The 72,089-nt window shown below is 42.1% G+C and overlaps 1 protein-coding gene across 1 annotated transcript; it reads right to left on the bottom strand.

Annotated features, from left to right (window-relative positions):
- Positions 1-29,476: 29,476 nt before the first annotated feature.
- On the bottom strand, positions 29,477-45,040 carry CXCL14 (C-X-C motif chemokine ligand 14). The gene is made up of 4 exons (XM_063120762.1): positions 44,772-45,040; positions 43,599-43,704; positions 37,107-37,217; positions 29,477-30,316 (listed from the first exon to the last, which is right to left on the bottom strand). Exons 1-4 carry the CDS (start codon positions 44,833-44,835, stop codon positions 30,301-30,303), a joined length of 297 nt encoding a protein of 98 aa, XP_062976832.1. The 5' UTR covers positions 44,836-45,040; the 3' UTR covers positions 29,477-30,300.
- Positions 45,041-72,089: the final 27,049 nt, after the last annotated feature.

Below are 72,089 nucleotides of genomic sequence, written 5' to 3' on the forward strand. Positions count from 1 at the left end.
CGTTTTATCCCGGGACAACTGAGAGGTTGTCCCCGGTTGACCCTGTGATCCCTTGTGCATCATTTGGATGCACAGGGATGGCCTCAAGCTGACCCCCGGGATAAATGGCTGGTGTAGAAATGCATGTGATTTTGAATGGAAAACTTCCCTTCTTGGCAAGGCTCCTTTGTGTTTAATGAAACAGCACCATCTAGTGGCAGAATTATAATGCAATACTGATTTTACACACTGGGGAGATCCTGCAATATCCCAGCGATAAGTTTAAATACCATATTATTGCCAATCTTTTAAAAAGTGAGATTACTAGAGGATAGCACAGGAGATGTCCTGGATGTTGATGATGTCATGTAATAGGCCCATAAACTTACATGAGTGGCCAATCCCGAGCATGCAATAAATTGCTCATTTAGAAATGTTCTAAGTCTCCAGTCTCCAAATGTAATTTCTTTCAAATGTAAAAGAAATTACATTTGCTATTGCTGGAGTTGGACTTCTCATTGTTTTGTGAAGTGAGCAGCACATAACAGTAGGATATCCTGATCTGACATTTTCAAAATGCACTTCTCTGCAAAAAAAGGTTGTGGAGAAACATTGGGGATTTGTGCAATGTGTTGGCAGCCACAACTACTGCTAGTATATACTTCCAGCATATCCTCCAATTGTTATGACTCACAGCAATTGTATCTAAGATTGTAATTCATCAAGAAATTCATTTAAATCTGGTACCATGAATGTGAAACATTTCTGATTACTCTCTCTCTCTCTCTGTCTCTCTCATAGAGTAAACAGATTGGGAAACAGAAATTTCCTATAGTAAAGCAAATGGTAAACCTCAGGAAGTCCACCAGTGTATTAAGTGTTAGACACATTAATTATTATGAAACATGCGGCGGCTTCTTCTACCGAGCTCTCCGACCCGGGTGGGCCCGGGTGGCTCTTTCGCCGGCAACAGGAGGGTGGCGGACAGGTGGGCGGCGCCAAGGACGCAGCCGATTCCCCGGTGAAGCCGCCGGGCCCGGCAACTCTTCACCCCGGCCCCGCGAGGGGCAATGCGGGGCCTCCTCCTCCTCCTCCTCTTCTTGGAACACTTAAGGTACTGTCTACATCATCGATTTCGGGGCGCACTGCAGGCGCACTCCAGGCGCCCCGAAGACTCTGTGTAGACAGGCCCCCAGTGTGGTGCAGTGGCTAAAGTATTGGACTGGGAATAAGGAGATCCAGGTTCTAATCTCCACTCAGCCATGGAAACCTACTGGGTGACTTTAAACTAGTCACAGATTCTCAGCCCAACCTACCTCATAGAGTTGTTGCTGTGTGGATAAAATGGAGAAGATGATTATTATGTATTATTGGGTTCCTGGCGGAAAAAGGTGGGATATAAATGCAATAGATAGATAAATAAATAAATAAATAAATAAATAAATGCAATGGACTGCATTCAGTTCACCACACATATGCGTGATCTTTTTCCTTGCCATGTGCACATGGGCACTCAGTGTTACAGAACATCACAAAGAATGGGAGGGTTGTGCATGCCTCCCAAATCCCCATTGAGCTCATTCTTGTAGTCAGGGATCATGAACTCTGAGCTCAAGTTCCTTGACTGGGTGGAGAGTCAGGCTTGGTGAAAATGGTGGAAGCATGCACAGGCCTTCCATTCCCCATAATATCCAGGTATAGTGCCTGATTGTTCAGGCCAAGAGGAACAAAACAGTGCACTGTGATGCCCTTTGGCATCCATCAGCATGCAAGTGCCACACAGGTAGTGGACTAGACTGAGCCAAATATGTCTGATACAATGACTGAGCACACTTCACCATTGTCATCACTGTGTTTGCTCAGTTTGGTGTGTTATTTTCAGATGCTTTGAGCAACATACTAACATCTCTTGCAATCAGCATTGCCTTAAAGGAAGGGATAGCACTCCGAAACCTCTTTTATGTATGGCTTCTGGAGAGACCAATTTTAATTTCCCCCCCCAAAGAAACTGGATCCTTCTTTTGCATTGAACAGGATTTATTCCAGTGTTGTCAAATATGCTGACTGAGACATAAACTGTGCAAGGTTTCATTTCTGACAACACCCATACAAGGATTAAAAGCACAAGCCTGTGCATGTCTACTCAAAGGTAAGTCCTGTTTGGTTCAATGGGACTTATTCCCAGGAAAGTGCATATAGGATTGCAGCCTTAGTTACGCTGTCATTGTCATTTATTGTTAGTCATATTTCCTCATGTAACAATCTTTGCAGGGAAAAAGAGACAGCAATGGGTAGAAATCAAGGAATGGTATGTTTAGAGGATATATTGCAAGTTGCAATATTTCCTCTAACATATTCATAGATGAATGAATGCTCATTTTAGAAATGCATGGTGGAGGAAAAATATTTCATCATGTGACACATCTCCCAGAATCCAAAACAACACTGATTCAGATATTATTTGCAAGGCGCTGCTGCTGATAATAATTAATAATAATTTGCCTTACAGAATAACATGCTGTTAAAATATATGCATTGAGATTACAATTCACAATGCAGGTGTTCTGCAGACATTTCAGTGACTTTCCAAATGAAACCTATGGAAACATTTCAGGATTGCTTGGTAGATGTCAGCCAGAGGCTGAGTTTTCAAAACCAGCCGCTCCCAAAGCCTCACATCAGAAGAGCCCACTCTATAGCTATTGATTTAAAGATATCAGGATGCCCAGTTATCTGCATTTGGCGACTGTTTTCATACCCAAGTTTCTGGTGAAGTTTGGAAAATTCCCAATGCAGACAGCATGGATCTTTTGCTCTGTACTTAAAGGGGAGGAAAAAAATGTTCAGCTGAACCATATGGTTTGGAGAGCAATAACTAGCAATGCACAAACAATAGGGAAATTGAGAAGGAGAGGTCAGTGGTGCTGAGCGGGTGGGGCTGCAAGCCCCCCCTTCCAGTCTAATGAAGCCGTTGTCTGGGGGTAATGAGGCACACGCCTCAACCCCTCTGCTTGGTGCGAGAGTCTCTCTCCCTAGGACGTGATTTGTCATACAATCCGAAACTTTGCGAAGAAGGGAACCGCCCCCTTAAGATGGAGATGAGCCATATGTCCACTTGCTTTGCATCTGAAGGGGAGAGAGGGAGAGAGAGAGAGAGAGAGATGCTTTAAAGGACACCATTTCTGGCAAAGCTTCAGGCATTCTCTCCATTATCTACTCAGATTTCATGTATACCTTATTTGTATTAAATCTCAGTTCTTTCCTGTGATGGACAACACTTCTATCCTTTATAGCTCTCATTTCTCTGCATTTCCCCTCATACATATAGGTATGAGAATTTATATTGACTTGTATATGGACTATGTTATTTTCCTTTCTACACTTAATGATATCTACCTTGCGGTCAAAGCCCTAGCCTCACTCCAGTCTAATGTAATTTAGCTTCCTACCTACCTATGAATCAAATCTAAACATTGTAATACCTAGAGTAGACCCACTGAAATCATGACTAATCATGTAAGCCTAAGCGGCAGGGTCTTGCTATTTACTGTTTTACTGTTTTACTCTGTACAGCACCATGTACATTGATGGTGCTATATAAATAAATAATAATAATAATAATAATGACTATTTAAGTCCCATTGATTTCAAAAGGTCTGCTTTAAGTATGACTAAGGCTGAATACAACCCCATATATGTATGCATGTTGCATGAACATTTCATCTTTTATTTTAATTTTAAAATATTTCAATACTGCCTGTTATGTAAAACATAACTGGGAAGCCTACAACAATAAAACAACAATTTAAATATGCTGTTGTGTACATGTGTAATGATAGAGAGATGAATTGCTAGGTATGGATGAATGGACCCACATTGGAACATAGTAGTGACTGATGGCTCCGATGTCAGTGGATGGTGAATCTGCTCCGGGTTTCAATCAGAACTAGACAGAATTCTAATGGAGCTATCTAGCTCTATTAGAATTCTGACTGGTTCTGACTGAAACCCGGTGCGGATTAACTGCCCCGCTGACATTGGAGTCCCAGCCTCCATTGATAACAGCAGAGTTGTGGTGTCATTGAATTAAAAAAGTATCCTAGTAGTGAATTCCAGGTATTTAAATTGATTTGCATAAATCAGCCTTCATTCTCTGGATGCCCTCTAATTGTGTTGGACCACAATGCCCATAATCTCTAGCCAGTATGGCTGTGGATGATGAAAGTTGTAGTCTACACAGCAGTTGGGGAAGGCTGACATAAATTATCATGTCAGCTGCATATCTGATTTGTAGAGAGGAAGTGAGAGGATATAGAAAGCATGAATTAACCACATTCCTGTAACCCTGCATCGACCACAGATAGCAGCATCCATTGTGTAATTTATACAAAAATGTGAACCCCCAACAAGTGTTACAATGGATGCAGCAACTATCACCTCTACCTACCCTGATCTATATCCTTGCCTGCATTGAGTAGGACAAATGTGTCATAAACAACCCTTCCCTTGCCCCTAGGGCGTTCAAGAGGCGGGCTCCATTAGTCCTCCGTGAATAATAGCAAGCTGTTGTTTGTATGTCACCTAATCAAAGGAAGCATTCCGGATCCTTTGTGGGGAAGGAAGAGAGAGTGACGATCCGCTTTCACCTTTCTCATAAAGCCGTCCTGTTTCCTCAAGCACAGATGAGGCAAAGGGCACAGGGCTCCAGGCCTGCTGCTGACTGCAGCCCCTCGACTGCCGCTGATGGCTGGCTTACAGAGCTGCTCTGATTGCTTTCCCAAAAGAAAAGACGTGGCGTTTGTAGCACTGTAAAGATTAAGAGAGAGAGAGAGAGAGAGTAAAGGAGTAAGCTTCTGTAGACTGTTTGGCCAGATGCTCAAATGGCCTGGGAAAACAGCAAGCACATGAAAGAAGTTGTGTGTTTAGATGGTTTTAAAAGGGTGTTAGACAAATTCCTGGAGGAGAAGTCTATCAGTGGTTACTAGTCCTGATGGCTAAATGCTTCCTCCGGTATCAGAGGCAGTAAGCCTATGTACACCAGTTGCTGGGGAGTATGGACTGGAGGGTGCTGTTCCATACATGTCCTATTTGTGGGTTTCCCATTAACAGCTATTTGGCCACTGTGTGAATAGAATGCTGGACTAGTTAGACCCTTGGTCTGATCCAGCAGGGCTCTACGTACATTCTTATGTGTTCATTACTCTGTACAGCACCATGTACATTGATGGTGCCAGGATCTACATGTGAACTACTGCTTTATAACAGTTTATAATGGTTTTGATAACTGTTCAGGCTTAGGACACATTACAAACACTGTTTTCAAAACGTTTTCAAAGTGTTATATCCTGCTTGGTGTAGATCTGGCCTCAATTGGGGTTTTCATTTTAAAATGATACCCCTTGATTCTTTCTCAAAGCCAAAGTCCCTGCTGCAACTTTGATTCACACAATTTCATTTTTGTACCAAAAAAACAATGGTTGCTGCGCTCCTTAGGAGATACCCTTCTGGTCGTGCCTAAGAGTTCGGAGGTCCCATCCATGATAGCTCGGAATTGGGCCCTTTGTATCAGAATGCCCACTGTCTGGAACTCCCTACCAGTACAAATTAGACAAACACTGACCATTCTACTGAAAACTTAATTGTTCTAACAAGCCTTCCCACTTAGGTGATCCTGTCTTTTTCCTCGTTGTCACATGAGCATCTTTTCTAAACTTTATATAATATTTTATTATCATTTTATAATGTATTGTTTGCATAGTGCTTAGAAATGTCTTTTTGATATTATTGGTAAATAAACCTTTAATGATAAAAGAGGATTTGTGTCTATCTGTCTCTCTTAGCTTCTTCAGACAAGCATTTGATCATGACTGGCCACTCATGGTTCTTCATGGGACATTTTGATGATGCAGTAATCCTCCCGCCATCTCCCGCTTCTTCTGCTTTTCTCCTTCACGAAATAAGACCCAGAAAATCCAATTTTGGGGGCTATGATGCAACTTGCTGCCATTTCCTTCTGTGTGTAGGAGAAACTGTGCAATAAAAACACCCACTGAATAGGCCGCATGGTTGTTGCTTTCTTCCCTGTGTGAAGAAAGAGGAAGCTGCTCATCCCTATTGTGGGACAGAAGCAGGGGGCAAAGTGACGGTAGGGAAATTGTGATATCCCCCATCCGATGATTCTCTCTGGCAGCGCCATAGCGCCAAGACCATGAAACCTTGACACCTAAAATTTGGAGTGCGTACTAAGGGGACCCTAGGGGTGTGCACCTCCAGGTTATTTTTTTTTAAAAAAAACACATTGATTTAAATGTGTCCATGTGTATAAAGCCTGCAGTAACACCTTCAGTCATTAGGGGAAGGCTTCCTTAACAAGCACAGAGCTTTGCAGTCCATACAGTTTGAAGCCAGGAAGATTCGTAGGCCAAAGGACACTGTTATACATCTGCCCCATTCCCTTGCAGTAGGGCAGCCCCCTCAGGCCAGTGGAGTGGAAAGATCCCTTCCTCTGGAGGCTATGTAGTGTACCATGGCAGGGGCCATGCCAAAGGATGCCAGCAGGCATGGCTTCACTTAGATGGGGCGGGCACAACTCTGACAGCTGTGTAAGTTTGCTTGAATGCTTTGCTGTATCAAACTAAGAGCTATTCCAACCCATTTGAAGCCATTCCATTTGCTTATAAATAAATAAGGGAGTTGTTTTGACCATAATAAAAATGTGAACGTCCATACTAGTGTAATGTCTTTATTAGGTCAACATGAAGGTCACAAGATATGTGCAAGCTTTTGAGATCTCCAGATCCTTTCATCAGGCAAAATATAGCAGGGGACGAGGTGAGAATGGGATAGGCAAAGGGAAAAGGCTGACTTGATGTTAAAGTCATGATGTCTGCATGGTCTTAATTTATTTATTTATTTATTTATTTAGAGTATTTTTATCCCGCACCTCAGCCAAAAGGCTTACAATGTATCAATTAAGATGAAACGGGGGTGGAGGGTTTCCAGACTTTCAAAAGGGGCTGTACCAGGTGATGTGATGGTTTCATGTTTCACCTGGAACTGCCCCTAAAACTACTGGGAATAAGAAAGAAGCAAATAACGGTTGCTGAAAATATTTGTTTATATTCTGAAAACATAAAATCCAGCTGTTGCTCAGAACAGTTGCCATCCTGACTTGAGTTGGCCTAATAATGATATCACCCTTATCTGGATTTTGGAAAGTTTGAATCAGTTCTTGTTCTGCCCCCTCATGTTCCATCTGTCCATCCAGTCTGATTTGTTTGAGGACAGCCACTTTGAGGGCCAGGGTGGAATGGCCAGATTAAAGTGTAGCAGTCCTATAGTCTTCCCTATCACCAGTGTGGATAGTAGACACTAGTGAGGTCTGAAGCCACAAGTGTGTATGGACTAGAGCTATGCACAAGGGGCCTCTCAAAATTCTCCACCCTATTTGTGGGTAGAGAAATTGGGCAGACAATTTCACTGAATTTCTCCAGGGGGAGGAGAAATTCCCCAACAATTTCTTGCAGGTCGGCATCACCATTGGCAGGGGTTGCAGAACAGCTTCTTTCTCCCCCCCCCCCCCGGGTTGTTTTTTTGTTTCTTTGTTTTTTGCACTGCCACTGCAAGTGGCAACAGCATCAACTGTATTGAAAGGCTGCCCCCCATTTTTCATCCTTCACAATGCTCAATATAGCTGGCGTCACTCCATGGCACTGAGGGGAGGGAATGCAGCCACCACAAACAAATAATGGTGAAGAAAATTCTGAAAAGTGTCTTTTTATTTCTAGGAGGTAAGAAAAGAAAAATCTCAGGAATTTCCTGTAAGTTTTCTTTCCCCATGAAAGGGGCTTCCATTTTTCTGCCTCATTTTCAGGGCAGTTTATTATTTATTTTGAATGTGTGTTGGTGTTTTTGACCTTAACTAATTGTTGTGAGGTGGCTGAGGGAACTGACTATATTTTTCTTTCTATTACACATCTCACCATTGCTCTGCAGTGTCCCAGGGTTCCTGCACTTCCTGATCTGAAAAGGACCTAGGAGAGGAATAAATTTATGATGTCTTCCTCTGGACAGGAAGTGTGGGAACCATTTTGACCAGATACAAAAGAGGGCAGGCCCCCTGCTGCTTTCACTGTTGTGATGAAGAGGGAATTTGACCAGGTGCTGCATGCATACAAATGTTGTTAAAGATACAGGAGCCCTGTCCTCCTTTCCAGATGGTCACCCTACTATAAGCTGACAGAGAAATGATTGCACAATTTCTTTTCTATCAAATTGAATGAGAATGGTTGAAATTTTCATGGGAGAATTTTTCAGCACAGCTCTAGTATGGACTACCAGATCTAGTGCCTACTCTGACCATCTGACCTCACAAATAATGGTCATGCTCCTGTGCCCCCAGGGTATAATAATCCTTATTATTTGCCAGCTGAAAACAATAGTTCCAGTGTGGGTTTCTTTGATAAGGTGACCTATCCAAAATGGAAAAGTCAACCTCTGCTTACTTCAATATGTTAATTGATTCATGTTGCTCTTTTGTCATTGCATACACTCTTTTCATAATAATCAATATACAAGTCCAATGCAGAGTAACAGGAATAATCACATGCCACTGCTGAATGCAATCAAAGTGTGTGGCTTTTACCGTCCCTACACTGTCAGTGCTGCATAACTTCAGTAGATTTGCTTCATGCATACATCTGTGAGATCCAGTGTGCTGCTATTTTAAAGGTGCTGCATGATCCTTAATTTCAGTGAAGTGCTGGGAACTCAGCGCCTCCATTTCTCCTTTTTGCAGAAAATAGCGCCACCTGTTGGAGTGACAATGCTAGTATTTTACTACTTTGTTCCAAGAACAAATTAGAAGGGTATTTAAAAATCAAACAGGTGGTATATCACCCCTGTTAGACTGCACCATATTAGTGCTAATATATCCCCGCACTGTTGGCGTGGTTGCTCCGTTCCTGGCACTTATGTTCATCTTTGGTGGGAATGTCAACAGGTCAAAACTTTTTGGTCAAGGGTTTTCCAAACCATTACAAACATTATTCATGTTGAAGTAGAAACTGACCCAGCACTGGCTCTACTTTCTATTTTTAGGAATGCCAATAGAAACATTATTCCCAAAGCTCTGGTCACCCATTTGCTGGTTGCAGCCAGGTGGGAAATTGCCCAATTCTGGAAAAGCGACAGACCTTTTGACCATCAACGCTGGTTTGATAAGATCTGGAAACTAGCTTTAAATGATAAATTGACACAACATAGCAGGTTAGCAAGAGGAGAAATAACATCAGACACATTTGTGGAAAACTGGTTGGACTTTTTCACATTTATTAATATGAATCCTGGCGAACCTAGACCCCCAATGACTCAGGAATCCTTTTGGTCAGAGGTTCTAACTTAACCTGCATCTTTTTCTGTACCAAGTGCTTATTGAAGGAATGAACACCCATGTTTTTTTATAGTGGTGCTATGGGAACATCTATATTGTTGTTGAGTGTTTTCTTTTACTCTGTGTATTTATTGTATTTGTCCTTACTTGAAAATCAATAAAAAAAGTATTAAAAAAATAAATAAAAAAAATAAAATAAAAATAAATGTGAGTCTGACACTTGGGACATTAAGAAATCCTAAAAGATATTTTGCCTTTGGGCCTTTTATACCCAATTTTCTTCATGCACCGTGAAACACATGGCTATGGAAATGTCCCCTGCAGAAATGTAAAATTTACTGAATTTTTGAAGCTGAGAGTGGGAATCCTTTTTTTTAATGGAAATCTTGAAATGTCTGCAGTACTGTATTGCTGATCAAATCTGAATTTCACCTACCAAATTATGAATATGAATTATGCATTATGTAGCAGCATACAAAATATGCTTCCTTCATTTTCTGTCTATCTAGATTTATCCCTTTCCCATAAGAAAACATTGAACATATCATTATTCAATAGAATGCTTAGTGGCTATGCAACTTGCAGGCATTAATGGTATATTTTTGTGCTGTTTGTGCTGGATGAGAGTTGGGATAATAGAAAATATATCATGACTTGGATCCACTTTCTCTTGTTTATTTCTGAATTTGTTTGAAAACATAATAAAAATGTTAATAGAAAAGGGAGAGAGATGACCATTTTTGTTTCAGGTGGGAATCTACACTAATGTTATTCTAACGTTATGAATGGGTTACTGTGACGCATAGCGTCACATGACCCTGTGTATCTAGCGTTGTTAATGTGTTGTACTTACCAGTTTTATTTCGTTGTCCCCTTTCGTTGTTGCTCAGTAGTAGCGCTTGTATTGATTGCATGTGCCCCGTTCTATCGACATTAGCTCTTCTCTGCAAATTTTAAAGTGAGTTGGTCAGCCAATTGCTTCCCTGGGGGCGTTTCCACTTCCGTTACCTGCCTTTAGCAACTGTTCTACAGCGTTTTGCCTCGTGTATGACTGCACCAGTCCTACATCCTATCCTAGCAAACGGGTGGGGGGGGGGGGAAGCGAAGGAAAGAAAACAGGAAGTGGGCGGAGCAAACTGAGCAGCTCAGCTAATCACAGAGAAGAGGGAGAACAGCTACAACGAAATAACAAACAGTGTGCCCTGGAATAATGAATTAATAATGTAAAAGCTAAACGTAAGTAACGCTACATTCCCATAGTGTGCCCCGTGATGATCAAAACCGAAACAGATAGCAACGTTAGAAATGCACAGTAACAATGTTATAAGACTAGTGTAGATCCGCCTCAGGTTCCATTGGCATCACAAGGCTTATAAACTTCTAGTTTTGTTGCTGCTGCTGATACACCTCAATCAAGTGTAGTTATATCACTGGTAAAATTAGGTCCGTGGATGTTGTGCATATGCTTTGATGGGTTGGATGCATCATGAAGGAAAGAAGAATTAGCTGATCTCCAAATGTGAAATCTTGAAAGGTAGGGAATATCTATGCCTACTGCTGGTAAAACCAATCTGAAGATGGATTGGACTGTGGGCTCATCTACACCAAACAGGATATTCCAATATGAAAGTAGTATGAAAGCGGTGTATAAAAGGCAGGAGCCACACTATTGCTTTATAGTGGTATTGAAGTGCACTGACAACTGTTGGGGCCCATTGACACATACCACATACCACTTTAATACCACTTTCATAGTGTTAGATCCTTTGGTGCAGATGTGTCATGGGCCACAACAGTTGTCAGTGCACTTCAGTACCACTATAAAGCAGTAGCATAGGTCCTGCCTTTTATATACCGTTTTCATACCGCTTTCATAGTGGAATATCCTGCTTGGTGTAGATGAGCCCTGTATTTTTCTATTTCAAGAGAAGCTGGTAAGTCAGGCTTGTATATTCATGTTCTGAGATGTGGTTGTAGGTGCCCTGATTAGCACCTAAATGCCTGGTGAGGTTTGAAAAGATACATCTTAAAATGTCTTGTGGGATCTCAGTCCTACAAGTTTACGTGTCTTTGCTTGGAATAGTAACCCTAACCTCACTGCAACACTGACATTAGGAAAAGGTTTTCCGACATTTGTTTTAGCCGGCCTGTTAGTAGGACTTGGCAGGCCCCTTAGGATTGCCAAATGCACTGTGCATTCTGTGATCCCAAGTGCATTGCCTGCTAGCCCACTTCCGAATGCAATTCAAGGTGCTGGTCATTACCTTAAAGGCCCTCAATGGCTTGGGATCAAGCTACTTGAGGGGTCATCTCTTCCTCTATAAAGCTGCCCTGAATGAACACAGAATGACTCCCTCCTGCACGTGCCACTGCCTTCTGATGGCAACATGTGAGAGTGCCTTTGCAATGGCAGCAGCCTGTACCTGGAGCTCCTTGCCCCAAGCGCTTAGAGTATCTTCTCCATTACTTGTATTGCACCAGCGTTTGAAGACTTTGCTTTTTCAGCAAGCCTTTCACTCTGCTGCTGTTTTAAGCGTTTCGTGTTTAGTTTGGCCCCTGCTGTTTTTAGTCTGACAATGTGTTGTTGTTTTACTTCCTTATATTAACAGATAGGGATTTTAGTTTTTGACGTTGTTTGTTGCACACTCTTGGCTGTGTTGCGTGTCTCCATTGGAGATAAATAAATACTTTGCAATGCGGAGACTCTTGCAACAGGTGAACGGTCATGCCAGTGAAGATCATGATACCTTTTCTAATTATTTCATTCGTTCTATATATGGCCATAATGTTGACAACAATGATGCAATCTGGCGAAAGAATGGGAATTATAGATACTGGCCACTAGATGGCAATCCTGACTAGTCTAGTTCTGTGACACCCCCCCCCCCCCAAATCCTTGCCTCTGCAAACTGAGTTGTCAACTATTCGAATCACAGAATAATAGAGCTGGAAGGAGCCTATAAGGCCATCGAGTCCAAGCCCCTGCTCAGTGCAGGAATCCACCTTAAAGCATCCCCGACAGATGCTTGTCCAGCTGCCTCTCGAATGCCTCTAGTGTGGGAGAGCCCACGACCTCCCTAGGTAACTGGTTCCATTGTTGTACTGCTCTAGCAGTCAGGAAGTTTTTCCTGATGTCCAGCCGGAATCTGGCTTCTTGAAACTTGAGTCCATTATTCCATGTCCTGCACTCTGTGAGGATCAAGAAGAGATCCTGGCACTCCTCTGTGTGACAACCTTTCAAGTATTTGAAGTGCTATTGTGTCGCCCCTCAGCCTTCTCTTCTTCAGGCTAAACATGCCCAGTTGTTTCAGTCTTTCCTCATAGGGCTTTGTTTCCAGTTTGACGCAAAGGTTGAGATCCTATATACACTGAAGGAGTAATTCTCATTGGACCCAGTAAGGCTTACTTCTGATTAGACATGCATAGGATTGTGTTATAAAGCTCCTGTGTGCCTGGCCCGAATAGTAACTGACAAATGTTCTCCAGCTCTGTGTGATCTTAACACCACATACGGAAGGTCAGACCTTTGTTACTCTGGCATAGGATCCTCCCCAGCTTTGCTCATTGTAATTAGGCCTCTTCAACCTCAATGTCCACATCTCTTATTACAGCAAGTAGGGAGGTACAGATTTTGTGAAGTCCATTCAGTCTGCATTTTGCGGATCGTCAGGTGCGTTCCATTCAATTGTCTGCTTTCCTGAATTTGCACAAATGCACATTTTCACACATTGGAGGTAATGTGCATTTTCAGCTGGTGGTTTTTTAAATTATTATTTTAGATATTTTTCTTTGATTAAATTTGTGTAAAATTCTGGAAAGAAAAAAAGTGGTCCACAAGTCTGCAGAATATGTGTGACTTGGGGAAATATGGACCACTGTGGAGACTATGGCCCAGATTCCAGGAAATCTAAATTCACATGAGGAGGAGAACTGATTAAACATAATCCATTGAACAAGCGGCATGCTAGAATAGGGTTCTTCACTGGAAGGCCCAAGGGCCACTGGCGAGCCCAGTCACCCCAAATGCCTCTCTCATTCTCTCTCATTCTCTCTCTCTCTCTCTCTCTCTCTCTCTGTGTCATTTTCTCTCTCTCTCTGCAGTAGCTGCTTATTCTCAGCAGGGGCTCTCTAGCTTTGCCTTCTTGCTTGCTTTAGAAATGGGCTCTCTGCTTTAACTGGGCTACTGGAGGAGGCTTTGGGGGTGGGGAGTCAGGAGACCAGATGCTCATTAGCTGTAAGATGGCTGGAGGGGGAATGCAATTTAGAACCCAGGACACCCTTCGAGTTTACCCACAATGAATATATTGAAGCTGCCTTGCCTTGAATCAGAATCATACCATTGCTGCAGCTATCCCAGAACGACAGCTCTCCATGGGTAGGGTGACCATATCAAAAGGAGGACCACGCTCCTGTATCTTTAACAGTTGTATTGAAAAGGGAATTTCAGCAGGTGTCATTTGTATGCATGCAGCATCTGGTGAAATTCCCTCTTCATCACAACAGTTAAAGCTGCAGGAGCCCTGCCCCCTTTTGTACCTCCTGCAGCTTTAATTGTTCTGATGAAAAGGGAATTTCACCAGGTGCTGCATGCATACAAATGACCCCTGCTGAAATTACCTTTTCTATACAACTGTTAAAGATACAGGAGGCCTGTCCTCCTTTTCATATGGTCACCCCACCCCAGATTTTTTGGGGGGATGGGAGGGATTAAAAATGCAATTCTTTTTTTGGGTTGCTTGAGGCCCACAGGGGGCAAAAACGACTTCTGGACCTCCTGGAGTTGCCCCTGCTTTAGAACACAATCCTATGCATGTTCAATAGGACTTTTCCAATAGATGTGTATAGGATGGCACCATTAAAGTGTCCTAGGTTCTTGGAAATGCTCTCACAGAAAACCCTCATAATCTTACCACCTTAGATGTCAGAACATTTCCCTCTTCTTTTCTGATGGAATTGCAAAGAGATAAGTCTTCCTAAACGAAATCCATCCATCAATCTGAAATACAGTCAAATGAGTGTAGCAGAAGGGAATGGAAATAACGCAACTGTTCCCATAAGGAATGATCATTGCATAACCCAGGGTAACAAATATATTGACGCAGAAAGGGATCACACAATTCTTCCGGGGATTAAAAGCTCCTGATTGCCAGAACTTAGTGGGGCAAATAGAAGCTGTTGTTTAGTCCTCAGTTTCTTTTCTGGGGAGCGCTAAGTGTTCAGATGTAGCACACTTAGTGCCTAGTAACCTAACAAAGCTGCAATTGGTGGCTGCACAGAAATATTTCTTTTCCGTGTAGGTTTCTAACCATGAAAAGACACAAAGTTCAACTGCTTTGGAATCCTTAATTAAAGGCGACAAAGGAGGGCAATTAGAGCGGTGTTTTCCTTCTGCCATCCAACAATCCTTCCTCAAGTCTTGAGAAACTTTTTTCATTCCAAGGTTTACAAGCAGGCTAAATCATCAGAACGCTTGCAATTATCCATTTTAAACAGATGGCGCAAGTTCTTTTCAAGGTGACTGCTGGCATTCCACGTTTTGCTAGGGAAGGATGTCCACTCCCCATCCTCAACCCCCAAACAAAAATTTTCTAGAACTTGCCTTTCATAGGGCTGTTATTCATTCACAGAGCTCAACCATTAGAGCAGAACTGGGACTTTTTAATCACTAAGTGCTAAGTACATTAAATCATGATCATTATCATAATCAAGCATAACATGCATTCTTATACATCCTTCTCAGAAGTGAGCCCCATTGACTTCAATGGGATAATCCCAGATAAGGGTGTGTATAGGATTGCAGCCTAAATTCATCTGCTATGTAAAAATAGGAGGACCTTCTAATTTGCACATTATTTGCACATTGATAACATAGCAAGTAACCCAACTTGCTTAACTTTTGCTTGAGCGTGGCAAACTCCAGGGCATGGATTCTGTCTTGAAGACCATAGCTTCCACCAAAAGGGATGACAGAGGGTTTTGAAGCAGCCTTGAAATCTTGTCAAGGGCTCGAACTCTGTGAAGTAAAACAAATAGTAAGCTAGCAAAATGCTGACCATGGTTATGATGGGTGAAGTGGATCTGGAGGAAGGGCCTGTATATTGCAGACACTCTGGGATGAGTGGCTTGCACCGGGTCCGTGTTTGCTCTACACCACGGGTGGGCCTCCTGTGGCCCTCAGCCTCAGGGCTGGCTTCAAAGGGGAGGCATAATCGGGCCCTAGCTGAGGGTCCACACCCAGAAGGGCCCCCTTAACAAGACCCCCCTGGACTTGCTCCTGCTCTTCACCATTGCCACCTGCTTGGTCACCTGCCTCTTGCTGTGTCCTAAACCATGGTGGTGGTGGGGAGGAGGAGGAGGAAGAGCAGGCGATGCCACTGCCTGCGTGCCCCCTGGCTCTCTGCCAAGCAAGCAAGGGGTGGCACTGATGAGAAAGAGGAGGGCAGGCAACAGCAGCCAGTGTCAATGGCGGTGAGATGGTAGGCTCACTGACAGAGGGCACGGAGAGCATCTTGCCAAAATGCCCTCAGAAACCTGGAGCTGGCAGTGCTCAGCCTCATTTCAAAAGTCCTCTGCAAGCTATCCATTCAGAAGCACTGTCTGTCCCACTCCTGGCAGCCCTCTAGGCAGGGAGGGAGGGAGGGAGGGAGAGACAGACAGACAGACAGACAGAAGGAGGGTGTTAAAAAGAGGGGAGGAAGGGCTGTTAGAGAGAGAGGGGGTAAGGAATGTTAGAAGAAGAGAGGAGCTGTTAGAAAGAGGGAGAAGTGGGTGTTAGAAAGAGAGAAAGGGGTATAAGAAAGTGGTGTGTGTGTGTGTGTGTGTTTGAGAAAGAGAGAGAGAGAGAGAGAGAGAGAAGGGATGCCCCCTACTTTTAGCTCTAGGCCTGCCCACTGCCAGCATGTAGCCCCTGATGGTCTACCTCTGAGGGGATGCAGCTTTCAACAGAAAAAAGATGCTCTAGACAAAGGTGGCCAGGTGTCCTATTGATACAATATTATGGAGAGCTGTCAGAGGACAGTCCTCTCTTTGAAGGGCTATCCAGTCCATGTCCAGTTAAAAGACAAAACCCCATAAGAAAGGAGAGCAGGGGCCTTGAAGTTGCCCTTCAGTCTGGAAGCAGATTGAGCACCAGGCACACAGGTCCTCCCATCAGTCTGCTCCACTATGGCGAGATGTACTGCATTTCAATTTAAATTGCAGTCATCATTTGTACATTTGCACCAATACATATATATCCAAATGTTTGCAAATTGACATCCACTTTTTTGGTGAAACATTTCTTATTGGTTGGCAATGCAGAAATAGCCACCCTACTATGGCCACCCAGGGGCTATTGACCCCTTGGGCTCTCTCGTTAACCATGGTACCAAGAAGGCATGCATTGGCTCTACTGCTTCAAGGCTGCTCCAATGGCCATTCATTTATTTCTGAGAAAGTAAGGAGGTGAACTGGAATGATTGTTTAGCCTATCCTCTGCCCCTATTGGTGTGTGTGAGAGAGGGGCAAGTTTGCACCATCCTTTGTTTACTTTAAAAACAGTAGAAAACAGTGACCCATTCACACAACTGCAGCATGGTTAACAAGCCGTGGTGACTTGTTAATCCTGCCATGCGTGCCAGTTCCGTGCAGACTGGATTAGTCCCGCTGTCACAGCTTGCTGTGTCATCCAAACCTGGAAAGCATAGTTTGTTTGAGGGGGGCAGCAACCCTCAAATAACCAATGGTCTGTTGTTAGGTTATCACTGCAATCGTGCAAACCAGCCCAGTATGATTGAATGAGAGCCACTGAGAATTTAGCCGGCCTTCACTTCTTAAAGGAGTGCATAACCCCACTCCTTCAGCTGTGTATCTAAAAATAACACCCCCCTCAAAATTGCAAGAGAACCCTATGAAATTCTGCATTCTGAAACTACATGCAGCAAAACCTCAGAGTTGTCGGTTTTAGAAATATGAGAGATTTACAAAGCAATCCTAATTGTGTTTACTGAGAAGTAATGCTTTACAATACCACTAGATGTCCTTCTAGCTTCTGATCTTTTTGGGGAATTGTAGGTACTTGATGAGAGCTAGATTGGACAACAACAGATAAGTAAAATACAATGCCCATCTGTTACTGTGTCCCATGGGGAGCGGAGCTGAGCTCATATAAGTGTCTAGAATGATCAGTATCCACAACCTGGCAGTCTCCAGATGTGTGGCCTCCCAGATGATGGGAGTGGAAGTTCAACCCATATGGAGGCCACCAGATTGGGGAAGGCCCAATCTGGTGCATATATATATTTATTCATTGTTTATTTATTTCTAAAATGGATAAACTGCCCTTCCTCTTCAAGGGACCACAAGGCAGTATACACAGCATTAGATGCATGGTTGTATCTTCTCCCTTGCTTTTGATCACCCAGGAGAAGGTAAAACACAGATAGTCTGGTGTTCAAAGAGAAGATATGCTTTGTGCTAGGGTTTGATCCTTTCATTTTTAATTACTGGGTTGGGGACAAAGATATGAACTCTGCTCTCACAGTAAATACTTTCCGATGGAAAGTAAGAGATGATGGGTGACCCTCTTTTCTAATAAAAATCTAGCTACAAGAAGTGTTGATAAGAGTTGTATTCCTTAACTAACAGGATAACTCCTTGTGAGAGCTTGCAGACTTAAGCCATAGCTAGACCTAAGGTTTATCCCTGGATCATCCAGGGGTCAAACCTGTTCATTTAGGTGACACACAGGGGATCCAGTGCTCAGGCAGGGGCGAAACCTGGATGATCCCAGGATAAACCTTAGGTCTAGCTGTGGCCTCAGTCCAGCAGTACTGGGCAAGTCTTTACCTTCCTAGAGGGCTTCTAATTTTCTTTCCCAACAAGCACTGTTCACTGAGTTGTATGGCTCTTATTAAAGGTCAACATGAGCCGATGGAGTGTTGTAGTTGGTGCACTGAACTAGAAGTAGTTGGTGCACTGAACCCAGAGCTTTTCTACATGAGAAATTTATTGTGTGCACGTCATTCCCTACTTACAGTTGTTTCTAGGTTCTTTAGATGACAACACGACCCTCTAGTTTCACTTCTGTTAGTAAACAGCACTTTGGGTGAGGGTTTTTTTTTTTTTTTTAGAGCAAGGAAAATGGGCTATTATTTCTTAAAATGAAAGAAAACATTTCCACTTGTGCACTAGTGCTATTCTGTTCAACTATGTGCCCTCTAGAGGTTATGCAGCAGGAAAGCAGGAAAAGAAATGCTCCCTGTGTAGTGCTTGGAGCTCAGTTTTGCAATGAAACTGAAAGTAGATGCAGTGGATTAATACCTTCATATAGAAAAGCCCCCAGGTTCAAGTTAGCCATGTTGTTCACTGGATGATGTTGGGCCAGTCACCAGTCTCTCAACCTAACCTACTTTACAGGGTTGTTGAAGGACAGGGGGAGTGAAAACCCTTATGCACAGTTCTGAGGTCCTTGGGGAAAGAACAGGATAGAAATATAACCAATAATTAGGGACATACGTGTACATATAGGCCCTGTTTAGTTAATGGAATTAATATGTAATAAGACCCTATAATCATGTATAAATGCCCATTTAGTGCACATTTTATAGTACTGATTATCCTAGATTCAATGTCTGTTTTGTTTACATTACATTCAATGCACTCAATCAGATGCAGAAACAAATTGAGAACAAGGAAAACAACCCTTGATGAATTTGGCACTCTTGAGACCTCTATTTTATTTTGGGTATGTAGACGCAAGTGCTGTTCTTGGCACAACTTATACACAGAATGACTGAAATGACAGTTACTGGGGGCAGGTATTTGGAGGGAGGTAAAGAAGGGGCCAAGTAGGTTCTGAGGGAAATAATCTATTTTTCACATAGTAAACTTTCCAAACCACCACCACCATCCCATCTGAGAAATATCTCTATAAACTCCATCACACATGGGAAAACACTCTCCCTACCATTGCTTCTCTGCTCCTGGTTTCATTGCTCAGTTACTTCCTGTTTCAAAACAGGAAGTAAACAACAAGCATGAGGCCCATTCAGTTGGGCACTCTAATCACGCTGCTTCTCCTGCACCCAGCAGGAGAAAACAGCAACTTCTGGTTTTAAAAATATTTTGGACTTTCTGCGGTTTTTCTTGTGGCGCAAGGAAGGCGTGAAGTGCCAGAAGGTGTGCGGGAGGCAGATGACGTCATGTGAGGGACCTGCAAAAAATCCACAAGTGCCCAGTAATGAGTATGCAATAAAACGTTCGTTGGATGGAGCCCCATATTTCACAGTACCATTCTATCCCAAAGAATATATTTATTTAAAAGTAAATTGATTTCAGTAAGATTTGCATCCAGGCAGACATGTTTAGGACTGTAATCTTAATTTAAATTTTAATGTAAGATTCCAGGATTTTCTATAATTAGTATGTAGCTACAGCTGAAAGATTAGGAAGAATTCCCAATAAACCTTGCAGAAGAAAATCCCAACCCCACCAATGGTGGCCTGAAACAGAGGAGAAGAGTTTTGTTGTTGAACACCCTGGATGTACCCGCCTATATAACAAAGTTGATTCATTCAGAATAGCAAACTGGAATTAGGGTTGTATCTAATGATTTATATCCAATGTTTAACTTAAGTCCGTTTCGTTTCAGTGGTCTATGCTAAATAGAACTAACACTGCATTCACTCTTGAGAGTCTAAAGCAATTTCATATACCTTTGATTCTTCAACGGACCATACCTACCCTGCCCTACCATTACCTAGAAATCATGTGGATTCTCTTACATTAGAAATAAGCCTTATTCTACACACACAGCAATATTGATGGGGAAATAGATTAGCTCAGCTACAAATCCATGTGACAGAGAGAGATTCTGAACTATGGAAACTGAAAATGAATGCAAGGGAATGGATCCGCACAGGGCCCAGTGGAGCTTTCCCTCTCCCCTGCTCTTTGGCCAGCACATAAGTATCTTGTGGGCCTGGTCATGGCCAGAAGAATTTTAGCTGGATGCCCGTAAGGGAGACACATGCATGTGCCTCTAATACAGTGAGGTTTCGTTGATCCCTATGCTGATCTCTCGTTGGGCACATGGCTGTGCTCATGTGCAAATGGAATGTGTTCTTAAATGTTTCTTTATATTTTAATGAGTCTCCCCTTTTCTTTTATAAAACCTGAGCTTCCTTTTTGAATCCCATCTTTTTTGGGCTTACCAGATTGCCTTTGTGGAAAATGCTTGAAGGGTAATTTGATCTAATTTGCTTAACATGACATCCTGTAAGGAAATGAAGCTTAATGAAATCAAATCATGCTGCTCTATTATTATTCAGCTATTTCATCCTATGTAAGGTTAGGCTGTTACCAAAGAGTGGGTAATAAAAGAAGAGCATGGTTTGCACAAAAAATAAACATTTAGAAACAGAACCCTGCTGAGATTTGTAACTGTGCTCTGCTACTGTGTGGTTTGATTTGCCAGCAGGTTTTGGGGTGGTGGTGGTGAGTAAGTATATGAAGGAAGAAAAAGGAACTGGGAGGAAGTCCACAAAATATTAATAAAAGCAGCTGAGGCTAATTAGCCAGCCAGGAATGAGGAAGCATTCAATGGGAAGGTGCAGTTTATAATTAAGCCAGATGTTCAGCGCGAGAAAATTGCCAGAGAGCCAGTGTGAGCGAGAAGGGCTGAAGACGCCTTGAGCCGTGGCCAGGAATAGAGATGATATTTTGCGTTTGGGTGGATTTGCATCGAGGAACAGCCAGTCTGCTTCTCCTACAGTTGAGTCATACAGAGACTGTTCATCTCTTCTTCTTCTTCTTCTTCTTCTTCTTCTTCTTCTTCTTCTTCTTCTTCTTCTTCTTCTTCTTCTTCTTCTTCTTCTTCTTCTTCTTCTCCTCCTCCTCCTCCTCCTCCTCCTCCTCCTCCTCCTCCTCCTCCTCCTCCTCCTCCTCCTCCTCCTCCTCCTCCTGAAACAAAACATATAATACAATATGGATATGCAGCTTGCAATGCTTACTCCTAGTGATATTGCAGGCACTGTGGAACAACACTCATAAGGACACATCCCTTGGTACCATGAGACCTCTGTCCAATCTCCGCTCTAGCTCCACTTACTGACCGGGGAAGGTGGTTGGGCGGCTGGGCACACCGGATATGCTCTTTTAAATAATTTTATGTATTATATCTTATTTAGTGTTGTTCCCTCTCCCCAGAGGGAGAGGTGGGTAATAAATACATCATATTATTATTATTATTATTATTATTATTATTATTATTATTGAGCCACATTCTATCACCATTGTTAAAATGTGTGTTAGAGGCGGGGGGGGGGGGGGAGGCTGGAGGACATGACACATTTTCCCAGCTACAAAGTACTGCAGGTTGCCTTCTAGAAAAATAGGATGGATCTTTGGATTCCCGCAAGAAGTGTACAAGAACGAAATGTGCAAATGCTAAGCTCTAAACTGAATTGGCCTTGAAAAGGGTCATAAATACAGTTCATTCCCTGTAGATCAGCCATTCCTTCAACCTGGTGCCTTGAAGATGGTATACTACAATTCCCACCATTCCCAGCCATGATGACTTAGGATGATGGGAGTTGTAGTCCGACACATCAGGTTGGGGAAGATTGTGGTAGATTATACTGCACCATGGAAAATTCATTTCAAGATGGAATCTGCACAGACCGCAAATCTCTATGAGCCAATGCCAACATGCATACTATTTCCATGTTAAAGCACATCCCAAGCCTTGACTTAGTTCTTGTGTTGACTTGAAAGTTCAGGGTTCCAGATTTGAAGTTGGGTGGATTACAAATGGGAGAAAATTGGTATTCTCTCATTCAATGAAATGTACCCAACCACAAAAATCATTCCCAAGCCCAGCAGTTGAGGTTCCACAAAGCATAGAATACACAGATAAAAGCACAAGAATTAATGTTGGAAAAAGCATTCCCCACGTGGTGGTGATGAATTTAGGCTGCTCCATATGCACTTGCAAAAACAGTGAAGGAGCATATGCTACTAAAAATGTCAATAATAATAATACGAGAAAGATGAACTGCAAGCGGGTAACCAGGGGAAAATTCTACAGTTGAATTGCTCAATGCGTTCCAAGTATCTGCATCAGAGCCATTTCTAGTTTTCTGAGTTTGAAAGATGTTTTCAAAGGCTGTTGGTGGACATAGAATCCATATGCTGCACCAGCTGTTAGTTTCCACAGCAGAGAACATTTCTCATAATTAAGAATTGTGTGAGGAAATTAATCAGTGAATGAATCCGATATAAACTGATAAAAACAAACAAACTTGTGGTCGTCAGGAGAATGGATGAATTGAGAGGGCTCCTGGCTACCTGAATTTCTTTTTGTTTGTACAAAAGCCATGATTGGCCCTGTAGCCAGAGGGAAGTAGCTTGGACCATGGCTTAGGAAAGTGCTTAGAAAAGCATGGCAAGTCCCATGATCACTGCATGTATATGTAGAAAACTGACAATGCAACCCTGTAAATTTCTTGAAAGTAAGCCCTATCGCGTTCAAAGAGACTACTCCCTGGTATGGGTGCATAGGATTGCAGTAGTCTTCAACAGGTCTGTTTTGACTAAAATTACCTTAGTTTGTAGATGTGGCTAGAGTTTGGTTTTTCCTCAGGTAATGGTAATAATTACAGTTACTATTCTGATCTTTGTTATGTCTGGCCTCTGTTGTTTATGTAATGAGATTTAGATCAGATTTTTTTTTTATGTCATTTTGAAAAAGGCATGCCCATTACACCCTGGGTATAGACACTGACTCGTAGAATGATGTCAGTTTTGAAAGATACTAAAACTAGGCCTGTGTTATCTTTTCAACTGGGAACATGGAAGGATTCTACACGTCGTACTGAGGGCGCTTGCATGCGCCCCCAGTGCGCCCCCAAAGCGATCGTGTAGCTTGCCTGTTCGAAGAGACGAGGAAGAGGCGGAGCAGGAGGTGGCTGGGGAATCTGGCCGCGTCCTTGCCGCCGCCGCCCACCTCCCCGCCCGCCTCCTGCTGCCGGCGAAAGAGCCAGCCAGGTCAGAGAGCTTCTTCCGCTCTCCGCCCCACCTTCTTCCGCCGAGCTCTCCGACCTGGCCGGCGAGGAGGTAGGTGGGCGGCGGCGGCAAGGACGCGGCCGGATTCCCCAGCCGCCTCCTGCTCCGCCTCTTCCTCGTCTCTTTGAACAGGCAAGCTACACGATCGCTTTGGGGGCGCAGTGGGGGCGCATGCAAGCGCCCTCAGTACGATGTGTAGAATCCTTCATGGTGGGGGGAAGGGGATTATGCTTTCAAGATGTGTGTGGGCAATAGTTCCTGGGAAAAAAGATGGCCTGGATTGGATCTAGATTTAGTCATACAAAGGCCATGGCTAGACGAGGGGGTTGGAGGGCGACAATCTCATGATTTTATGATTGCAAGTTCATCGCTCTCATCTACACGCGGGCATGCAACATCACGGCCACCATTTTGGATTTTTTTTAAACGGAAAAGGAGCGCCATGAGAAGCTCCATACCCGGTTACTCACGAGGAGCTGTGACAACCCATGTCACTCAGCCACAAGTTCCGTGGTCTCGGGATCATCCCGAAAATATGGAAAAAGCGGGAAAATAGGGTAGGTCAATATCCTGGGCCAAGGGAGGGATCATCCCACCCTGCTCCCAAGATGCCCTGTGCATCTTGTGGACACCCCGGGATGATCCCAGGGCGAGCACTAGGATATTGCCTGGTCTAGCCATGGCCTTAGAGTAAACCTATTGAAAGCAATGGGACTTAAATTAGCCTTGACTCATATCTAAGTATGATTAAGCCTGGACCCAACCACCTGATTTTTCTTTGTTTTATGTTGTAATGAGATTTAGATTGTTTTTTTATTTTATTTATTGCATTTTGAGGAAGGAAGGCAGCCTATATAACTGTCACACACTGGGTATGGACACTTACCGTATTTCTTCGATTCTAAGACGCACTTTTTTCCCTAAATAAAGAGCTCTAAAAATGGACTGCATCTTAGAATCAATGGCGTCTTAGAATCGAAGAAATACGGTATTCATCTTCCTTCCTGGAGAGATTCCAGCCAATCAGGTACCATGTAGTAAGTGTGTCCTGGAGGCAAATAAAATTGTGATAAAATGAGGGTGATGCTTCCTGGACTGGTCACATGGATGGTCCTGACCCCTGAGAGTGCATTGCCTCTCTAAGAAGGCCAAGAGCTTCCTAAATGAGGATAAAAGCGGAGGGAGGAAGCATGCTACAACTAGTCTTCTTAAAGGGTCCTCCTACTTCTGTTCAAATTTGCTATTTTTTTCTGTCTTTGCAGTAAAACTTCCTAAATTGTAGAATACTGGCAAACGTTAACTTGTTAATATCTTTATTATTTTCTTTGATCATCTAGAGCAGGGGTAGGGAAAGTGTGTCACTCCCAGAATTTGTTGGACTCCAACTCCCATAAGCCTCTGTCAGCTTGGCTAATGGCTGAGGTTAATGGGAGAAGACCAACAACATCTGGGGGGGCCACACATTCCCCTCAAGTTTCAAAACATCTCAAGTTTCAAAACTGTTATCAGAGGGTTCAGGCACCATCCTTTAATATTAGGATGCAAATGGTGTGTGTGAGAGAGTGAATGAGAGAGAGAGAGAGAGAGAGAGAGAGAGAGAGAGAGAGAGAGAGAGAGAGAGAGAGAGAGAGAGAAATGAATAATTACTGAAATATAGTTTGGAGTGTTCAGACCACATAGCCAGTTCCCCCTCCTCCCAGTGAAATATAGTTTCTATATACCAGCAGCATTGATTTCATCTGTGAGCATCACTTTTGCTTCTCTCTGAGTTTCTCTCTTTATTTGCTTTGCAAGTACAACTCTACCCCAACCTTTTAAAACAAAACAAAACAAAACACAGAAAGCTTTCCAACATGTATGAAAGAAAACTTGGTCTGTAAACAGGAGATCTAGGGATTAAGAGTTGTGAATACGGAAATAAGGTGTATTAAGCAAGTCAATGACTAATCAATACTAAAACCAAGCAGAATTTGGAATTGGAATTTAATGTAATTGTTTCCAAACAGTATACTGTATACCATGGCTGAATAAACAGGCAGGCAGGCAGACAAACAGTTGGGTTGAAGGGTGAGGCAGAAATGAACTAGTAAGGTCATTTACAGTAGGGATAACTTTGCTTGCATGCATCTGTGTTGTGCATCTGTATAATATGAATTAATTTGGCCCTGAACAACTGAGGGATTTTTTTTGTACCCCACTTTCCACACATGCACACAGGTGTGAGATTATGAACGGAATTTGCTAACTGTGATTGGTAAGATGGCCATTGTTCTTGATCCACATTGGCTCTTTACTTTTGGATATTGCCAGGAAATTGTCTAGTCGATGCCAATTTTATTAAATGGTTTCCCCCATTTTTAAAAGACATTCCTTTTGTAGATTCCTATCCAGTGTTTTGGTCCGGTCCATTGTTTTAACACCAATAGACCGTGGAAAGAAGATTGTTCATACAATGCTGCTTAATGAATTCCTAGTGCGCTACACCTCACAACTGTGTCCCAGTGGCTTCCCAGTAAGTTGAAGGCATGGTGGACATCTGGATAGTAAGAGTGAAACTTGGCGCATTAATGCAGATCACTAGACAGTTGTTAATAAAATTTTGGCCACTCCTGCCCAAGACCATATAAGAACAAGTGACATGTAAGTGGTGACAGGTTCTGTATCCCATTACTAATTCCACATAGTACTTAAAGTTGACAAAAGTCAAGGGATTGTTTGGTTTGTTGGTGTGTGTGTGTGTGTGTGTGTGTGTTAAATCTGTACTGTAGTGTGCTTTTAGCACAGCTGCATAGGTCACTCTGGCGCTCTTATTAAGGCAGGACCTCATATAGCCTAATTGCAAAATGAACACAGCCCAGATGATATGTAATGCTAAAATTAAAGGCAGAGAGGGGTGGGGGGAAGAGAATGAATATTAAAATAATTAATGAGGGAACTGACTGTGGGAGGGAAACTATATTCAAACAGTGGCATACTGCCAGGTTCTGCCTGTCATGAAGAACCATAGTCTCATCAGCCTTGGAATGTGTTTGCATGAGGACGCCCAGCTTCCAAGGGGAGAAATATCTGGCCTCTCATGAGTCCAGAACAAGGATAGGCAATGGGGCAGCTTTCTTGCCACCCGATGAGGTGCCCTGGCCCCTGCCATGTCTTATATTTCCTAAATAACAAAGTTCCTTAAGTGGGGGCTCAGAGACATTCTTGGGGAATGAACATGGTATGTGGCTTTCATTTTGTGGTGGTGCCCAGGAGGGTTTCTCAAATTGCTAAATATACCCAAGGCCCATAAAGATCCAGAAGTTTGCCTTCATGACTCCCTTAACAGGACAACTAACAAAAGACTCAATTCAATATGTTACAGACCTGGTTAGATAGATTAAATTAGGGAAAACCCAGATGTTTTACATCCTTTTCTTCAGCCTTTCTCAACCTAGTGACCCCCAGATGTTTTGGACCACAATTCCCAGGATACTTGACCATTGGGTCACACTGGCTGGGGCTGATGGGGACATGAAGACCAAAATAACTGGAGGGCACCAGTTTGGGGAAAGCTGATTAATTTGTCTTGTATGTTTCTTTGCTCTTTGAACCTCATTAAAGCCTCCTAAACCTTCTTTACTTTAACGTGTTTCTGTATGCTAATACTCATTCTCCCCATAGGTCAGGTGACTGGGATGTACCAAAGCCAGTGAGCAGGAGTCAGAGGCTTTTGGCAACGTGGTGACAATGGTAATAGTGGCACCAGGTCTGGCCTAAGACATTTTGCAGCCTGAGATGAAGAATATTCCATGAACAAAAAGCCAACTAGTCTGGCAGAAGAACCTATCTTTAACATTGACAACAGGAACACATCCTCTACTGCATATGAAGGCTGCAGGCTAACTTAGAGGGCACAGAGTAGGCTGTGTGGTGTACAGCTCTCTCCTCAGATTCTTTGCTTCCACCTCCCAGCATCTACCACCTAAAGTGACTGCTTTACATTGCCTTATGATAGGGCTGGCCCTGAGTGGCACTTCTTGGGGTGGGGCGGTCAGCTTGCAACTATTTTGGTTACACTGCCTCCTTCTACTCTTCTTGCAAGGGTGTCTTTGGATTGATGCACGTGTTAAATGGATTCTTTGGAGACCAAAAAAATATGAAGAATATGTATACCAGGCATGCAGCACACCTGCTTTTTTAAAAAATCCAGAATTGGCTTCATTACCAAGTGATACCCATGCATGGTTGAAAGTTGTGTGAAAATGTGACCCAAATGAGCTGTAGATGAGTAGGTGGGAAAGGGCCAACCCAACTTTCCCTTCCCAGTTGGCTTTGTTCCATCTTTCCTTCCCATATTCTTTGCTTTCTCCATCTTTTAAAATCCTTTGTGTCTCTGATTCTCTCAAGTCCTTCTCTGCTACTCAGCGATGCTTTCAGACAAAAGCTGTGCTGGGCATTGTTCACATCTGCATGCCCATATTAACAGGTTTTAATTTTTGTGAACTGCGCAGAGAGCTTCGCCTCTGGGGTGGTATAGAAATATAATTAATGAAATTAATTCATTCTTGACCTTTTACTTGGTGACCATTAAGTCTTTGCCCCTTTGCTTAGTATAAAGTGAATTAGTTGCTTGGCATGCAAATAGTTCTGAGATGAATGTGCGGTTTAATACAATAGGTGCAGATGGATGGCTTCCTAAACAGGGGGAAACAGTGATATTCCTCCATACAGTTCCTAGGAGGAAGGGATATTTATGGGCATTTTTTAAGCTGAAAAGCTGCAGGTTGCCCAGATGCAATCTATTCTTCCCCCCTTTTCAACAATACCCCTATTTAAATACACATATTCTGATAATATATATCTATATCTATATCTATATCTATATCTATATCTATATCTTTACATCTCCCCAGAGTTCACTTTCAATATGGCTCATTTAACTTTGCCCGTCTACTTGCTTTCAAGAAGTAGCTAAAGAAAAGACAGGCCACATTTACTTCATTTCATGTTGCATTGATATATGGAAATATGGAAACTAGTTGTGACCAGTGCAATCTTGCTATCAGTCAGCTAAATTGTTGCAACTCTGATTTGGCTGATGTCACTCATGTTGCCTTCAAATGGTTGTAGAATGACGCTTGTAGAAAGCTTGTAGAACGATGTGCTTAGTTCAAGACTGAGAAGTCTAGAAACTGAAAACACTGCCAAAACTACTATTAAGAACAGAATGGAATGCCCTTGGAATAATTGTAGGCATACGAAGAATTCAAAATAAAAGAATATTAACGACATCTGGTACCTAGTTTAGGGACCAAAATTTACCAAAATGAGGTTTATCCATTATGCCCAATCATTATCCAGTCAGCCTTGACCATATTTACAAGATAATCTTCTCAAGTTAAGGCAGTCTCTAGCCGCCTAATGACCAGAGGCTAGCAATATATGAAATTTTGCCAGTGTGAGTGACCACAGTCCATTGCAGAGTTATGCACATTAAATCCAGTTGAAATACATGGGCCCAAGAATGGCTATCGTTTACCAGACTCTGCCCAGTGTGTGTGCATCATCACTTGTTAAGCTCCAGCAAACTTTATGAAGAACTTGGATGTGTGCAGTTAGTTACAGGTTTCCTCCGTCTTTATTTGGGGTCTTCTCCTGAACAGAAGAAAGTATGCATAGCTGGTGTGTTACTTCCATCTCATTTCAATGGCACAAATTGTAGGATACTCTTGTGTAGAATTAAAGCAAGCGCAATTCAGAAATCGTGACATGCAGGGTCCCAAATTTTTAATTGAATGAAAAATGTCTTTCAACCCTTTTAAATGTATTTTATTCCTTATTTTTTCCATTTGTCATAGAAAGAAATATGAAATCTGCATGCAACGTCCTAAATATTTCAAACATTTAAATAGCATATGATAATTTAGCAGTACAATACTTTATACGGAAAGATAATATAGGGGAATGTCTTGTAGTTTATTTACAATTGAAAAGGTAGTTTTGTTATTTATAATTTTAAAAAGAGGAATGCACTGCTTACCACTGAAAGTATTACATTCAAAAATAAGATGTTGCTTTGTGACTAAAAACATATATATCCATTCCCCTATCAAAGATGTTTTTCCCAATTAAAAAGGTATATTTCTGGAGATTCTCAGCTACAAATCTAAGGAACCATACACAATTTTCCTGAAGCTTAAAATAACTCAATACTGAAGCTGAAAATTTTCCATAAGAACAGCATGATGAAAAAGAAATATGTGCTTTCTTTGTATTAAACTGCTTTAGAAATATTTTCCCATAAAAAAATGAAGGGTATATTGTACTTTACATCTTCTACAGGGATTATATGCACTTTATAACCACTGAGAAACCATATTTCTTGAATTGTACGGCAACATGTAGCATTCTACAGAGCAAACTGTATCTCAGCCTTCTCTTGTTCTATGGAAAAGGTTGTATTCTGCTACTAGAAATCTTTACAATGGCATAGAAAGTTTCCTTAGTGCCAAAGAAGAGACACTATTTTAGAACAACTTTGTGTTTTTTTACAAATATGGTTCACTGAATGAGCTTATAAAGCCCAATTTCCAGTCATAGTGATATATGAACAGCTATCAAGTGGAGATTTAAAAAAAATAAAATCAACGTTTAAATGAAGATTATGTGTCATGAGATTTCTCACTACAAAGAAGGCAGGTATGAAATCTAGTGTGTAAAAGACACTTATGAAATCTGGCAGCCTTTTTCTTTTACAGCTATAAAATGTAAAAAGTGATCCTTGGTAAAAAGTGCTTTATAACAATATAGATTTTGTGTCTTGTCTTGTGAGAAGTCATCTCCTCTATTGTCCATCTTTTCCTCATGTCCGCCACACAATCCTATTTCTTCTGCCAGGCGTTGCTTTCTTACTCTTCATAAACTCTGGGGAGAAATAAAAATGGACAGCTAGCTTTTCAGCCAGTCTGATTACAAAACAAAACAAGCATCTACTTCGAAAAAGTAATGTCAGCCTCTTCAGGCCAATAACTCCTGAAAAACTCTGGTTTCTATGTTCTTTCCGGGGTCTTAATGTACCTGTCAGCAGCTTCAAGGCAAGAGAAAGAAAACCTTTTGAATTAGCAGGTGGGACCTAGTTAAATAGGTGCATCTTTCCAGCCAATGTGTTCAAGAAACCCATAAGACAAATGTATCCCATTCGGAAGTGTTTTGGACTGCCTCTGGACTGCCCACAATTTACCACCATTTTATCCTCACAATAAGAATCCTGTTGTGATGTAACCCTGAAAGATAGCAACTGGCTCAAGGTCAAGCTTGATGGCTGAGTGGGGAACTGAACCTTGGTGTCCCCAGTCCTAGGCCTTAGCTAGACCAGGCTACAGTATATCCCAGGGTGATACCCGGGATCATTCCTGTGTGTCCAGATGACGCACAGGGGATCCTGGGCTCAGGGAGTGAACAACCCTCCCTGGCTCCGGGATATAGCCTATCCCTTTGGGCCTGGTATTTTCTGCGGTCTCGGGCTGAGCCCGAGACCGCAGAGTGTGTGGCTCGTTTTCGTGGCTTGACGAAAACGAGGCCACCGGCTATGTGCAATTATTTGCACGTAGCCAGCTGTGCCCATTGGGGGCAGGATGGGGGGAGTGGGGAAAATGATTTAAAAAAACAAAAAACCTTACCTGGGAGCACAAGTGTTTGTGCGCATCTGGCCCTTTAAGAACAAACAAAAAAAAAATGGCGGGCATGATGGCTCTCTTCATGAGCTCGTTGCGCCTCACATGTAAACAAGGGCGAGATCCCGTGATAGTTGCATCGCGGGCTCTCCCCTTCTCGAACCTGGATTTTAAGGTAGGTCTAGCAAAGGCCCTAGTCTTCAGCAATTTATCCTTCTGGTTGGCCACACCTACCATGGCAATCATTTTGTGAAAGTGGCCGCAAAACACTCCAAATTTGGGTGCCACAGACAGCAGGAGTCTGTGAAACACCCAGAGTGCTTCCAAGTTGATGGACTCCTCGTGCCGGAATAGTTTTTCTGTAAGAACAGAATACACAATAGCTGCGGATCTTCGTCTTTTTTGCCTTCCCTGAAAAGCCCTGAAGGAATTTTTGAAACTATGACTTTGGTTCAAATATTTTACACAGCAGCCCTATTCACATTTACTCTGAAGTAAGCCCCATTATAGACAATGGCGCTTACTCCCAGATACGTGTGCATAGGACTACAGTTTCAAAACAGAACTACTTTGAAAAACTGTTGAAAAATTCTAGAAGCTGCATTTATCCAAGCAGAACAATCATAATTAGGGTCAGCATTATTTCTGGGAAAGCACAGACTTTCATTGCACTTCTCTTTAAAAGAATCAAATACCTAATTAAAAAACTAATCTGTGGGCTCTGTCCAGCTTGTCCCCATTGACCTCTATGGCAGCGGAATTGGATTCCATGGATCTCATGTTCAATGTTTTGTCTGTCCCTTAAGCTTGTATTACAAGGGAGTTTTGCATGCAATCAGGCTCTTTGTTATGAAAAGTTCATCTGCTTCTGCTGTTTCACCCCAGGGCAGGTGTGCTGAAGTTCAATGAACCCTGATACTGATAGAAATCGCTATTTACATAAGCCTTTGTTCCTCCAAGCTGTATGGAGAAGCAAGGGCACTCCTAGGATCAACATTCTGGCTTTTTAACCTGGGAAATGGGAATTTACTTTGCTGTTTTGCCACAGTCCTCCTGTGTGGTCTTTGGGGTAAGTCAAGCAGTGGAAGATCTGGGGGTTACTAATGTTGCTTTAGTTACTTCAGATTGCTTCCCCAGCGCACAAGTGCTCAGCCAGAGAGGCATAGCAACCACTGTGCCAACGTGACATCAGAAATTACAGCATCACTCTGGAACGGCTGAGACAATCAGGCACATACACAGGGTAATACGTTATACCGTAGTCCTGCAAGCATTATTTGTCCCCCCCCCCCAAATCTCAAGGCTAGTCTTAAAAGATAATACATGTGCAATGATAACTGAGCTGCATGAGTGGAACTGAACTACAGGTCCTTCTGTGGCGCAAGATAATACATAAACACAGCCACTAAAATGGGCCTTTAACAAAGCACATTAAGGGCTACAGTTTCTGTCGCTTTTCGTTTGAAGGAAGTAGGCAAACTTTTAAGGACTGGGCACCCTAACCATCATAAACCCTTTGCTGAAAGTCTCAGTTGCAGTGCAGAGCAGATCTTGAACCGGGACCTCAGGGTGTGAGGTCGAGATCCAGCTTGTGTACTTTCACAAAATGGGAGGAGAGATCATACCTGCAGGAGCCCTCCAAGTGGCCCATCATGTGACATAATAACCTATCTTCTATAAGAACATCCAGGTCATTCAAGGCTTGTCCTCACTTTGAGCAGGTGCTGCTGTTGTTTTTCATTGATCTGTTGTGGTTCTTTGACTTTATTTTCTGGATGTTAATTTGTTCTGGTCATTGTCTTTAAGGGCGCAGTGGTAATATTTTGTAAGGGTGCTTTTAAATGGAAAGGCATCATTAAAAAAATAAGGAAGCAATGAAGCGACTATACCAACCTTTTTAGTTTCCTCTGCTTTAGACTCTTTGTCCCCATGGCCAAATACCCTTGCTCAGAATGCAGGGTAGAGGACTGCACTGGGTGCGGCTAGAGTTTAAAGTGGGCAAGACCAGCCCCAATTCTCTCTCTCTTCCTGCCACCTTTTCTTCCCTCCTCCCTCCCTCCATTTCTCTGTCTCTTTTCCTGCCATCCTATTTCTCTCTCTGACACCCCCTTTCATCTGTCTCCCCACCCAGCAAGATCCTGGTGGGTGGACAGAGGTCTTCACTGATTGCTTGCAGTGGGCTGCATGAAATTAGAATGAGGGCTGCAGGCCCCCATCCTTGTTTTAAAGGCAAGAGGCCTTACTTTCTTGATAGGGATGCTAAAGAAATCCGCAATGGTTTCAAATCAGATTTCTATGAATCTGACTTGCAGATTACACAGAGGAACAGCTTTTTCTAAGTCATGTGGATTTCGCAGACTTGTGGACTGTTTTTGTGTTTTGTTTTTACTTTTTCAGGGAGGGATTTGCACATTAGGACTAAGTGCACTTGCACAACTAGAACAAAATTCTCATGCACTAAAAAAGTCAGATGCCATCAATGAGTGGACAATGTAATGCAAGACGCCTGACAATCAGTGAAACACAGACAGAATTAATTTAACAAATCCGTACATCCCTACTCTTAGGAAGACCAGAGCTCTTCCTGGTAAACAAGGACCCAAAAATGTTCCTTTCCTCCAATCGGCCATGTGTCTATACATATAGGGGTGGTTCATAACATGTACTCCAGAGTTGCTCATGGGCTCTTGCAGTGCGTGTGAGAAGACTGTCTTCATCATTTCCACTCAATGTTTTCAAATACAAGGACAGTGACTCGTATAAGCATTCCTGTGCCGTTAAGTGAGCATGTGAAAACGAGCCTTTAGACTGGAATAAACATCTGAGCTGTTTGTATAAATTTATGCTGACATAGGGAATAAACTGTTAGCTGTTTCAGATCAGGCAATGGAACTTCGGTTGTATGTAGGTTGTTGAATGGAAGCCACAATGATGTGTCAGAGACAAAGTTAATGTTATAGGTCTGAGAATCCAGAGAAACACAGAAATTAAGAATTGAGCTGGAGGCCCCGGGTAGCACTATTATCACCTGACATCACAGCCGGAGGTCTGAGGTCTGGCATCTGGACCTTTTAGACTGGCTTAAATCTGACGTGCCTTGCCGTTTCTCACCCTAAGGCGGATTCTTAGTAACGTTTAAATGTAAGCTTTTGAGTATATTATTTCCTTTATTTTAATGGCCACCTTTAAAAAGTAAAGCAGGAAAAATGAAGTTACATAATAGCTGACATTTAGCAGGACAAACCGCTTTTTCTCTTGCTCCCAAAGAACTGCTGCAAGAATGCTGGCAGATAATTAGGCAAAACTGTCAACATGACATGGGGAAACAGAGACAAAATAAGGTTCACTCCTAGGAAGTAAGTCCTATTGAACTCTATGGAAAATAGTTTTGAGTCAACATTTTCTGTTCAGGGATGGGCTAAATTGCTGTCCCTAAATAGAAAGGGGACTTGCTAAGATCTCACAAACTGCCATGCCACTTTCATTGTTCTTGATTTGATTTTTTGAAATTGATTTCATATTTGCCCCCTCCCTTCTGCCATCCAAGAAACTCAGGACACTATCTATGAAGCTAATCCCTCCTGATATTCACAAAAAACCTATGAGGTAGGTTACGCTGAGAGAATACGAGTGGCCCAAGATTGAACCCATGTCATGCTAGCTACCATCTTCAGGTTTTCTAACTCTAGGAAGGGGCGCAGCTGGCATATCAGCTGAAGCCTATCAGCTTCGGCTGATACGCCAGCTGCGCCCCTTCCTAGAGTTAGAAGACCTAAAGACGGTAGTGCACATACTGGTAACTTCAGCACTCAACTTCTGCAATGCGCTTTGCATAGGGGTACCTTTGTGCCTAGTCCGGAAACTTCAACTAGTTCAAAATATGGCAGCCAAGCTGGTCACCGGTACACCTAAGGGTGACCACATTACACCAGTTTTAAAATCTCCTCACTGGCTGCTAATTAGTTTCCGAGCAAAGTATAAAGTGTTGGTTATCACCTTTAAAGCCCTACATGGTTTGGGTCCAGGCTACCTGCGGGATGGCCTTCTCCCATACAATCTGCCCTGCACACTCAGGTCCTCTGGGAAAAATCTACTTCAGCTAGAAAAAACTAAATTAACAACTGTTACCCAGAGGACCTTCTCTTCTGCTGCTCCCAGACTGTGGAATGGCCTGCTGGAGGAGACTCGTCAACATAACAGTCTACTAGCATTCTAGAAAGCTATAAAGACTGATATCTTCTGGCAGGCCTATCCAGTGGAATTTTAAGATGTTTTAAAAATGTTTTTAGGGTGTTTTTAACAATGTATATTATGTTTTAATTGAGTATTATGTATTTTATCATTTATTGTTGTTCCCCGCCTCGATCAAAATGGAGAGGCGGGCAAGAAATATATATATTTTAATTATTATTATTATTATTATTATTATTATTATTATTATTATTCTCAAACTCTTACCATTACCCCACACTGTCTCAAGAATAGGGTGGCCAGATCCTACAACTTTAATAGTTGTGTACAAGAGAGGCATTCAGCATGTAGAGCTGTCAAATAGCAACAGCTGCTATCTCTAGTCATACTGCACACATTTAGAGACTGACTCTCATGCTACCAATTCACTAAGAAAGCCACAAGGACTTTCAGTCAAGTAGGAATGTATGAGAAATTTGTTTCAGGTTTTTTTAAATCAGGATTTACCCAATTTATTAATTTTTATTTATTTATTTATTACATTTTTTATACTGCCCAATAGCTGAAGCTCTCAATTTGCATCTTCTGGACCAAACACAGACTCGGACACAATCTGCATTCAAAGTCCATACATTTCTGAGCTTGCAATGTAATTTGAGGGCCAAAAAAATGTGTTCAATAGCATGCATACATGTGACAACTGTGCATGAAAAGTGTGTGCTTTTGAAAAATGCACAAATACACTTTAATCATGGGAGAACAATGCATACATTTCAAAGATGTACACAACTGATATGTAAGTTTGGAAAAATACGCATGAAAATACACACGGACTTTCATGCAAAATGAAAAGAAAAAGACTAAGCTTACAATCTGATATAGACTAGAATCAGAATGAGCTTCAAGATAGAATTTGGAGCACTTCAGTGAGCTCAGGTTTTGCTGATTTGCATACCCCTATGCTCAAGAAAGTCAAGAGTTCATGGACTGATTTCAGCTCATCCCCACCGCTAGTACTTTGGTTTAACTTGTTAGTTGGATCTGGTTGTTTGGTACTTTAATCTTTAAACTGCACTGGATTCAGGCTTAGCCCAATAACTCGAAAATTCACTCATAGTTTTAAACAGAACCTATTTTGGCAGAAATATACTCGTCCATTGAACTGTTAGCAGTTGAAATGTTAGCATTGTTTAAAATCTGAAATCGACTTCAATAGCACTTTTCCTTTCAAGTTACATTGAATCCATACTTACAGAGTGACAGCCATCAGCAATATCACACTTGTCACTGTAATTACAGGTCAAGCATTCATGTTAGGCAGAGACAAGACATCTCTGCCTCAATGAACACATTTAATTAACCCAAATCCCTCTTGTCCATGGGGACACGAAGCTGTCCACTGCTGGATATGAAGAATAATACCTAGGAATATACAGATTGCGTAAAATCTGTTCTGTCTGGGTTTTGTGGTTTGCCAGGTATCTTTCCTTCCATCTTCCACCCTCAATAGAATTGGTTTTTTTTTCCTGTTTCTGAATTTGTACAAATTTGTGCCTGCAAAAAATGTATAAATTTCCTCCAAATGTGCAAATCCCCCCTAAATGCACCTTTTTGCACTTTAACCTATGGGGAAATGGCATTTTTGGCCAGTGATATTTTTGTGTGTATTTTTCTATGAAGAAATTTGCCCCCAAATTCCTGAAGGTTTTAAAAAAATGGTGTGCAAGTCTGCAGAATCTGCCTGACAGGGGAGAAGCTGGTCCGATGCAGAAACTGCAAGTCAGACTCATAAAAATCCGAATCATTTGGTTCCATTGCAGATTTCCAATAACACCCCTAATAATACCCACCTCTCTTTCTCTTTCCATATTGTGTACCACTTGAGTAATCTTTTTGTACTCGGGAGCTTAGGATGCAAGCAGTACTGATGGCCTCCTCGGAATCTTGATTTCATTGTGACTCTGAAATGAAAGACAAGTTGTCAGTACAGAGCAGCTTATGTTTTTAATAAATACGAATGTTTACTAACATAAGAGGTAATAGCTGATCCTAAAAGTTGCTATATAGGACAGGTCCTGCACAGTGTTTTATTCCCAGTACTTAAAACCAACATTGCACTGTTGCTTATGGTTTTGATGCCTCCAATACAAACTTTCCGTGCTGGGTGTGATGTCATAGAATATTCACAAGCATTCCAACTGTGAATGGGTGGAATCGATGCAGTGCTGAACAGATTGTTAATCGCTTGCTTTGGAACTGGAGTGGAGAAAGGAAAGTCTGGATGTACTCCTTCTCCTGCCAAACTGGCAATCAGTACTGCCAGCTGATTGGGACCATCCATTTGTTGGTTAGGATATGAGCAAGCCCTCAATAAGCATACCCCGTGCACAGCTCCTGGTGCTAGAAGGATTCATGCAGAATGCTCTTGTATGCATTCCTCCCACCCTTTCTGGATTAAGTAACCATGTGCATATTGCAAGGAGCTTTTGGGACTAGAAATGGGGATCATCTTTAGATCCATACTCTGGAGCTCCATGTAATGAGTCTATTAGGGCTGCTGGTCTCTGAGTTGTCATGTCCTCCTAGGCTCTGGAGTAGCTCAGTTCACACAGGTAGCCCATTAGTTCCCCTTGACCTGGTAAAGCTATCAGAGGGCTTCCATGTCATGTTTGGCTCTTGCCTGGACAACGATCCATCTTGACTGTAGCTGGCAGGCTGTAGTATTTTGTCATGTAAGGACTTCCTCTATATCCTGCCTTCCTGCCCACCTGTCTAGGCTGTGAGTGGTCTTCATACCTCTCAGCCTTCTCTCTTCTCTAGGGCTGCCTAAGGCCAAGCATCCCACCACAGACTTACATTATGTCAGGCAAATAATGACCCTAGTTCATGAAGTTCTGACCTGATTTGTAACAGCTTTTATACCCAACTCTCCAGGATCTGACATATAGCATACACAATGTAATGTAATATATATTCCAGCTGTACTCCTTAAAATTCCTTATCTGGGCGGGAATGTGAAACATTTTGTGGCAAAGTGATTCACGCTACTTGTGAGTTACAGCCTCTTCTTGACAGCATGCCAGATTTTAAATAGGTGCAGTCTGAGGCAAATTTATATGATTCCTGCCCTCCTGATGCTTATATTGATTCCCCCCCCAGTTGTTCTTGTTTTACTCCAAAATTATTACAGAAAATCTACCATTTGTTACAAAATCTGATTCTTTTTCAAATAAAAACTCCAGTCAAAAAGAAGAAAACAATGTCAAGACACAACACGTCAATCATGCTGTTACTTCATCCTGAAATGTTTCACTGAAGGAGTGTAATATTATTTTATGCAAAAGGGTTGGAGGGGACCACTAGGAAAGGCTGCCATGTGATTGAATTTGAGCAGCAGTTTAGTAATTATGATGATAACAATAACCAAATGTATGTATCATTTAGGAGGTGACACTTGAAGAATTCACAAATTAAATGAAAATTCATAATCTATTATTCAATTAAATGCAATGGAAGACATAAAAACAGTTAACAGTGCAACCCTATACATTGCTCAGAAGTAATCTCCATTGAATGCAATGGAACTTACTCTCAGATACGTGAATATAGCTTGGCAGCTTACTAGTCCAAAACATTTAAAGAAAAGGAGTGGGGTAAGGATATAAAGAAAGGCAAAGGAGAGGAAGGTGCAAGAAAAGGTAATAAGCTTTGAGGATTGCCTAGAAGTGTGTAGAAAATAGGAAAATGTCAGGTACTTTTTTAAAAGATGAGAAGGGAGAGATGTGTACTTCAGATCTTGATTCCTGTGGAGGGCCCCACACTGAAGGGGGCTTAATCGTGTGTGTTTTCTTGATGCTTTTCGCTTTGCGTGAGACGTTTTCCCTTATGGGCATTTCATTTATGTTTGTACCTCATGGCTTCTTCCTTTCCCTTCGGCTGCCAAATCTGGCTGAGCTTCTAAAGTTTTGGAGCGCACGTCGCTCCCATACCCATCCTAGAAAAAGCTTGTTATTGTTTACTTGACGGCCTTTCAACATCCAGCTTCTGCTGGCATCTTGCTTGTGAGAGCGCACTGCTGTTTGGTTTTCCCATCAGGCAGGCAGGCAAACTCCGAGGCCCAGACTTAAGTCCTTGGCAGTCAGCGCTCAGGCAGGAAAGCCTCACACGGCTTTTGTTATGCTGATGCACGTTTCTGAACTCTTTGTCAGCTTTGGGTTACTGATGTAATGGAGACATAACTATGTATGCACGTTGACTGGGAAACTGCTACCTCCGTACCTTATGGGAGTTTGTGAATTTGTAAGGACCTGTCAGGAAAGGAGGTCACTGGCACACTGGCCAGCGTGGAGGGAGCTTGGAACACCCATTTCCTGATATTCCCAAAGAAGCTCTGGCTCATATTTTTGCGTTGAAGTGACGGGGAGCAAGGGGGAGGGTGGACGGGCTCTTTCCTTGGCCACGGAGCTCGCATTCTGAGCTTGGATTCCAGCACAAGGTAGCAGGAAAATGCTCCATCCCGGCCTCCTCCCAGCTGGCTGAACTGCCACTTTCCTGGCCCAAAATCTCACACTTGAGGAGTACAAATTGGTGTAAGCTAGGAAATTTAAGAGCTTGCACTCTGGCCATGTGTATTACTTAATCTGGGAAGCACGACTAACATTTCTCTTTGCCCCCCGCCCCCCAGCAGCCATTCCATGCTTTACAATGGGTGTCTAAGCTCCTGCTATTTTAGAATACGAACAAGAAACAAAACCTGTTTGCCAACCTTGGTTTAAAAACCAGAACAACACCCTGAGCATGTGCAGTTTTTACATTTGGGTGCAACCCTCTAAGTGTTTCGACAGAAAAAACTTTTTCTGTCTAAAGATGCACAGGATTGTGCCCTCACGTATCATCATGACTAAAGAAATCAAATGAAATTGATGATGATGATGATGATGATAATAATAACAACAATTTATTTCTTACCTGCCTCTCCGATTGGATCGAGGCAGGGAACATTGGCTTCTGCTGTCCTGATGACTCCCATTATTTGCCACAGTCTGGGTAGTCATTTGGGGCCCCAAGGTCATGTAACTACAGCACTAGATGTGCTTGTGGTATATCCTTCCTAAAGAAGCCCATTTGGCCTTCTCACTGACTTCATTTCATCTGTACTCCAATACATTTTTATTTTTCTGTTCAGAAGGCAATTCCTGACCACACAACTACTTTTATTGAATTCTCCTGCTGCTGTAGTGGTGGTTTATGTTGGACCAGGTGAGCATTGGTTTTTTTTTTAATGTCAACTGATATGCTGATTGCCATTTGTATCATTGTGTTTTCATGACATTTCTTGGAGTTCATGTATTACTTGTACACAGCTGCAGGTACCATTATTTGGCAGGGAATGTGATTCATTTCAGGCAAGCAAACAAAGATTTGCCCTTGGATCTTGAAGCTCTGAATCCATCTGCATTCAATTGTTATCTCCTGCAAAATCCTGTGCACCATTTTACCCCTTCCCAGTGTGTTTATGGCAAGACTATTTAACTAAATTGAGCTGGAGAGCCATGGAGGAAAGTGCGGTGATCCAGAGTGCAGTGGAGGAAAAGTTCACTGAGACAAGTTCATTAAGACAAAACAAAGTAGCAACGTTTACACAACCTCTACAACAGAGTTTCTTCCTGAGGTTCAAAATTATCAGATGTTGCTTGCAGAGCAGCAGTCATGTACTGGAAATCCACCATCATTCTCTTTATGTTTTCTGGATTTGGTTGGAACTTTGCCCATGTGCAGTTTGTCTCAGTTTTCAGGTTGTCCCATTTTTCTCCCCCTACCCCCTTCGCCTTTACCGGTCACCAATGTACAGATGCTCAGTATGTGCATTCATTAAATGCACCCTGCAAAAATGAATCTTGATATGATTGCATGATTGAAGCAATATTTCTTTTTGCACGGTGGTCTCATGGATGAACATGTGTGCTACGGGGCATTAGTAACCCAGAAGAATAAAATCACGCCAACACATGCACTTCAAACTGTATCAAACTGTCTATGTGCCAATTTTGAAATGAATTTGAGAAATTCTTCAGTATGAACTGTAGCAAAATGCAGTGCAGAGTCAACTCATAAAATGATTGAATGGAACGGGACATCTGCTGGTCCCTGTTTCTAGCCTGCTGAGAGTGAAAAGACATCCTAAGGACAATGGATTTGAAGTGAAGAACAATTCAGAAAAACAAACCAAGCAGTCCCATATAACCAGTTTCTCCCTAAACTATATAGGCATGATCTCTTGGATCATACTAATTAGTGCTGACTATAGGACCCTATTCAGTAAGAGGATAAACTAGTGTATTCCTTATGAAGTGATGGACCTATAATATGAAGTATTACATGTACTGAGAGGCTGCAAGGGATCACTACATCTGTAGCCCAGAAATCCATCTCATGTTTTGAGATTTTGATAGGGGAAATGGTTTGGAAATTTCTTTAGAACGATCAACGTGGATATCAGACCAGTGTCTTGGACATAACGGGTCTTGTGATGCTGTTCTGGTCAATTTCTTTAATTACTTCCTTCAGTTTTATTACCAAGCATGTACCAACCATTAAAAGTAGTATAATATTTGTTATTTCTGGGATCATTCAATTCCATTCAAGTGGCAGGTTCTAAACTGAATCTGGTAGAAACTTTGTGGAGCTTTTGTTGCTGTCCACAAAGGAAGAGAATGCAGGACCTAGTGCTAGAGTTGGGAATTGATTCAGCTGTGATGTCTTGTTCTGAACCGATAGTTTGTGGATGTGATGCATGCCCAAGACATAATAAGCCACCGGCTGTTTAGCCTTGTATTCTTTAGCCAGTCAACAATGTTTCAGAACCTTTCAGTGGCCATGTCCATGGACCATCATTGTAACACCAGCACCACCAGCACAAAGATTCCTTGGGACCTGAAAATGACCAATTTGATTTACCATTTGGAAGAAAACGAGTTTCTGCAGGGCTGTGTTGTTTTTACCGAGAGGGCAGGATGGTTGTGTTTCTAGAATCAGCTGACACAAACAAGACATAGCTGTGATGAAACACACCATATTCTCTCTCTCTCTCTCTCTCTCTCTTTCTAGGCAGAGAACAAGTTAGTTGCGCTTGTTATGTAACTTGTTATGTCATAATTAGTTCCGAAGCCAGCATCATGAGGAAGAATTCTAATTATTTTATTTAAAAACATTTGGTTGGCACATTTCTGACAAATGACAAGGCAGTGTGAAAAGGTGTGTGTGTGTGTGTGTGTGTGTGTATTTGGCATGCCTTACAATGAATCTTTACATTGAAACGATCTCATTCAAGGTAATTCAAGTTAAAACACATCCCCAAAGAGATAGAGGTAATGTTTAAATTTGAGACTAAGGGCTTTGATTTATTGAAACTCGTTACTCTGTTCAACTAAGAGGAGTTCCTCATGTACAGCCCAATATGGATGTGGAAGTAAGTCCCCCTGAGCCTAATGGGATTTTTTGCCCAAGTAAGTGCCCACAGGATGGCACTCCTATGCTGTAGTCCTGTGTGCAATTAAAGTGCTTTAATGCCGAATGGGATTAAAACGCTTACACAATAGTGCATTTACACAATGTTGCAGTTGACATTTGGGCTACTGGTATTTATGTAAATAAGACACTCAGCAATGGTTTGAATCCAGGACTGGCCTTCTACAAAAGGAAGGGGTCTGCTGTGAAAGAATGGCTCCACTTTTGGAAGATCCTTCAGCCCGATTTTGGTGGATTCCCCCCACCCCACTACAGCTCACCCCATTCAGCAGAATCTCCTTACTCTCTGTGTAGCATTTTCAGGGTGCTGGAAAGGCTGCCCTGGGTAAGAGGGGGCAGGGGAGTCTGTTTCCACCAGTGCTGTTCATCCAACTTAAATCTGGATCCAAACCAGTATGTATGTATATATGTACACACATTCACACACACACACAAACAGACACATACAGATATTGATACATATAGATATATAAGAAACCAATGCTACTTGTTATATTTTAAATTACCCTCACAAACCTCATATTCCTTTCCCACAATTTACAGACTAAGCTGCTTTAGGCTGCAATCCTATACTCCCTCACCTGGGAATAATCTCCCACTGACATACTTTTGAGTAGTTATGCATAGGATTGCACTGTTATGACACCAAAGACAGACAGAACATTTTCAGAATAGTTGCTAATAATGCTGAATGTGTTAGGAGTCTGTAACAGATGTATTCTTTTTATTATTACTATTTAAAAAATTCACAGAAAAACAGAATGTGAGGGATGCAAACTTAATACCCCAAATTTTTTTTAAAAAAGCAGACTTACATGATCATTCTTTCCTTGCAATATGGATACTTTGGTCTCTCTTCAAGTTTTTGTATATCAGAGAATCTTATCTTGGGGCCCTTTCTTAAGCATTTGCATTTTGATCCTATAAGAAAAAAAAGTATTTAATCTGTTTGTGTGTGAAAGTAATTGTATATCATATATCCTTATCATTGCCCCCAAATAATCCTTAATATGTTCATTCATGAACTATTTAACATCTATAGAAAAGCTTGATCTCTGTACAGTTTAATACAAAAGAGGAAATGATTTTTAAGTAGGCTAGCTGTTTTTCTAAGGAACATATTGGAAAAAAAAATTTTTTCACCAATCAAGGTACTAAAGCTGTAATCCTATGTATGATAAAGGTGCCTTAAATTCTATCAAAGTCAAGTGCCTTAACTTCCATCAATAGGACTAACTTGCAAGTAAGCGTGAACATAATTGCAGCCTTTGTCTTTGAAGCCATGTGGCGGCTGTTTCTATTAAAACTGCACCTGCTGTGATCAAACTTAAGTAAACTAACAAATAAATGGCAAAATGACACTATAAAGCTTATGGAAAAAATAACTTTCACTGCTAATTGCTTCTTCTCTATTGGCAAACATTTAAAAGGAATGTAAATAACGTTGAATTCTTTCTGAATACTTCAGCATTTCATTTTGCTTTGACAAATTTTAAAAAGAACACCCGGCTTGACAAAACAACCATTACATCAAACTGCACCAAATTCCAAAACCATCAGTGAGACCATAGAACCAAAACTTTATGGACTTCTGAATCTGCCTGTAACCGCATCTGATCGACTTCTGCTAACTTTCTCCACTGTGCCTGAATGTGTGTGAATTCACCGTTCCAAAGGAGTTCGTACCAGATTAAAATGCCGGGGAAATACATCCCATGTTGTTCATGTTAGCTCAGAAATGAAAATGCTAACTTGGGGAGGCGGGGTACAATTGGACCTTTTGCTTTCCTGGCATTCTCGATTTTACAAACCAATTAAACTATATATAGTCTATTATTTGTTGTTGCTGCTACTGTTTTAAAATTCAGTGGGTCAGTTCCTCCAAGTATAGAAATACATCTCAATCGACTATTTCAACAAAAGCAGGAAAAATGAAATGAAAGAGAGACAATGGTGAAATGGGGGTTAGCGAAAAACCTAGAACTTACCTTCTACGCTGGTAAAGCAGATGACAATGAAGAGTAAGAAGAACACTGCTGTCAGGAGCTTCATGATCAGAAGAGCTCAAAGAACCTAAAGATATGTTCTCTTAGTTCTTGCTGGGATGATCTTCTTGCCCCTGTGCTTTGATCAGATGCAGTGGTCAAACTGACACCTCGTGTTGCCAGGCTAAGGATTTTAATCTGACTGTCTCTGGTCTGCTCTCCTGGTTGCTGCTGCTATTGCAGTCCTGTCCGTTTCAGCTGCTCTCTGCCTGAGTACAGCCGCTTTCCTCCTCTTTTAAAACAGCTCCTGCTGCCCTTTCCTCAAGCTCATTAATATGCAGAGAGACTCAATTACTTTCAGCAATTTTGCAATCCCCCCCAAAAAAGGGGAGGGATTTACAGGGAGCAAAAATAGCTGATTCTGTTGAAGGCAGCAGAGAATTTTAGAAGATAGCACATTGGAGAGAAAGAGAAGGTGAGGAAGAGCAGGGTGGGAGGGAAAACTATTCTCCCCCCCCCATACACACACTTTACAAGGTGTTGTTGAGAATGATGTAGCCAGTTAAGTGAGGTGGATGTACCCACAAGAATGAGTTTCCTTTGGTTGAGTAAACCCCTTTAAAAGGAAAAAAGAAAAAGAAAAAGATGTGCACAACCCATGAAAGAGCTATAATAACTTCCACATTAGGATCATTAGATGATTACCATATATTATGGTGACCTGGATAATCTTCTGAGAGCTGAGCTGAGCATTGGTATGCATTGAGGTCACCTGATGGCGATCCAGGAGAGGGGGGGAGCGTGATGTTGTCCCACAGAAACTTTTGACAGATGTGGCACATTTTGAAGGATTGTCTCTGCAGGGTTTCAGTCATCCGTAGAATGATGGCAGCTCATAGACTAGTCCTTATTTCAGAAGAGACTTAATTCTTTGAAATTCATGGAAGATTCACCACAAACCCGTTGTGTTCTTTAGTTTTAATCTTTTGCTATGATGTCCCACCAAATGTGAATGAAGAACTTGGAAGAATGAGCATGGATTTCTGAAGATCTAACTGCTCCCTTTCAAATTGGTCATTAATGTAATACAATGATCTCTGAACTACGGGGCATTTCCTCTTCTCAGAATAGGAGTGTTTCTTTGGGCCTTGGCATGGCATTATTTCTGGCTGCAAGGTTTATTGGGTGACCATTAGCTTCTCTATTCATAATTTTTCTCACCAGTTTCTTCTGGAACCAGTGATTCAGCATTGATAAGGGACAGGAAGGGCTGTAGCTCAGTGGTAGAGCACATGCTTTGCATGCAAAAGACCCCATGTTTAATCCCTGGCAATTCCTGGTAGGTCTGGGGAAGACCCTTGTCCAACAGCCTTGAGAGCTGCTGCCAGTCATCACAGACAATACTGAGCTAGGGAGTTCCATGGCCTGACATGTTATAAGGCAGCTTCCTATTTTCCTGTACCAACATATACAGTCAATGTCATGGTAGCTGCATGACCATGGTGAAGCTATTCTGTTAGTAAGCCATCTCTGTGAAACATCACCCCATGTGGTTTGGCCTATCTCACCACAACACTGCCAAAAAAAAAAAAAAAAAAAAAAAAATTAAATAAAACATATTGGAATCAGATTGGTGGCAGTTCTTCCGAGCAGCTTGCAACATGAATCAGTCTCCATATAGCTGTGTTTTCAAGGAGCTGCCTCGCTGCCAAAAGCATGAGCGAATCGAGCTTGAATGAAGTACACGGAGACATGGCTCTCGGAGAGTTATTCAATGAAATGATGTCTATGAGTGCATTGTTCATGGGAAGGAAGGAAGGCATCCCTTTAAACGTCTCTTAATGAATGAATGTCTTTGTCCTTGAAATCTTTAGAGATGGTTGAAAATGCATACACAGACACACAGACATAGGACTATACATATGATACACTAACTCTCCTATTTTCTAGTTTTCAGGGTGCACACTCAAGATCACTGAATGTCTACTAATCAGGGCTAGCCCAAACCATACCACTACCTGAGGTGGGCAGGCAAAGGCCACCCCAATCAAACCCTTCCCCTGCCTGAGGAGTACAGCTTACTCATTCTGGGTTGCGGCATCGTCTAATAGAAGCCAAGCTCCTGCTTGGCTCCAGAGGTGTATCAGATTAAACAGCAGGTGGCCACCATTTTAAAACTCCAAAATGCAAAGCCCAACATGGCATCATCAGGGCATTCAACCCAGTTAAATTTTAAGATGTCTTTTTAATAATGTGCTGCTTTTAATAATGTATTAGTTTTAAATGTTTTAATTAGTTATATGTATTTTATGGTGTTTGCATTTGTGTTGTACCCCACCTGGATCCAGAGGAAGGTAACAAATAAATAAATTATTATTATTATTATTATTATTGTTGTTGTTGTTGTTGTTGTTGTTGTTGTTGCATTTGAGAGGATTAAAAATGTGGCCTGCCTGCTGCTATGTCTGGTGCTTTGGAGACGAGGATGACCTCAGCTCCGAAGTAAAAAGGAGGTGGCTGTGGGCAGGAACTCAGATAGGTGGCAGCGGGAGGGGGCATACTCATTTTGCCACCCCTCCCAATCTGCCTCCTGAGACAAGAGGCTCACTTTACCTCATGTTAGGGCTGGCCCTGATACCAATTACCTCTTTTTCACCCTTTAATTGTCCATTTATCAATTCATGTGGATTTTTAAAAAAGGTCAAAATGTGGCCTTTTCTATTCGTATAAAGCAGCCCATACTGGCAAAGGCTTCTGGGAGTTGCAGTCCAAAACCTCAGGAGATCTATCTTCTGCCCACTCTTGATATAAAGCATGTTTATAAGCCTGGTTTTTATTAATGAATGTGGGTGCAGAGCCAGTGGGAGGATTGTTGTTGGTAAGTCCACATTCACTAATAATCATCTGGCAAAACCAAGCCAGAAGAACGACCCTACTTATAAATTTGTTACGTTAGGAAAGTTTTCCTTGCATTGAGCTTCCATCTAGTATTGTTTCCAATGTCTGAGTGTTGGCAGGTTAAGGAGTACATGCATACCACACGCACAAAGAATATGCTGAACAACATATCCATCCCCCACCACCCCACATGTTATATACTGTTCATGTGAGACGTGCTGCTGACATGCTTGGAACATCCTGCATATCCTTGAGGCTTTACTAATACAAATCTATGTGTTTGTTTCCTTCCCAAGACGTGCTTCTTCTGTACCATCGAGTGCTTGTGTGTCCGTGTGTGTGTGTGACACAGAAAACAAGTGCTTGCAAGTTGAAGGATATGGCAGTAAACATGCAAAATGAAAAACATCCGATGGGCCGGTCTGCCAAAGCTCACCTAGATAGTAGTGTTTTATTATGCCTTTTTAAACACTGTTGTTTCTTTTTTGAAAAAGAAAAATCCAAAAGAAGGACATGGAAAGCTCTAGGCTAGCAGCCTTCGAACCTTCTAAGGGCGGGCAAATTAAGAAAACATCATACTTTATTTCTAATGACTAATCTTTGAGTTTGGATAAAAGTTTAGGGTGTGAAGTGAAGGCAGATTAATCTGCTTGCTATACATTTTCTCACCCTTCAATGGAATCTTATGATCAAAACTGGATTAGAAGTCATTGTGGCATTTGCCATATGCCACAAGCCCTATCCAGGCATCATTTACTCCATGTGATTAACATCACACACAGAGAGAGCAGGGGCTGTATTCACTTACAACATTTGTATACTGCTCCATATCTACAACAGATTCCGTTGCGGTGGACATAGGAGCTAAAATAGTAAAAAGATAACAATTTTAAAATTATTCTTCTTTAAAAAGTCATTAGGCGTAAGTCTGCACTGGGGGTACCTGCCAAATACGCGTAGGCTTTTCCTGTGTTTAGAGTGTAGGACTGGGGAGACCCGCTTCAAATTGTCACTCTCTCATCGAGCTCACTGGAGGACCTTGGGCCACAGTCATGTGGGCAGTTGTGTGGATGGAACCAGAACACTATCTCTCAACCTAACCTACCTCACAAGGTTGTTGTGAGGATAAAATGAAGGGGGTGAGAGAACAATGTATACCACCTTGGAGTAAAGGCAGAGTAGACATGTAATAATAAATAAATTATAATAAATGTGTGAGAAGATGTTGTACACACATACTGGAGCAAGGGAGGATCTTGATTGGTCCAGGATCTGTCTCTTGCTCCCCTATTGTGGGAGGAGCTCTACATATGTAGACTGGTAGATGGATGCATGCCAAAAGCACGGGTAGCAGGAGGCACTGGGCACATGCATGGCGATGTGGGTGGAATGAGCCTGCACAGCGTCACAACCCCCTCATGAGCTTGTTGAATGCATGAAGGAGGCCTTCTGTAGGGCTGTACAGGCCCAAGCCCCAGATCCTAGCTGCCTCTGCCTGACTGGGGTGATGATGCGCCACTGCCCCCTCCTATCTGCTGGGCTTACCTGAACCACCTGGCAACCATCTGTCCTCAATTAGAGATGCCATTTTCAACTATACTGCATCTATACATATCAATTAGCACATGTAAATGTTATGTAAAACAGTGTCCTCATTCTTTGGGATGCCTTTCTTCTCTTTCAGCAATATGTACTGTAACTGTCCACTTGGGCCATAACTAGTAGGCCCGGACAAGGAACTGGCAGGTGCTCAAGGGATCCACATTTGTTTCGCTTCTCTCCCACCCTTTCATAAAGACTTGGAGTGGATACTCTTTTCTCAGTTTATCCCCACAATGAGCAGACAAAATAGGCTATGCTAAGAGATGCTAAGAGCCTTCCAATCTCCTGAGGTCGGTAAAATGAGTACCCAGTTAGTACCCAGTACCCAGTAATAACGGCTGGGGAAGGCAACGGCAAACCACCCTGCTATAAGGCCTGCCAAGAAAACGTCAGTGAAAGCTGGCGTCCCTCCAAGAGTCAGTAATGACTCTGTGCTAGCACGAGAGGTTCCTTTCCTTTCCAAGAGATGGTAGTCAATGTTCTAATAACATAGGAGGTGCTAAAAACAAAAGATGTGGGGGAACTGCTCCTAGCAATAGTCTAGGTGACCAGATTAGAGTGACCAGATACAAAAAAAGAGCAGGGCTCCTGCAGCTTTAACTGTTGTGATGAAGAGGGGATTTCACCAGGTGCTGCATGCATACAAATGACACCTGCTGAAATTCCCTTTCTATACAGCTGTTAAAGATGCATGAGTCCTGTCTCCTTTTCATATGGTCACCCTACAATAGTCCGCCTGTCCTTTGGTTGGACTCAATGGCCTTTTAGGCCTCTTCCAACTCTACTATCATAGGATTCTGTGATCCTGGGCAGCTGGCTGACTAGCGATGGAGATGGCATATTCCACTCGACAGTGTTAGGTCTGATCCATCAAAACAAGTTGTACTTCCTAAATTCCTTTCATATAGATCTATCATGCAGACATTCTGTGAGGCTCTTGCCCATAGCTTCTTTGAATCAGGGAAGCCGATGCCTTCACTGGGAAAAAATGCTATTCAGAGACTAGTGATTCTCAGCTTAAGACAAATCTCACGTAGTGCACAATTTGATGTCCCTGCTCGCCCCTTTTGCACATTGACTGTAGGCTTCTTAGAGATCTGAAGTATTACTTTCCCCCTCCCCACCCCGGAGGCGTTGTCATGTTCTTCTTAGTAGCACAATGTTCTTTTCACCTGGTTGATATTGACAGATGCTGGCACCATTCACTTTTGTTTTGAGTATTGTTCTTGTGATGATACCAGACAATGACTGAGTCAAAGTCTGTATCACTTACTCCTGGCCGCCATGGTTTTCTCAGGGAAGAAAAGCACCACACACATTTTCAGAATAGATTTTAAAAAAAAAATACCCTGTTTTGACTCCGTCATTGAGATGGATGACAGGCCAAGCATTTATTCTCATTAAACATTCTTTTCAGCTTTTCTTTTCAGAGTTTGTCCTCAAGATACTGTTTCTTGGCTGCGGTGCCCAATGGTGAAAATTAAACCGCTGAACAGACTAGACACAGCTTAGCAAATGAATAGATGTTTGATGCAGCAGATCATGTGATCGAGGGCACTCATTTCCCTATGCCTTGAGTCTGCAGGATGGCTGAGGTGCTGCCTGATTTCCAGTCTTACTTGGTTATGCGCGGGGGCGTTGATTGAGAATGTAAAGCAGATGCAGCCATCATAAACAGCTACTGACTGATTATGATCTGACAGGAGTGTACACAATAAGCTGATGTCATAATGAAACTGGGTTTGTTTGTTTTTTAAAAAAACAACCTTGGAAAGGAGAGACATAAAGAGGAAGAGAACATGCCATAAGTGAGGAAGCACATACAACACGCAATTCTGAGGGGATCATCATCATCATCATCATCATCATCATCATCATCATCATCATATATTTCTTACCTGCCTCTTCACTTGGATCGAGACGGGGAACAACAGTGAATATAAAACACATAAAAACTGATTAAAAACATAGTAGACATGATTAAAACATCCTAAAAACATTCTAAAATTTCACTGGATAGGCCTGCCGGAATAGATCAGTCTTTATTGCTTTTTTAAATGCTAAAAGACTGTCAAGTTGACGAATCTCCTCTGGCAGGCCATTCCACAGTCTGGAAGCAGCAGAAGAGAAGGTCCTCTGGGTAACAGTTGTTAATCTAGTTTTGGCTGGCTGAAGGAAATTCTTCCCAGAGGACCTGAGTGTGTGGGGCCAATGGTATGGGAGAAGGCCATCCCTCAGGTAGCCTGGACCCAAACCATGAAGGGCTTTAAAGGTAATAACCAACACTTTATACTTCGCCCGGAAACTAATTGGCAGCCAGTGAAGAGATTTTAAAACTGGTATAATGTGTTCACCCCTAGGTGTACTGGTGACCAGCCTAGCAGCCATATTTTGGACTAATTGAAGTTTCTGGACTATGCACAAAGGTAGCCCTATGTAGAGCACATTGCAGAAGTCAAGCCTCGAAGTTACCAGTGCGTGCACTACCGTCTTTAGGTCATCCGACTCTAGGAAAGGGAGCAGCTGGAGTATCAGCCAAAGCTTATAGTAGGCATTCCTGACCATCACATCTATCTGGGCTGTCATTTGGAGCGACAGATCCAGAAGCACCCCCAAGCTGCGAACACAGTCTTTCAGGGGGAGTGTAACCCCATCCAGAACTGGTTGACGCACCTCCAAACCCAGGTTGCGGCCTTTAACAGCGATCACCTCCGTCTTGTCTGGATTCAGCTTCAGTTTGTTTTTCCTCATCCAGCCCATTACTGCCTCCAAGCATTCATTCAGTGGAGACATAGTTTTTGTCATTTGTCAGCACTGTTTTTGTGAAAGCTGTGCTACTAAGGATTTGCCACTTTGAATCACATGATGACTCTCCCTTTTCCATTCAAATATATTGTGCATCAAAGACAGTCCTGTTGCTTGCCTTACAAGGAACAACTAGAAATATCTATGAGATTCGGGATTTCTTTCCTAAGAGGGCACTCAACACCAAATGCCGTTCAACCATGACATCAGACTTCAACTGGTTTTAGTTTTGCAAGCTTGCAAAATAAATCTCCGACAATTCTAACAGAATGGATGGCTTGTCTGTTCTCGACCGATCATGGAGGATAAGGTTGTCAATGGCTACTACTCACAACAGCTATATATTACGTCTAGTATCAGAGGCAGGATGCTGTGTATACCAGTTGCTGGGGAGCACAAATGGGAGGCTGCTATTGCACTCATCTCCTGCTTGTGAGCTTCCCACTGGGGCAACTGGTTGGCCACTGTGGGAAACAAGCTTCTGGACAAGTAGGGTCCTTGGTCTGATCCAACATAGCTCTGCTTATGTTTTTATGTACCTGCTGAGGGTTCTGTGACAGAATACGGAAAGTATAAGATACCATTACTTCCGCTGCTTATACTTCTAAAGCTAATATACATTTCCATTGGAGTGCTTTGTTATGACAGAAATGGTTGGTAAATTAATTCCTGCCATCAAGGCCTACTTGTAATAAGACAATTAACGTAAGTGGAATGAGAGTACGAATACCCTTGTTTGGCATCTGCTGCCACTCACAGTTGACAATACTAAATTAGACTGTCTCAAGATTTTGTGCCCCTTCCCACAGTGTAGATTGATTTCTTAATAATTTCAGGAAGTTACTGACACTGGAAATTATTAAAGGTAAATAATCTTTCTCCAGGAGCACTGGTTTTTCTATCCCTATTTGCATACAGGTCATCATTAAAGGACACATGATAGTGGATTCCTTTGTTAAGGGCTACAAGGGGTGGGGGGAAGGATTCTACAATGTAAATATGCAGCCCTCCCAGCAACCCTAGCCAGCATAGCTAATGGTGAGGGATCATGGGAGCTGTAGTCCAACAACATCTGGAGAGCTACATGTTTCCCATCCCTGAGTTCACCAATAGTGAACTCAGTTCTCCTTATGTTGTTAAAATGGCACACGAGGGAGGGAGGCTTGGTGAAAGTGCAGAAGTCCAAATAATATTTAGTGGGGGGGGGGAACCCTAAAGGGACACAGAATGCTCACTGACTGGGGGCAGGGAGAGAAAACTGGGGAGGGGAATGAATTTAGTGGCTGGAAACATGAACAGGAGCACTGCACACTGCAACATTTTGCTGCAGTTCCCGTGTGTGTGTGTGTGTGTGTGTGTGTGTGTGTGTGTGTGTGTGTGTGAGAGAGAGAGAGAGAGAGAGAGAGAGACTATTTCTAAGAATAAAGACTTAGCAGCAACTATTACATTATCACCCATAAAAGGCCATTCTTCAAAAATAGTATAAACTTCTTAGAACACTTTCTAAAATGGCTGCAATCCTATATCCACTTACCTGGGAGTAAACCCATTGAACTCAGTGGGTCTTTCTTCTGAGTAGATTTGTGTAGGGTTGTGCTGTAAATGGATTATTTAAAGACCAACTACACTAGTGCTTTAAAATAGTTTAGAACAGTAGTGACAACCGTTGGGGCCAAGGACGCACTCCATATACAGTTTTCAAACCATTTTCAAAGTGTTATATCCTGCTTGGTGTAGATCTAGCTCTAGACACAAGTATATCGTTACCATTAATTCTGAATGCCACTGTGTTTTTATAGGCATTGTAAACTTACAGTAAACTTACAGTTCCACTGATCCAAGCTAGCATCTTTTAACTATAACTCAGGCCTTAGTTAGACCTAAGGTTTATCCCAGGATCTTCCTGGGGTCATCCCTGTTCATGTAAATGACACACAGGGGATCCCAGGAGCAGGCAGGGACAACCCCGGGATGACCCTGGAATAAACCTTAGGTCTAGCTAAGGCCTCAGAGAGCCAAGTGTGTATTGCTTGGATCAGTAAGTCTGGGATGTGGAGTGCACTCATAATTAGGGTGACCATATGGAAAGAAGAACAGGGCTCCTGTATCTTGAACAATTGGATAGAAAAGGGAATTTTGGCAGGTGTCATTTGTATGCATGCAGCACCTGGTAATAGTCCCTCTTCATCACAATAGTTAAAGCTACTGGAGCTATACTAGAATGACCAGATACAAAAGAGGCACGGCTCCTTCAGCTTTAACTGTTGTGAGGAAGAGGCAATTTTACCAGGTGCTGCATGCATACAAAGAACATGTGCTGAAATCCCCTTTTCTATACAACTAAGACATGCTGCCATCTCTAGCAAAACATTTTGCCATTTTCTGCTTTGTCCAGGAAAAGCAGCACAACCCCTCCCCAAAACAAAATTAAAAAAACACACCACCCACTGAATGGGCCACGTGGTCTTTGTTTACTTCCTCTTACCACTACCTCCTCCTCTGTCTGAAGAAAGAGGAAGTGCTCATCCCTATTGCGGGACAGAGGCATGATTCAAAGTGATGGGAGGGGAACGCAATTCCCACCCATGCCCACTCCCGTCTGAAGAAGCTCAAAGAAAACCGGGTATGAGTTGGGCCAAAATAAAAATGGGATGGCCCTGGTAAGGTAAAAGAATGGAATGTAGCCTGGTAGTGTGATTTACAATACGCCTTGTGCAGGACCCTTTACTTCTTAGGGCTCTTAGTGGCCAACCCAACAGATAGTATTGTGAGGCTTGATTAGGATAGGGCAGGAAGGAGGTTGAGCATTTATGATCTCATTATGTACACCTTGAGGTGCCCTCACAGCCAGGCCTCAACTTAGATTAGCTTTCCCAGGAAAATGAAATCACCTAGGAGCCAGGGTGCTGGACAGCATACAAAATGGTGACAGAATTGCTCTTCTGGCAACATAATCTACTCTGCTCTTTTGGATATGATGGCATAGAAATTAAATTAAATGCATATATTTTTTTGTAGCTAGAGCTAGAGTTCTAGTATAGGTCAGGGTAGGCAACTCACTGTCCTCCAGACATTTTGGACTATAGCACTCATAATCACTGACCATTGGCTGGGGCTGATGGGATTTATAGTCTATAACACCTGGAGGGCACCAGGTTTCCTACCACTGGTACAAATGGTTCATTTTTTTGTGATGGAATCAGTCTTCTCTCTCTCTCTCTCTCTCCTATTCAAAGCATGCGTTCGCAGGTGTGGTTTTTTAAATGCATATTTTGTCTAAATGTTTATGCTTGTCTGGTAACCAGGGAAATTCAGAACTTACAGAACAAAGCCATAAAACAATTCAATTCAATTACTACAACTTAGAGTAAGGAAGTACAGATACGAAGATCTTCATCTAACATAAAATAAGCAAAAGTGTCCATGACAAAATAAAGGCCACATCATTTTGTGTGCTCATGAGGTTGTATTCATCAAGTTGGACTTTTGACTTAAAAAAACCCAAAAAAACAAAAAACACGCGCCCATGCCTTTACCCTGATTAGCTATGTCAAATGGTATGGCAAATTCTATAAGTTTCAAACATTGCTAGCCATGCAAAGCAAGGAATTGCTGTTAAAAATCAAACACCACCTTACTTGATACATAAAACTATTTTGTTTGTTCTTTATATTATCTCCATAGCTATCAGCATAGCCAAGCATGCATGCAAACTGCTAGATTCCAGTTCACATATGCTCTGGTTGATGGCTACTGTAAAGGGCAAATGGCTCCTTGAGTGAAGCATAAGCTTTGCTTAAGTCCCACTGTTCTGGCTTATGCTGATTTCTTTGCAAAGGGTACATTCCACGCTTCATGAATACGTCTGGAAAAACTTGAAAACAGAGAAGCTTTTGCACTGTTTCCAAAACATTAAGAGATCAACAGTTACAGTTTGGACATGACATGATAGATGAATGTGGCTTCCATGGGTATTGTTTTCCATATTTGGGCTGGGTGTGTGTGGAAAGATTTTCCTACCGGAACTGATTATCTGACAACCTTGTTTTTCTACGTAAGGACTGAAAATCTGAATTGCCTAGCTGGCTTGGCCATTCTTCTAGATAGGAATGAATAAAACATGCTTTTAGTTATATAGTGTAGTGTAACTCTCTCTCTTTTTAATGGCATTATGGAAATGCCATATTAATTCAGTTCTTCTGCAAAATATCTTCATCCATTTGCCAACATCAGCTGCTAAAATGCAGTTCCTAGTTTAGATCATCATCTGGTATTCATACCAAATCCTAGTCAATCCACTTACATTCATCAAAGGTGCATCCAAATTGCACAGAGATTAATAGGGGTAACCTGAAGCATTATTTATTTAAACATTTCACAGATGGGGTTGGGGCAAAATCATTCCCTGGGTGCACTTTCATTATAGAATTTACACAGAACTAGACCTATAATATACTCCTTCAAGAATATTGTTGCCTGCACAGTAGTAAACAATGTGCCCAAATTTCAGTAACTTACAGTTTAGCATTTTCCTTCTATAAACAAAAAAGTGCATAGGGTGCCCACCTGCCCAAATCAACTGTTTTGTTGTTGTTGTTGCTTTTGAGATGCTTTTTTATTTTAGCCAATGGAACATGTTGGGATCATCACCCCAACCCCAACAAAAAATAACAATCCCCAGAAGCAGATCTTAAAAGGCCATATTTGTCTTTAAACCAAGCCTCTGCAGGCTGTAGGCCCTGCCATGATGTGTGTGGAGGGAGGGAGGGAGGGAGGGAGGGAGAGAGAGAGAGATTTAACAACCAATGTTGTTAAATCTATTCACAGATTGTCAGGTGTCTTTTGTTCCATCATCAGCTCACTGGTGGCATCACAGTTTGCTTTTAGGATGTGTGAGAATTTTGTTCCACTACAGGAGGATGAACCTGGTAGCCCCATCAAGAGCATCTGGATTAAAATAAACAGGGCAAGGAATAAAAGGAACATGATAGTTGGAGTCTACTACCAACCACCCAGCCAAGGAGAAGAAGAGGATGAAACTTTGGAAAAGCAAATTGCCAATATTTCAAGGAAGTGCGATGTAGAAGTGATGGTGGACTTCAATTACCTGATATCTGTTAGGAGACAAATTCTGCCAAAAGTGGCCTTTCCAAGAAATTCCTGACATGTGTGGCTGATAACTTTCTCCTACAGAAAGTGGAGGAAGGAACTAGAGGATTGGCTATCCTTGATTTTATACTGACCAATAGGGATGATTTAGTGGATAAAGTGGCAGTTACAGGAACTCTGGGGGAAAGTGACCACATCATACTTGAATTCTTGATTTTAAAGGAAGCAAAAGCTGAATTAGCCATATGTGTATTCTGGATTTTAGGAAAGCTGATTTTAATAAGCTCAGAACTATAACAAGTAAGGTCCCACAGCAAGTAACCCTAATGAGTAAAGGAGTCCAAGATGGGAGGGAGTTTTTAAAAAAGGAAATTGTAAAGGCACCATTACGAACAATTCCAACAAGGAGAAAAGATAGAAGACAACAAAAGAAACCAATGGGGCTCCACAAAAAGCTTAGCGATGACCTGAAAACAAAAAAGAACACATATAGGAAGTAGAAAGAAGTCCAGGCTACAAAAGAAGAGTACAGACAGGTAGCACAGAAGTGATGAAATGGCATCAGGAAAGCTAAAGCTGAGACTGAACTAAGGCTAGTGAGGGATGCTAAAAGCAATAAAAGACTTTCTTCAGATACATGAATAGTAAAAGACAGAGGAAAGAAATGATGGTTCAACTGCTTAATGAGGATGGCAAATTGCTAACAGATGACAAAGAAAAGGCCAAAGTGCTCAATTTCTACTCCCAAAACTGGGTCTATGACACACATACACACACACACACACACCGGCAAAAGTGAAGTACAAGCTGAAGGGGCAGGATTGCAGCTTGAGATTGATAAACAAAAGGAAAACCTAATTTCTTTGAATGTGTTCAAATCTTCAGGGCCTGATGAACTGCATCCTAGAGTAATAAAGAAGCTGGCAGAACCACTGTCTATTATTTTTTGCAAACTCATAGAATACAGGTGAAGTGCCTGATGACTGGAGGAGGGCTAATGTTGTCCCTTACTTCAAAAAGGGCAAAAAGGAGGAACCTGGGAAATACAGACCACTTAGTCTGACATCAATCCCTGGGAAAAATTTGGAGCAGATTATAAAGAAGTCAGTCTGTAAGCACTTTGAAAACAATGCAGTGATTACTAGAAGCCAGCATAGATTTGTCAAGAACAAGACCTGCCAGACTAATCTGATCTCATTTTTTTTTATCAGGTAACCCCCCTTGTGGACTGTGGGAGTGCTGTGAACATAATATCTCTTGACTTCAGCAAAGCTTTCAACAAAGTGCCCCATAACATTTTGATTAGCAAACTAGCTAAAAGTGGGCTAGATGGAACAACTATTGGGTGGATCCACAGTTGGCTACAGAAACAGACTCAAAGAGTGCTTATCAATGGTACCTTCTCAAAATGAGGGGAGGTAATGAGTGGGGTACTGAGGGCTCAGTCCTGGGGCCCAGTGCTCTTCAACATTTTTAGTAATGATTTGGATGATGAGGTGCACGGAATGCTTATCAAATTTGCAGATGACACAAAATTAGTTGGGATAGCTAATACTCTGGAAGCAGAAACAAACTTCAAAGTGATCTTGATAGGTTAGAGCATTGGTCTGGAAAAAAAACCAGAATGAAATTTAATAGGTATAAATGCCAAATTCTACACCTAGGAAACAGAAACTAAATGCACAGTTACAAGATGGGGGATACTTGGCTGATCAATACTACAAGTGAGAAGGATCTTGGAATTATTGTACATCCCAAGCAGAATATGAGCGAACAGTGTGATTTGGCTGCAAAAAAAAAGCAAATGTTGTTTTGGGCTATATTAATAGAAGTATAGCTTCTGAATCATACAAGGTACTGGTTCCCCTGTACTGGCACTGGTTGTGCTTCATGTTGAGTACTGCAACCAGTTCTGGGCACCACACTTCAAGAAGGATGCAGACAAGGTAGAGGGGATTCAGAGCAGAACAACAAGGATGATCAGGGGTTTGGAAACAAAGCCCTTTGAGGAGAGACTGAAAGTACTGGGCATGTTTAGCCTGGAGAAGAGAAGACTAAGGGGAGACATGATAGCACTCTTCAAATACTAAGGTTGTCACACAGAGGAGGCCAGGATCTCCTCTTGATCCTCCCAGAGTGCAATGCATGGAATAATGGGCACAATCTATAGGAAACCAGATTCTGGCTGGACATCAGAAAAAACTTCCTGACTGTTAGAGCGGTATGACAATGGAAGCAATTACCTAGGGAGGTCATGGGCTCTCCCACACTAGAGGCATTCAAGAGGCAGCTGTACAGCCATCTGTCAGGTATGCTTTAAGGTGGATTCCTTCATTGAGCAAGGGATTGGATTCAATGGGCTTATAGGCCACTTCCAACTCTACTATTCTATGATTCTAGTGCAAATGTGGATTCACACAAGACTGCATTTGTACAAATCCCCATCAAAAGTAAAAAACCAGTCTGCAAGTCCATGGAATCTGTGACTCGGAACAAGCTCATCTGTTGCAGAATCTGCAGGTTGGATTCAGAGAAATCTGAACCTACTTGAATCTATTGCGGATTTGCCTGGCATTTGCGAGAGGAAGGCGAAATAACGAGACAGACAACAAGGTTGGAGTTAAATAGGGTCACATTTATTTATGAGGATTCAGCGAGGAAAGATGGAGGCCTAGGCGGGCATCCTATCTTGGCCATAATTGGGATAGGGCGATCCATTCTTATCCTGACAGGTGACGCGTGTTCTTTGCCACCCATTATGATTCCCCTTTTGGGGTAGGTAGGCCTTCCAATGTCACTCCCCATCATGTTACAAAACTCTGAGTGAGTAAGGTTGGCCTAAGAGGTAAACCTTATCCCATCGCCTGGTGCCACAGGACTCCCAGGTGAGTGGCTCAGGTGTTACCAATTACCTCAACGGTGCCTTATGAATGCTCACCAACCTTATTCTTGCTCCCGATGCCCGCATGCCTGCCCATTAAAATGTGACCAAATAGAACCAAATCAACCTATTGATACACCCTCACTGTCTTACAGTGTGAAGTAGGCGAAAAAACTCCCCAATAAAAGGAATTTGAGAGTAAAAAAATCCTACTTGGCCTCCCAAAGGGCAACCAGCGAACCCACACTGTCTACAGGGAGGGAAGCGCAAAAACAAAAGTGGAGCAGAGGGGCGAGGTGAAGCCTTAAATAATGCAGCTCTCCTCTCCCCACATCAGTGGCACCACCAGCCAGTGGGCCAATGATCAAGTGCCGTGGTCCCATTCGCCTCCCGCACAATTACCTCCCCACACCCATGCAAGCAGAACGTGGTGGTGAAGGCTTCCCTGATACATGTATATTTCCATATACGTGCACACAAACACACACATACATACGTACATGTTTGCAGTGTATCTCTGTGCTCCCAAAGAGGCATTACATTCTGCCCGCCCCACCTGCCCAGAATACTGCTGGCCATTTCATTATCATGATTATAACTACATCCTTGTCAGTGGTTTCTGTACCGTGAGCATCTAAAATTTATTCCAGTAGATTTTTCACAAAACACCTATAGGTAATGGAAATTATGATACTATTACGATCTTATTAACATGTCATTATGCCCCTTTGATATATGTTTTAGAATAGCTGGTTCTCATTTGCACATAACAATCAATATGTGAAACAGTATTTTCTTCCTGTTTCAAATAAAATGTTAGAGGAACAAATTAAAACAAACTGATTGTGGAAGATTAAATAAACTGAGGTTAGTGATGTCTGCTTTGAGGTGCAGCGATAAAGATCTTATCATGAGCTGTATCTGCTAAACTGTTGGCAGCTGTCTTCATGTTCTAATTCTGCATAGGCAAACATGACTCGTCACCTTTACATGTGATTTCATTTAACATGGTAATTTAATCCATATTGAACTGGAAGCTACATTTGATGTCGCTCACCAAGTGAGAAGGATACAATGTGAAACGTTCCTTAAGCAAGCTTAATTTTTTTTTCTGGGCCCTGCTAAAATAAGCAACAAGGGCACATTTTTAATAATAAGTGTGCTGTGCAACTTGGTTGTTTGCTACCGGATAAAATCTTCTATATTTTTCAACATTTCTGAATTAAAAGGAAGAAGAGTCCATCCTATTGGCTTCTTTCCCACCAACCATAGTTACTTATGATGCAATTGTTGTGTAAATTAACAGGACTGTACTGTTTTCTAGGCATGCACAGATTTTGTTAAATCCTTTCTGTCCAGGTTTTGTGGATTGTTCAGGTATCTTTTATTTCATCATCCAATCATTGACAGGACTGGATTATTATTTTTTAACTAGAACTTCATTCTAGCACTAATCTGCCTTGGCACTAATGTTCCCTTACGCAAATACGCAACTCCACATTAGTTACTGCATATTCACAATAATGCACAGTAACTAATGCAGACCAGGGCATTTGTACAAATCTCCCTTAGCACAAATGTGAATTAGTGCAACACACACACACAAGTTAAAAACCACTTCACATGTGACTCGGAAAAAGGCCTGTCTGCTGTGGAATCTGCAGGTATGATTCAAAGAAATCTGAGCTCATTTGACTCCATCTATGGACATCAATTTTGTTCTCACTCCAGACTGCTCTATTTTGTCAGCTGATCCTGTTCCAAACTGGTTGAGTAATTATCCAACCCCTATTTTGCTCCTCAAGATAGACTGAGCCCTCTGAAAGAAATCTAGCTACCACTGAAAATAAGCAGGCTCGGGGCCAAACTGCAAGCAAACCCATTTGACAGAAGCAGGGCCAGTCCAAAACATTTTGCTGCCTGAGGGAAAGAACAATAGGGCGTCTGTGACGTTATGCATCTGTATATATGAAATCTGTAGGTATAGTAATGTGTCCTGTTATGAATCTATGGTTATGGTTATGTATTCCTGTTACATCTCTGTATTTATGGCGAGCATCTCTGAGGTGAGATGACTGGCTGGAAGAATAGTGGATTTGCATATGTGTGATTATTGTCTGAGTGTATGAAGGGGGTGAAGTGTGTGTGCTATATAAACTGTGTGTTGTGCTGTGTGAGTCGGGGTTTGGATTAGAGAGAGGTTGGATAAGACAGAGATATAGTGAAGGTCTACGGTGACTGTGTAGTGTTTGGGAGCGTGATCCGGAATATAGTATATGAGAGAACATGAATTAATAGAATCATTTAGTGTTTCTTATTTACTATTCAACAACTTATTGCTGTAATAAATAAAGTTTTATTTGTTTATAAAAATCCTACCCCTTCTGTTATTGGCTATGTAAGGGAAGGGTAAGAAAGGAAACAATATAGGTGAAAATAGAAACAGCCAGGTATGTCCTCACAGCTCGAGGACAGAGTAAATGGTTGGACCTGAGCCTTAAAGGGACCGGTGGCAGTGTGACTGTACATGGGGAAGGTGTTTCCTGCTGGGGTGGGAAAAACCTTAGAGAAGGGGAATTCTCACTGGGGATAGTGGGAACGCCAGAGTGCCCCCTCCCATTCCATGTAGAAAAGTTGACTAGACTGGCAGCTGAATCTGACTTCAAGACTAGGAGTGGGAGGAGCGCACACCCACCCACCCACTTGAAAGCAGAAATTATCTTACTGGACACAGAGCAGGCTACTGGGGTAATTCTACTTGTTGCCTAGCAACTGAAACGTCCTCACCTCAAACAATCACATGCTAAGGACCCATGTGCAACTGGCCTGAAAAATCTTAAGAGGCCTGCTTTCTCTAAACCTACAGTCTATGTTCAGCTATTCCATGATGACAAATGTACACAGACAGGGCAGGCGGAACTGTCAGTTTATTAAAATGTATATACCAGCCTGTAGGCTTAGGCAACTTCCATTTATTATATTATTTCCACACTCTGGCTGAGGGTGGCCAGAAGAGAGGGAAAAACCCGGTGTGGACATCTTCGAAAAAACATGATAATATAGAAAGGCTGTAGAGGAGAGCAGCTGTGAGACTAACTGCAGTGGAAGGAAGGGGAATGTAGGATGGCCATGTATCCTACTTTATGTAGGACAGTCCTCTATTTGAAAGAGTTCAGTTTAAAGATTTTTAAAAACCACTAAGCAAGAGCAAGGGCCTTGAAGTTGCTGATCAATAGTTACAATCTGAACAGCAAAATAAACCGACGTTCAGGTCAATATCATCCTCACTATGGTGAGATGTATAGTATTTCTATTTAAATTATCACCATTATTTCCAGATTTGCATCTGTATGTATAATTTAGCATATGGAGTTTTTATGCAAAACCTCTTTTCTTTTGATGAATTTAATCCTTTGATGATGTGTAAGTGGCCATCCTAACTGAATGCAAGACAGGGTTCAGGTTTGGAGGATGAATTAGTGACCAAGGATGGGAAGACCAGGGATGCGTGAGCTTACTGAGATCTCCTGAACTCCACTTTGAAATGCAGTTCACTTTGCTCCCATTTTCATTTGTGACCTGTTTTTCCTTTTCGTTCAAACAGTGAAAGTGCACATTTCTATATACATTCCTCAAAAGTTCGTACTTCTATCCATTAACTAACGTATGAAAAAGCTTCTTTTTTTTTGAAAAATGCACATTTAATGTTCACATTTTCAAAAAAAAAAAAGACACTTTTTGAACACAATCAGAAGTTCAGGAAATGTGAACTTTTTCTGGAAAAAAAAGTGCTTCGGTTTGCTGCCGTTTGGGGGGTTTCGAACAGGGCAAATTCTGGTATTTGCAAACTGAAACGAAAGCCTCATACATCTTCAAGCAAATTGTCCATTATCAAGGATTCACCTCTCTCTCGGCCAATTTTCCATGGCATTACCCTCATTTAGCAGAGATATCATTCATTTACTTAAAATTTACATAATTTTAGACTGGGTGATTGCAAGTAGGAGCCTGTTTCTCTCCTCTTTCTTCCTTTTGTTCATTCTTTATTTCATTTCATTTCATTATGGGCAGTTCACAAAAAATACTATTATCAGCATTATTATTTTCATAAACCGCAGCAGCAACAGCAACTACATTTCTTAGAACATTTATGCACTTTATAAACATTTATAACACTGTCTGTTTCACAGACTATAAGATCTACTGCAAGTACCAGATTCTGTTGGCAGATTCTGGGCAGAAATTTGATGTGTGAAACTAGAGATAAGCGAATGCAAATCAACTGCATATTGCCTGATGGGGCCAATGCCCAGTATATCATTTTATGATATTGTCGTATCCACAGAGAGAGAAAGAGAGAGGGGTGGGGGGTGGGCAGAGCTGTTCTGCTCATGTTTACAAGATGCAAGGATTTCTAACCAATTTCTCTAAGAGAAGTTGGTCCAATAAAAGATACAATAGCCATAGCCTACATATTCTTTCTCACACAAGTAAGCATTCTTCCATGGTACACTACTGTTTAATTCATTTTGCTATTAACCCTCAAGTCACTAAAATATGTATTCAGGTTGTGCAGACTAAATGAGAGAAGACATGCTTTAATTTGTTTTCTTAAGTGCCAGGCCATTATTTTAACCTTTAATTTATATCCTTGTCTGCACAGACCCATTCAGGAACTGAAGCAAGATAAGACAAGTAGGTCTTTAACATTCTTTATGTTCTGTTTTGTGCTGCTAGGAAACTCTTTAAAGGGTGAGGCAGAAGTTATTTGCACGTATGTCTTCTGTACCCAATGCAGCTGATATAGGCCCAAGGCTTTACATTTCAAGAAATCTGTTGAAGTGATTCACCATTAATCAGTGATAAAGTGAAAAAGCAGAATAAAAGGGTTTGAACATCAGATTTAGCCAAAGTCCCAGCCAAGTCAGCCCCCTTGTGAAACTTGGCCCTAAGGTGACCAGAACCAAAGATGGACATGAATGAGGCTTCATTTGCAATTCAGCTTTGGAAAGCCAGACATTCTTCCAATACCACCAGTCTACACTATGAAAAAAAGCCTTTAACGGGTTCTCAGCCTCCATAGTTCCCTAGCCCCTACACCTATCCTTCTGAAACTTTACAGGTTTCTTGCCTGGAGACACCTCTATGACTTGTGCCATTTTCACACAAATTGCCCAAAACACCATAGGGGGTGGGAAGGGAAAGAAAATCACTGAATCCCTCGCCACAATTTTAGGACTCCCTTTCCACACAAAGCACTGCACCTATCCTTCTGAAACTTTGTAGGGTTCTTTCCCCACCATTTTACTACTTAGGGCAACCTCTAGTTTGTACAGTGTGAGCTGCTTTCTGCCTAAATATCCTGAAGTATGAGCATTAATTTCATGCATACTACAGGAAGAAAAGTGCACTTCCATGTGCATCTAAGGCTCTGATTTACACATAGCATCTCAATGTGCATGTTACAGCTCCAAACCCATTTATAGTCCCCCCCAAAACACACACACACACACACACACACACACTCTAACTGGAATTTACATACTCCAATTTGCACTCCTCCACTTTTTATGCAATAGGATTCTAAAAATGCCATTGAAAAACCAACTAAGGAAAAGTAGCCCCAAGAATGTGATCTCTGGAACTTGCCCACCCTGATCTACAATATATGCTAAATAGGAACTGAGGTGTCCTGCGATGATGCAATGTAAGGCCCTCATATCACATGATGTGAAATCTCTTTATGAAATAGAGGACCTTCAGATTTGTCCCAAAGTTGTAATTTAATAAAAAGCTCCTAGGGATGGGCGAATGTCTAAAGCTCAGTTTCATTCGGGTTCTCAAACCCCACCCTGCCTTTACGTTTGTTTGACAGCATAAAAGAGCAGTGACAGATAGACTCCCTCAACTAGAAGTGATGGTAGGTAAAGTGAAAAGCCCAAACAGCCAAACAATACTTTAGAGAGAACACTGGAAATGGCTTTACCATTCTGTAAAGCAGGAGCCAGCGATTAACCTAGGGTCCCAGCAACTAAGCATCAACACATGTAATAAAGGGCAACAGCAGCTTGAAATCCAGCCAGGGAAATGAGTAGCCTCGCTTTCAACATGCACTTTCTGGCCAGGGGCACATCCTGCTTCCTGTCAGGGCTTGAGCTCACAACAGTTCTTGAACCAGGGGTTCCAGCAATATCAGACAAGGATTTAACCCAAGTGCTTCCACCCAGTACTGACCAAAGGAGAGACCTGGAGAGAATAGCCGAGAGGCCTCATGGCAATAATATTTATTGCATTTATATACCACCTTTTTTCCTCCAAGGAAGCCAAGTCTGTGTGCATAATCCATTTTATCCTCACAACAACCCTGTGAGGTAGGCTGGACTGAGAGTCTGTGACTCACCAAGTGGGTTTCCATGGCCAAGTGGGGACTAGAACCCAGATCTCCTAATTCCCAGTCCAACACTTTAGCCACTACACCACACTGGCATAATAAGATAGGCTAGAATGCGTCAGGTGTGATAGGGTGGCCCTCTTTTACAGAAGGCAGTCCTCCATTTTAAGGGCTGCCAGAGGACCATCCTCTATTTGGAAGGCTCTTCTGACCAATTCCAATTTAAATATACAGAACAATAACTGTTGCCCATCACATTTAGCACCTGGACAGCAGACTGAACAGACAGGAACACAGGACACCTGGTGACAGTCTTCTGCACTATGCTGAGATGGACTGTACTTCTATTAACATTATAATAAGGACTTCCAATTTGAATCTATAGCCATATATTAGCTTATGCAAATTTTACTCAAATCAGCATCCTCTTTTTGGGCAATTCATTTCTGTTTCTTTGGTGATTCATAAGTGACCACACTATATTAGAACATAAGAAGAGCCCTGCTGGATCAGACCAAGGGTCCATCTAGTTCAGCGCTCTCTTAACACAGTGGCTGACCAGCTGTCACCTAGGAATCCGCAAGCAGGACATGGTGCAACCAGGAACCTTCCACCCATGTTCCCCAGCAACTGCGGTACATAGAGATACTGCCTCTAATACTGGAGGTAGCATCTAGCCATCAAGACCCCCTTTTGAAGCCATCTGAAATTGTGGCTATCACTACATCTTGTGGCAGTGAATAGCATAGTTAAACTATGAGCTGCGTGATGTCCTAAATCTCCCAGCAATCAGTGTCATGGGATGACCCCAGATTCTACTATTATAAGAGAGGGAGAAAAATGTCTCCCTATCCACATTCTCCACCCCATGCATAATTTCGTATTCCCTTCACCCTCCTTCTTTCCAAGCTAGACAATTCCAGCTGCTGTAACTTTCCCTCCTAGGGGAGATGTTCCAGCCCCTTGATAATTTTAGTTGCCCTTTTTCCAGTTTTACATTATTTTTTAAAAAGTCTGGTGACCAGAACTGGACACAGTATTCCAAGTGTAGTCACACCATACATTTGTATAAAGGCAGTATCATAGAAGCATAGAATAGTAGAGTTGGAAGGGGCCTATAAGGCCATTGAGTCCAACCCCCTGCTCAGTGCAGGAATCCACCTTAAAGTGGATCCGCCCGATTCAAAGTGCTGGTATTAACATTTAAAGCCCTAAACGGCTTGGGGCCAGGTTATCTGAAGGAACGCCTCTTCCCATATGTACCTGCCCGGACCCTAAGGTCATCCTCAGGGGTCCTTCTCCGCGAGCCCCTGCCAAAGGAAGTGAGGCTACAAAGGCTACCAGGGGGAGGGCCTTCTCTGCTGTCGCACCCTGGCTGTGGAATGAGCTCCCTAAGGAGGTTCACTTGGCACCTACATTATATGCTTTTAGACGCCAGCATTATTCTTCCAGCATTTTAACAGTCTATAAATAAATTTTAACTTGGTGTTTTAAATTTGTAATTTTGCATTGCTGCTGTTTTTATCTGGTTGAGCTTTTATATTGTATTTTATATTATGGTTTTATACTGTTGTTTTATACTTTGAATGTTTTTAATTTTTGTGAACCGCCCAGAGAGCTCCGGCTATTGGGCGGTATAGGAATGTAATAAATAAATAAATAAATAAAGAAAGAAAGAAAGAAAGAAAGCATAGCCAACAGATGGCTGTCCAGCTGCCTCTTGAATGCCTTTAGTGTGGGAAAGCCTACAACCTGCCTAGGTAAGGGATACTGGCAGTTTTATTCTCATGGTGTGTGTGTGTGTGTGTGTGTGTGTGTGTATATATATATCCTAACGTGGCGTTTGCCCTTTTTTTTAAAAGCGGCCACACACTGGATTGACATTTTCATGGAGCTCTTCACCACAATGCCACCTCTTTCTTTGTCAGTTCAGGTCAGTCCTTCTCACTGGTCTGAACAATGAAGGCACTTGCTTTGGCTGTCTGCACGCTGCCCTTGCCCTGCCTTGTCTTCAGTGGCACAAGAACCAGTTCTGACATTTCCCAAACTACCAAAGTTGTAACTGTTACTGGCCAATCCACTCTGGCCGATGGGGTTAGAGAATCCCAGATATGCCACTGAGTGATAGGCTGGCTGAATTGCCCAGCAGCATGGAGAGACGGTTCTTTCTCCCAGCCTCCCCTTCACATTCTCTGGATAAGGGTAGGATCTCCTAATCTCTCAATAGCTGGGTCGTATCGATACAGGCTTTATAAAATAAACCCAACATAGAAAGTACAGCCTTATCATGCACTCCGTAATGGAATTCCAAGAAATGAAGTAAATACAATAGTTACATTTCTTTCTTTCTTTTTTTTTTTTTTAATATTTAATCATAAAATTTATTTATGAAAATGGGTGGATTGCTGGTTCTGGCTGTCCTCCCTTGAAGGCCTCTAGGGCTTAATAAACATTCAGTTTAATATCCTCGAGGGGGAACTCTTGTGGATTGTTTAGTTTCTCACGTTAGGACTTGTGTCTCTGGGTGGAGTTATTCCATTTATTTTTAAGTGGTCTAAAATAATGGCAGGTGTCAGCGATCTTAAATACCACAATAAATTATGTATTTCTTGAGCAAACAGGCAATTATTGGAGGCCCCTTGAAGCTATTGCATTTTGAGGAGGGGGAAAGAAGAGCAACAAAATGTTTCTTGTGTATTTTGCATGCTGTGCACATCGTATATCATCCCTGCTTTATCAGAAGTGGAGCAGCGCCAAGAGATTGCTTTCGCTTGCTCCTTTGGTTTGCTCTGTTCATTATGATAACATATCTGCTGCTCAGAAATGAATAATTCCACTTCTTTACCAAATATTGGCCTATTCTTGTATCGCTAACCGCCACCATCGACATGACATGCACAATAGCAATTATTAGAAACATATAACAGATTGTTCTCAGGGAAGTGGTATACCCCATGTGTCCCCCCTGCAGATAGCAGTGGAATGGCCTCTAGTAGAGGCTAATAGTGAAATAAATGGGGAGACACCAACAACATGCTCCAAAGTAGCGCTACCAGAAGTGTGTGGTGGCATTTGATGGCTCTGCTTGCTCTATGAACTATCCACATGACCCCATGATGGGACTGGGCCAGGGAGATGCCTCCTGACCTCACTGCCTTATGAGTTAATCTCTGGAAAATTTAGATTAACAGAGTTCCTTCTGACCAAAAGAAATGTTCTGCCTCATGGCTAGGAATGAGCAATGGTGGTGATGATGGTGGAGAACCACTCCCAAAGAACCTCCATAGTCATATCAAATACTGCTTGTGTAAATGTAGACTGGGAGACTTTATAAACAGCCATGTATCAGTAGCTCATCTAGTAGCTCTGTTTGCCAACAGGTCTTCAGCCCAACTCTCCAGATCTGGCCCAGTCTTGGTGCTTGAGTTCCTTTGGCTAGAAATGTTGGTGATCAAACTTGTGATCTTGTCAGGCCCAGGGCCTAGCTTGCAACAGGATACTATGGAGTCCGGGTCTAAAACAGGGTGATGGGCACCTGGACTAGAGGCAGGAAGTGTGTGTGTATGTGTTGTGAATAGGCTGGAGGTCAAATTCCAGATTGGACAGATGAAGTGAAGTGAGATGAGGCAGGTTAGTGCAGAGGAGAGGAGAGTTAAAAAAATCTGTGTTGTTACCTGACAGGCCAAATTGCTCAGATTGTGAGACCAGCCAAAAGAAAAGGATTTTATAGGTCCTGGTGCCTTCCCATTGGGCAGCAAGATCAGCTGACTACCTTCAGGCTGTAAAGTCAGTCCAGAGGGTGCTCTTGCTCTATGGAGCCTGGTCTGGCTGGCTGGCTGAAGGCTTGTAACACTGGTGGTACAGGAGGCAAGGCACAGAAGGCTGGCCCCCACTGGCAGCTCTCGAATACACTGTAACAAATATGTTTAATTTCTTTACAGACACCCAAATCAACAGTAGAGGTTTCAGCTACTCTGGCTATTCTGTGGATTAATTTTATGTGTGTGAAGGAGAATGGAGTATGGCAGATAAGATTAATTAATCAAAATGTCTTAGAAAGAGCTGATCCAAAGCACTAATGAATTTTGCACGTTGATGTCTTTTTGCTGCAAGCATGCACTGTGATATTGATTTGGCAGAAGGTGTGTGAACTACAAACAGGTTGTGCTTTGTAGCTTCCAACCCAGTTGAAGCAAAACAAAGGATAGTACATATCCTTGATCGACCCTTGAGAGGACAAATAAATTTACTCCTGAAATATTGTCACTGGGATGTCATGTCAGGCAAAACAACCTTTCCTTCACTAGGGGCCTTTTTCTCTGTGGAGGAGGGTAACAAGGTCATTATTCATCACCTCCAAGGTTGGAAAGAGAGGTCTGATCCCAGAACCTTTTCCCAACCCTGGAGAAATCTCCACAGCCCTTTATTTCTTTCATGTTGGAGCTCTGACTTTGGAGACAGGGAAAGGAAGTAAAGGAGGTCTGAGGACTGGATGCCCAGGCCACTCATGGAGCTAAGCACTCTCTTATTGCCACCCTCCAATTGAGGGGGCACTAAAATGAAAGAAAAGGTTTCCATAAATGACCTCAGGTATAAGGCATGATAGGTCAGGAGGAGGCATTTTGTCAGGTACAAGGATCCAAATCATATAGGGCTTTATAGGTCAAAACCAGCACTTTGAAAGTGGACCTGGAAATGAATTTGAAGTCAATGATGTTGTGAAAGGACCAAGCATAATATGGCCATAAGGATGGCTCTCATCTTAAAATTATTGCAGCCATTTTTATACTAGTTGGAGTTTCCAGATCTTCTTCAAAGGCAGCTTCAAATACAAAGCATTACAAGAATCCATATTAATATACTTCAGCAAATATTGACTGGGTTTGCACAACACAATAAGCCATGGTACGTTATGAACCACGTTTGTTCAGCATGGCTTGTCATGTCATGCGAACCTGGCACTGCAGTGTCAGCCAAGAATGTTTAGATTGGCCATGAGGTAGAAAGGCAAGGAGCAGTCGTGTTTTTTGCAACTCTTGCCACGCAGCTCTTTAGCCCTCTCTGACAAACCACACATAAGCCACTCTGCTGGGTTCAGATGACAAAAATCCCACCCTCTGCGAGAGGTGTTTAGAAAAAGAAAAAAACATCTCTCTGTTGGAATCAATGGAAACTTGTTTAAGCTTTGCTTTGTTTGTTTTTACTGCCACCTCTCCCCTCCTCCATAGCTCTTTTAAGTGTGTATGCGTGATTTGAAGAACGTTTAGTTTGGCCCTCAGGTTGGAAAATGCCTTGGGCTAGCCCTATCCACATCTTATAGTCACATTTGTTCTGTAGGAGCATGGTGTGGTAAAATGAAAAAAAAAAAAGGAAAATCGAAGTGCACCTTTTTGTTCCCCATGTTCAGTTCTTTACTTCTTTCCTGTCCAATTAACCAGTCATCTACTCTCCCCCCCCCAAAAAAAACCCCATGTTGCTCTACCAACTGAAAACATGCTGTAATATAACTCTGCTCCCCCTTTTAAGTATACTTTGATTTGCACATTCTCAAAACTAGGACAAAATTCAAATCATTCAAAGAGTGCAAAGTCTGGATTGTCTCTCTCTTTACATTTAGGGGAAAGTTAGACTTGTC

The sequence above is a fragment of the Elgaria multicarinata genome, chromosome 3 (assembly GCF_023053635.1).
Source record: "Elgaria multicarinata webbii isolate HBS135686 ecotype San Diego chromosome 3, rElgMul1.1.pri, whole genome shotgun sequence".
Classification (NCBI taxonomy): Eukaryota; Metazoa; Chordata; class Lepidosauria; order Squamata; family Anguidae; genus Elgaria; species Elgaria multicarinata.

What these genes read in the sequence shown, in the direction of transcription:
- CXCL14 (XM_063120762.1), bottom strand. Translation starts at nt 44,835, where the DNA reads ATGAAGCTCCTGACAGCAGTGTTCTTCTTACTCTTCATTGTCATCTGC. An exon ending in CTGCTTTACCAGCGTAGAAG is followed by an intron (nt 43,705 to 44,771) that starts GTAAGTTCTAGG and finishes TTTTTCTTATAG; the next exon opens with GATCAAAATGCAAATGCTTA. An exon ending in TGCAAGGAAAGAATGATCAT is followed by an intron (nt 37,218 to 43,598) that starts GTAAGTCTGCTT and finishes CTTTCATTTCAG; the next exon opens with AGTCACAATGAAATCAAGAT.